General features: G+C 38.4%; 1 protein-coding gene across 2 annotated transcripts; it reads right to left on the bottom strand.

The window, feature by feature from the left end:
• Positions 1–2085: 2085 nt before the first annotated feature.
• Positions 2086–54432, bottom strand: PLOD2 (procollagen-lysine,2-oxoglutarate 5-dioxygenase 2). Of its 2 annotated transcripts, XM_082055525.1 has the most exons (20): positions 54074–54432; positions 38129–38220; positions 36515–36651; positions 30774–30937; positions 29677–29789; positions 27606–27669; positions 26740–26837; positions 24013–24114; positions 19556–19681; positions 17947–18068; positions 12471–12575; positions 11115–11240; positions 9810–9951; positions 8550–8612; positions 7055–7168; positions 6586–6651; positions 5809–5913; positions 4749–4895; positions 4385–4510; positions 2086–3301 (listed from the first exon to the last, which is right to left on the bottom strand). In XM_082055525.1, the coding sequence occupies exons 1-20, from the start codon at positions 54174–54176 to the stop codon at positions 3146–3148; spliced, it is 2271 nt and encodes a 756-aa protein (XP_081911651.1). In that variant the 5' UTR covers positions 54177–54432; the 3' UTR covers positions 2086–3145. The 2 variants fall into 2 exon arrangements, with proteins under 2 accessions (XP_081911651.1, XP_081911652.1); XM_082055526.1 differs by lacking the exon at positions 8550–8612.
• Between the last annotated feature and the right edge of the window lie 6516 nt (positions 54433–60948).

Here is a 60948-nt window from a genome sequence, read left to right as displayed (position 1 = left end):
AGCCCTGCATTGTATTAACATTTATTCCATGAAGACAGCAGATGTGGGGGAAGAGCCATTAGAGAAGAAAAATGCACAATCACATAGATTTCACTACTTTTGCCTCACTGAAAAATCTGTATCTTCTTTTGGGGCGTGTCATAGTCTTATTCCTATCAGCTCACAGTAAGAGTAGAACAGTAACCCTTTGGGGAAAAAGTGGAGTGACACATACTGGAATTACTTGTTGCACAATGATGTTAAAGAAGATTAAATTTGTAAAATACTACTGAATGCCCTGAACATTTTTTAGGAGTATCAGAGTCAGAATAGTTTATGAATTTGAAATAAAAATCAAGTTATACTCAGTCTTCTTTTGGTTAAAAAATATTAAGAAATGCCCACATACTGCTCTCCTACCTCTTACCCACACCACAGTCTCAAATTCAAGTACTTAAAAGTGAAAAATAAAGCTAGAGAAAAGCAGAACAAATCAAATACTTTACAAATGTCTCATCTGTTGCAGAGCACCTTCGTGTCCCTGTACTCCCGAGGTTTCTCAGACCCTGCTGGAACTAAGGTTGCTGCTTTCCTCCTGATGCATTTATCGCCTATGCCCCAAAACAAACTTCGTTAGGAGACACAAGAGCCTTTAAGTGCTTTTTAAAGAGGTAATGAAAATTATGAGTAATTTCCTAATAGTGACAGTTCAGTTTAGCCTGTGTGAGCTCGTGTACTCACATGCCAGAAGTACATCAAAGCTTTCAGAACTAATTCAGGTGAATTGTTAAGAATAAACTTTCCTCTAGTATTTATCAGTTCCTAAGAAATCAGACACTTTCATACATGTTGTCATTCAGCTGAAAGGCAGTTGTTAAGCTTTTGCAAATACTTCATCAAAATAAAAAAGAAGAGAGAATTTTAGCAACGTAAGCATGGTAAACACATTTTCTCTTCCAGCAAATGTGCAGCACAGTAAATGAAGCATTATGAGTCACTATGTGACAGAGTAAATTAACAGTTGCAAACACAGATGTTTAACAGTAAGTAAAGCCCTCACCTATACTACAAAGAAAAAACATACACATTAAAAAAAATCAAATGTGACTAAGAACGAAAAAATACATCATTAAAATACAAGTTATGCAAAAAAATTCTGCAAAATAACTTCTCCTGTGTGTTTGTACAAGAGTGTATTTTTGTGTATTTTTTTTTCCCAAGAAAGCTCTTTATAACAGTAAACTGTCTGTAACTGATCCACTGGTAAAATATTATTCTGTTCTGAGTTAGCCTAAAAGACCACAGGCAAATGCTCAGAAAAAGGTGATTAACAAAGGCTGCTTTCATTCTGAAGGCCTGAAGATCTGTAAAGGTTTGCCTAAGCATGGGCTACATAGATGAGACACCACTAAGGCTGAGGTGTTCCACATCTGGAAACAAAGTCAGGGGATATCAAACTCCAAATATTACTGTGTAATAAAGAAAAGTTGACAGTCTAAAGAGAAATTAAAAGACAGCAAAGAACTTTGGGTGAGAAGCCATTCCTTTTCAAGCCAACCCACTTTAGTACATTATTGAAGTTACCACATTTTGATGTGTTTACTTCAGCATAACTTTAAGTCCAGGTACAACCCACTCCTCAAAACAGCAGAACATGGAAATGAGCAGACACCCTTATTTTCAGTAATGGAATAATCTTTGAATTCCTCTCCCAAGCCTTTCAGCTCCAAATAGAGCTTCTGTTTAAGGAATGTGATTTGAAGTTTCTTCAAATATTAGCAAGTAAAAAGCAAACTACTGATTAGATAATCAAAAAGCTTCCATATAAAAACTAAGGTTGCTGCAGAAAACAAGACACATCCATGCTGCTTGGGTTGTTCTGAAAGTGTACTGCACTTTCTGTAATGTACACAGGCACCACCTCACATGAGAAATAATTTCAACAGTATAACAGAGTAAATAAGCCAGAAACTGACACTTAGAGAAACTTCCAATCTAAATATATATGCAAATCCTTAAAAATATTCATCAATAAATATAATTTCTGTAAGAACAACGGCAACATGCAAAGAAGCTACCTAATACAGTCAAGTAAAAGCTGTTACATTAATTTAAAATTACCTTTTATTTTTCACAAGTTTCTCCAACACATTGTGCATTTTGGCACGGTAGACTTTGAGATAGTTTGCTTCAAGTTTCTTTAAATTACAAACAGTAGATACAGTAGGAATATTTTAAACCGATCTCTTTAAAATAAATGGCAAGTTAAGACCCTTAGCTTTAAAACAGAGACTGCCACAATTTCATTTTCCTGATACAAAATTCAAGTAATTTTAAGTAAGAGTAGAAAATTGTCTTTATAAAACATACTATTCTTAAAATTTACCAGCATTCTGAAAATAAACATCAAATTTCCAGTATCAATTGGATGCAATTACATATCTAGAAAAATAACTCATTTTAAATGAAGGTCACTTAGTGAAGAAAAGTAAATTTTCAACAGGAGTTCTTCAAACAAATGATAAACCATTTTCTCTTAGCTAAATTATTTCATCCTTGTTCCATCTGCACAATTAATTTATTTTTCTTCTAGAGGTGTACATTTCAGTATTGAAAATGAACTAAGAAAACAGGCTACTGAGATGTTTTCCCTTTAGTATATACCAGCATATGGAACTATTACTTATGCCCAACAGCCATATACAAGATCAACTTGATTTTGTTTTTATGCTGTGGTTTTCAATTGGTTGGTACCACATATATGCACCACAAAAACTTTACTGTGCCACTTCACGGAATGAAAACCATAATAAATAGATAATTTTGTATCAAAAGTTGTTCGGGTTTTTTTCAATAAATGGATTAATTATAAAATGTTTTTCCATTTTCCCTCCTTTGGTACTCTTTTTAGACAGCAGAATGGAAAAACAAGCAGGACATGTTTACTTTGTGACTCAAGGCTCAGAGCAGATATTGAGATATCTTCAACAACTTTACAACATTTTCTTTTCTTTTCTTTTTTTTTTTTCATTCTTTTAGCCCAAAGTAACTTTGATGTCCAGGAACAGTAACTTAAAAGTTTCTTTTATCACCATCTTCCAGAAGAAATCTATAAATAAATGTTTGTATAAAGAATCAAACATTGCTGAAGAGGGGGAAAAAAAAATTAAGGATCGATAAATGATACTGCAATGTATCTAGTGCCATTCAAGATAGGAAGTCCTTCATGTAAATGAGTGAGTCTTCCTGGGTGCATGAAGCTCCAGCCTTTCCTGGGAGACTCGATGGAGCAGTTGTATCTCAGAAACTTACAGCCACCTCCCTGCAGCCAAAACAAAGGCAAACAAACACCCAAACATTTACCTTGGATTTTAATTAAGTTACTTTTTATTTTTCCACAACTTAAAATATTATGCTATTATTACTAGGTTGCTAACAATATTTTTTTTTTTTTTTACTATCCCTACTAACAAGGTTATTTAAACAACACCATCTTCAAAGCGATACATAACAGACCTACAATTGTAATCAAAGATTTCCCCTTGCTTTGCTTTAGCATTCCCCAGATAGCAACTCATTCAAGCAGCAACTCTGACAAACAAATCTTCAATTACGTTGCTGTGGATGATACCAGGGAGAAGCCAATCATGCTCGCAGGCTTTGTTCCAGGACTGCATCCCTATCCAGGATGGCATTTAAGCACATCTTAAATAAATTGATCTGGCTGTTGCTTTGAGACTGAAGGTGTGTCTTCTAAAGTAGTAAGTTTGGGAAACTCATGGGTGTTAAGTAGGACTGTGAATAATACGGGTTTATAAACAAGTAGGTTAAGTTCTCTACTAGTCAAACCTGGATATAACTGCCATAAGCCCTGCCTATCTCCGCACTCTAGGGATTGTTTCATTTGAATCAATATCAGAGTAGAAAGCAATCTCAAAAAACAAACAAAACAAAACAAAACCAACAGTTGAAATTTTTCAGTCTGTGGCTGATCTAAAAAAGGATCATTAAAAAAAATTGTAAAGAAAAGAAACCATTTGAGACAACTTGGGACTATTAAAATTATTTTGAAAAATTGGTTTTCACTCTACAGAAATGAAGCATTTCAGAAATGCTAAAAGTGAAATGGCCAATGTCGCCAAAGTTTTTCTTTAAACTCCTTCTCCCGCACTACCTGCAACCATTTTGACCAATTCAGCTTGACTGCATCAACAGTTCTGGATCCTGCAATCGAGCAAAATTAGTACTTATCAAAAACCACCAAGGAATAGTATATCCCAATTTGTGACCCACATCTTTTCCTTTTCAACATGGTCTTTAAGTATACCCATTTAGGCTCTAGTTTGGAAATAATATTAGGCACTCAAAGGACAACATTTTTTAAGTCAGTAAGTTGTCAACTTACTTGAAAGTCCTCTCCTACTTTGTTGAGAGCGATGTTGATTGTGAATGTAGAGGAGTCATGATGAGGTCTGAGTGACCGTTGTCTGTCAGGGCTATATTTTACAACAAAATTCAATAAAGCAAACCCCTGAAACAAAATATACAGTCAGACATCAACATGTGAACTTCCAAGTCACATACAGGGTTCTTGCTTTCTGTGTGGGTTTTTTTTTTTTAAAGATGAGTAAACAATTCAACAACATTCATCTATAACTACTTCTACATTATGTATAAGCTCCCCAATCAAACAAAAGTGTGTATTCAATAAAATACTTAGAATTACTCATGCCATGCAGTAATAATCTGCAAAAGTTCTAAATGCATACCTTGGTATAATAGCCAGCAAACACTTTTAGTGTCACCGGTGCAATGAACTCTCTGATGAAATGCAGCCATTCATTATCCAGTCCAATTTGCTTCATATGAATATCATCAGTTGGGACATTTTCATAACCTCCAGAAATACGGCTGTCCTAATGAAAACACCATAAACGGCTTTGAAATATGGACATGGAATGCTTCTGGTACTTCTACAAATATTTATTTGAAATGTGCAGAATCACAAAATCCAACAAGGCAATGCTTTAGTGGGCACATGTGAGCTTGCTGTACAGTAGTTTCACAGCTAACTGCTGTGGAAAAAATGCTGAGCTATCCATAAGCAAAAATTGGAAATTTTTTAAAAGGTGAGTCAATACTTGAATGTGTTGCCTGTCAATAAGCACTTCCTGGAGTAATGGTTTTATTATTTGAGATGCAGAGGCAACTGAAGTTATACCAGATCAAGAGAGTACAGACCTCAACCTGACGTGGTAATAAACATTGAAATAATTTGAAGATAACAGTATGTTAAGATCCTTTTTGGAGGTTCCTCTCTGCAGTAAAATAATGACTGTAATTTATGTCATTCTCCAAGGTACCATGTTTGTGAATATGACAAATGTTCCTCCGATTTTAGCAGTAGTTGCTGAATACCTTGAACTTTCTGCAAACAAACACAATAGCTCATAACACTTGTGGGTAACTGCTTAGGTGGAAAAGTCTGACAAATTAGTACTTAAGAGGTAAATGGGTAAAACTTCTCTGAACATTTATTAACAATCATCCAAGATCAGGCTTGGACAACTATCGGACAATTACTGCAGCAACGACACCACTGTTCGTGTCTGAATTTGCTAGTTCAAGGTTCATTGAGGAATGTCACTACATTTACTGAACAACAAGCTACGTGGTAGACTAAACAAAGTATTTTATACCATAAAGCAGATGTATTGGTTCACTGGCAATTGTTGGAGTGTTTGTTTGTTGCAGTACGCTGTGACATATTATTATAAAGGTAAAAGCTACTCACTCATCAAGGTCATGTTTATATAGGCTGACACTTACTTGGTGTTTTCCACCAGACCACTGTCCAAAATGTTCCATTTCTTCTACCAATTCATCACAGGCAGTGTCAGAAAATATGGGAAACCAAAACACATCTGGACATGGCTACAAAAGGTAAAAAAAAAAAAGAAAACAAACAAACAAAAACAAACAAAAAAAAAGTCACACAAAACCAAAACCAAACCATTCATCTCTTTCAGTAGAGTTAAGCTTTAACATCTATCTTATTTTGAACTGCTAAAAAAGGACATCTTCACTTTTCTTGGTCACTAAAGAATATCAGCTGTTCTAACCTGAGCCATAATTTAGATACATTTAAATAATTACATTTTGGCTTGAATCACAAGCACATTCTCACAGAATGAAGCAAAAACTATGAGCTATCTTGTGAGTCATGGCCCAGCATAAACAACGGCATCACCCAAGGAAAGTGTGTGGAAGAGCTTGCCTTTGCTAGATACCAGGAAACATAGCTATCTGCTATAGAAATTTTATTGGGCCTTCTGCTAGTGGTACTAGCTAGTTCAAATAATTAAGCTAAACACATCTGTATTTTGGTGAAGGCAGTTACTTGGATGACATTATTCTGAGCAATCTAGCAATTATTTTTTGGACTCCTCTCATCTAGTTTTCAAAATGGCAAAGATTCAGTTCTGACTCAAATCATCACACAGCTGTTCAGCCACAGACCAAAGAGCATTTCCATGGAAATACTTGCTGTATGCCACTTCATTATCAGGCAGTCCCATACATTTTAAGGAAACTACTTATACCTACCTGTTCTACTATATTATCAGTGAAGATCTTTGAGTAGTTGGGATTTATATAGGTTTCCTTCCAGTCCTAAAAAACATGATTTTAAAACATTAAAACAGAAGAAATTAGTTTATAAGTGACAAAAAATAATTTATCCATTTGCTCTACTGAAAGCAATGGAAACAATTAAACAATTTCTTATACCCATAAATGAACTGGCTCTCATCATGTCAAAAATCATGAAACCTGTTACATCAAGACCATATGTCTAACTCCTTACTCTGGTCATCAGCTGGCTTGTTGATATGATATATTGTCATTTGCTTAAACAGGTGGCAGAAAACACCTTTTAGTACACAACCAGTATTTAGCATATAATAAACAAATGTTCTCCATGTAAAGTCTTTAAATCCCAAGTCCTTTATTATACATAAACTTTACCATTTTTTTTCAAATAAAACAACTGTTTCAGCAATAATTAGATACATACCACAGGATTTTCAAATATCTGCCAGAGGTCATTGTTGTAGTGAGAGGTATTGTAATTGGCTGTAGAAATAAGTCTGCCAAATTCATGTCTGTTGGTAATGTACATGAAAACGCCCTATACCAAGCAGAGAAAAATGGCATTAGCAAAACTGTCCATCTTAGCAAAAATGATGTTTTAAGAAAGCCTGTTTGCTCATGTCTGTACTTTCATAAAATATATCACATGCTTGTACATACATACTATACATGTGCTAGTCATTTAAAATCCTTAAATTTTGCATGGTTAATTCTAATCACCAACCAGTGTTCATAATTCCTTCTTTACAGGTATTTGATTGAATTTATTTTCCAAACATATTAAACCAAAACATATACTGTTCATAACACAAACCCACATGCAGTTATAGAAAGGAAAAACAGAAAAGTAGTTGGTTGTTTTGTTTTCCAGAAAACCTAAGCAGACACACTGGAAGCACCTGTTTTCAAACTGAAAATACCCATCCAAGAAAACCAGCATCTAGGGTTTAGTTTCTCATTAAAAATTGAAAGAATAAGCTAACGATAGACAAGCTAATGGAAGTCAGAACAAGAAACTTATTTCAGAGTATTCACTACATGGTCCTCTGGTGAATTAGCCTGAAATAAAAATATAGTGGCAAATACAGCATAAAGTAATATTCAGATCATGGTACAAAACAGCTGAGCACTGTGAGGTATGTTTGCCTCAGCAAACATTGCAAAATATGTGCAAGATATCAATATGGTAAGATACAGCTTTATTGTCAAGCTATTAACAGAAGATATTAACAAAACTCTCTTAATTAGAAATAGTAGCAGAAAACAGTTCCTTTTAGAGAAACTTAGGTTTTGTGGGATCTTTTTCTAAGTTTACTGTTTTTCAGACTAAAACCATATTTCAAAAGTGTTTGTGATGTTCAGATTTGCAGCAGCAGAAGACATTCTTATTTAGATATTTTGGTATTTCTGTCTATGTTTCTGTCTGAAAAAGAGTTAAACTGTTAGAAAGATGATTATTATGTTAAACACGTGCCCAGTTTGGGGCACTTACCAAATCATAAAATAGCTGCAGCATGGATAATAAGGAGGGTCTGGGTACAAGAAAAACAGCTTAAAATGACACTGATTACACAACAGCCCTGTGTGGTCACCAAGGGAGGCTGGCAGAGCTGCTGGCGACTAGAGCTGTAGTCCTTCCTAGGACTGCGGGAACAGTTTTAGCTACAAAGAAAGGCTTCAGCACACCTAGACCTCAGGATCCATAAGAAACCTCCCTGAGGAAAGGACAAGCCTCTCTAAGACATTTGAGCTGGTCATGAAGAACCTGTCCCTAGCCAAAACTTGAACCTTGAGAAGATTGAAGAGAAAGCTAAAGCAGTACTTCATTAGAGTAAGTGGACAGAGGAGAAGTATCTTCCCGTGGTAGAATAATACTGCACGTATTAATAACTCATCAATTAAAAAAAATAAAGCAACACCTTTGGGGGTCTGAGCATATGGAATGTTTCCGAAGAAGGGGAGTCTTTTTCCCTTTGTAAACTCTAAAATGAAGGAGAATCATTACATCAGTTTTCTGATACATAATCTTTCTCTTTTTCTGACTACTATTAGGTTTCCACAGTTACATTAGGGTAATAGCAGCCTTTGATCAAAAGCTGATATGCCTTCACAGACAACATGCATCACCAAGCAAAGCTCATAATACACATGTCAAAGCTGTTTCCACCAGCCCCTTCTTATCTGCTGCAATACAAAAACAAGCATGGACCAGACCATCTTACAGCATAGACTGGGAAAGAAGAGAAGAGAAAGCAATTTTCTGATGAGCCAGTCAGATTAGTTTAACGAGCACAAAGGAAGCACAGGTTTGCAATAACTCAGCTGAGAAGTTTTGAATACAAGAGAATCGGATGGGGATGTTCTGAATAATCAGTACAAAGGAGATCATGCCTTGTTATGAGGGAATAAAAAAATTAATACTTGCCAACTTTTCTTGTTCAATTCAGCAAAATTATTTTTCAATGCTATAGTGTCTGGAAATAGGTCTGGTTTAGGTTTTATTTGTTTCTGTGCTGAAACTAGTGTAAATATCAGTAGAAATGTGGATTTACATATTCATATTTTTACAGTACAAATACTTTTTCTCTCATTACTTCCAGCTTAATGCAAGTAACAAGTTTCTGATACAGTTTTAATCTATCTGGAAAAATCAATGAGTAACTCGTGCTCCCTAAGAACATACGTACAATTTCATAAATCACTTAGGCTTTTTATATCAACACTGCCCATCATTAGTTCAAATATGTATCTAAATATAAAATTGCAAAATATTCCAACTTCATCTGCTAGAAGTTTCACACTGTATAAAAACATGCGTAATAGAGATGCTCTAAATGCATTGATAAGTTTGAAGTCACAGACAGTACAGAAGTTGAGCCCCCTTTCATCCTGTTGAGGTTGCACCAACAAGGAAGGTATTTTAACCTCAACAGGAATTTTCAGTGCATTTAAATAAAAAACCATCATGCAGTCAGCACACCAGTGCCTTGCAAACACTTCTGTTCTCAACAATTTAAAGAAATATATCTAAAATGCTCTATGTCACAAAAATTGGCCAGTACTTTGAAACAGAAGTAAAAATAAAATATCCAAGATCAATCAAATGAAGCAGTCACGTGCAGCAGGACATAAAGTAGGCTGTGTGTACTTAACAGCAAGCTGTTATAGATACACCTTACCATTTCCCTGGCATTTCTGCAGAGAGCCATATCAGGATCCAACTTATCACGCATAAAGTAGTTCTTTTCTTTCATCTCAGATCTAAGAGTTTGTCCTTTAATTAAGTATATATTAGCCATATAAGGAATATTCCATACTCCTCTGTTAAAAAAAAAAAAAAGGCAAATAGTTTAAAACCAATTTGTTGCCTATTCTATCAAATCAGCATCTCCATACTTGCTGACAAGACTAAGCAAGTTTTAAAGAAATGAAGCTGAAAGGTTCCCAAGACATTTGAAAAACTTACAGCTGGACAATGTGGACATCTCAAATGTAGGCGTAGGCAGTAATTCATCTTTTATGAAGTATTGTTAAAAAAATAGAAAGGTCAAATTCTCTAAAGAGTCATAACTACAAACGTACTTCATGTTTCCATAGTTAAAACAATCTGTCAAACCCTTCTAATATTATTCTACAGTACCAGATGGAGAAATTCTAAAACAGAGTTTTAAGTGAGTTTAAAGACTTCACTGAGGCTTCACACTGCTGGTCTGACCTCCTCACACAAACAACCACAGATCACAGCAGGCCACGTATTCATGTCACTTGGGCCAATATCAACAGAGAAGTATTACTGTGACAATGCTCACTCTGCAGTTTTTCTCCCTCCCAGCACCATGAGCACGTCTTTCAGTGCAACTGAAAACGAGCCAGTTCTATTCAAGCAGTCAGTCTGTTTCAAGACCTTTTTGTTCTTTCAGGGCAATGAAAAGGCATCGCCACATGGAAAAGTCAAGCTTAGAACAACTTACATCACATTCACCTAGGGGAAGGAGAAACTCCAAAGGCTACGTGATAAAAATACTTCTCAAGAGCTCATTGGGATACATCTGACATAATATACAAGAAGAAACACATGAAGAAATTACAGTCACTCAGCTGATTAAATATTTGCCCCAAAGAGAAGAAGTCATTTAATGAATGCACCAATCATTTATTTTGACTGAGGTTCCTGGGATAGAGTTTTGGGTTTGCTGTTTGTTTGTCTTACCATTTTCTGCATTATGCATGGCTAGAGCAACCAGACACAATCAGACAGGTACCAGCAATGACTATGTCTATTACTAATACCAGCACATCGTGTTAAACACTTTGGTTTTTTTATTCAAACGGCAAACAGGGGAAAACAAATGCATTCCTATGAAATAGAAAAAGGTGAACAATAAAACTAACCTAGGCTATTCAGGAATACAAGATTGCATGAATATGTTGCTAATAACCATACTGGGTGCCTTGACTTCAAAAATTAGTTTACAGTTACTTACATTCTGTTCCCTTGGACAATATCAACATAATCTTCTGATCGAGCGTAATAGCCATCTGGACTCAAAGCACCCCAGAAATTGGACCAAAGCTTCCCATGACGAGTTACAAGCGGAGCAATTATCTTTCTGTGAAGTGACATATTGAATAAGAAAATATAAACTGCTACACATATATGTCAAAATATACTAGCTTTCCTCAGTTTGGACTTCAGTGTAGTTAAAACACCAATGACTGTCAAGCCTTGGAACAGCTATTCTGAACTTAAGGTGGAAGAAACAGCATTGAAGTAACCACTGCCCAGAAACAACATCAATGTAACTGAAGCAAAGACTCTTATATATAAGAGGTGGCTTGATTTTCAGTCAAGAAAAAAAAATACTGCCCATAGCATAACGACAAAAAGCATCACAAAGACATCAGAAAAAACAAAACAAAACCAACACACTACAGTGAGACTTAGCTTACCCAAAACTTAACAGAGTCAGAAGGGGACATCTAAGTTGACAAGAATAAAATGGCACTTTGTTTCAGAGGGTGCCTACTGGTAGATATATTTTGCAAACCTTCTGTTTCTTCCACCCAGTGTACCTGGCTTTTAGCCTCTTTCTACAACAGTAAAAATTACAAGGAATATAATGCAAAGGACTGACAGCCACATCTTTACTTAAGCTCCATCCCTTCTCACTAGTAGGTCAAAACAGACATTAATAACTTATCTTTCTGTGACACACCTGAGATTCGCAGATTTGTTATGACGAGGCAAACACCACCTACCTACCCAACAAGGAAACTCACAAATTGGAAGGAGAAAGTGCACGGTGAGCCCTGTCTGCTGAAAGGTGTTGCTGACGAAATCACAGCTTTGTATAGCTTAAAAGATTGCATTAATACAAGGAGAAACTGGTCATTGTAGCTGCTTCATTTCCAATGCCTTTCCACTATTTTATTGCACCTCTGATCTTAAAAGAAAGTAATAATACTGCAACACTAGAACCATAAACTCTAGAGTTTTTGTTTGGTTTTGTATCGGGGTTTTTTGTTGTGTGTGACCAATTTTGAAATTAGTCAGCGAAATCTTAAATCATTACTTAAAACCTGCTTACACCATACCATTCTCCTCAGAGGAACTTTGAAGCATTTGAAATTCACACCAGGAATTGTTGCTTGACAGGAACAAAATGCCTTGTTAATTGTTGGCCTCCAAGCCCACTATGAACTATGGCAACCAAATACCACAGGTAAACAAAGAGGATCTAACTCTGCAAGGAGAGATGAGATCTTATTTTTTCTGGATGGGACCCAGAAAATCCCTTCAAGTTGGAGGAAATTCTGTAAAATCAAGAGATATACTACACCTGTTCTGTTCTATCAGTATTCGTAAAGTTTTTGGGTTTGTCAGCACAACATCTGCATCTATGCTGAAGTAATAGTCACATGCTTTATCCTGGCGACAAAGGTCCCTAAAAAGACAAAAAGGAATGGTAACTCACACATGTCCAGAAAAGAGTCACAAACAAAAAACCAAGAAAATAAAAATCAAAATAAAACATAAACAAACAAAAAAACCAACCCAAACAAACAAAAAAATCACAACCAAGTGCTCTACTCATACATTACATTAAAAGCCCTGTGTAGTGTAGTATAGTAAAATAAGGTTGTTTTGGAATACAGTAGTGTGAGGAACTAAGAGAAGATTTAAAACGAGGGATCAGATGCCTTATATTTTTCTTTTACTAAACTAAGTGATCTCTAACCTTTACCAAGTTCAGTAAGAACTACTATGCACTGCTCCAAGAGAAAACAAGGCAGTGGGAGGGCAGGGGGAGAGTATGGAAATCATGCCTCTAATTTATATAGCTGGATATCAGTACAGTCACTTAATAGTGAAGTATGAGCTTATTAAGTAGGCTTCTCTAGTAAGTAACTGCATGTGGCTATAACACTGTCTGGGCAAGGATGCTACAGATGTGATCTGCTGATCTGAATAGTGATTGAAACCTTATGGAGAGGATAAGACAAAAAATATAAAGAGGCCTTTTCTTAGTGTTCTTGTAACTTACAAGAACAACACAGTTGTTAAAGTGAAATATAAAACAATTGCACAGGCAGTGAATAGAAATCAGAAAAAGGAATTGAATTTGTCCCATACACTATTTCTATTATTTGCATAGATTCCCACACCTTCAGCAGAAAGCTTTGACCAAGCAGAAGACATTCTACTATAAATATAAAAGATACACATTTGTATAATTCTGGCACAGTACACATGCTAGGCTAAGATCTGGTACAGTGAATTCAGCTTTCCTATGCCAAGAGAATAGTAGGAGATGATAGTCAATCACACATACTTTTAGAGGAAGTGGAACAAGCAGTAGCTTTCTATCATGCAGGTGCTATTGATTTTGTCTATTTTCCCTGGTATTATTGACAGAACTTTCATTATTTCCACCATAAAAGTTTGAAACAAGAAAAATATTTTACTTTCTTTCTTTAAAATGTTTATAAACACTGTTTAAGTTCCACATTAATTGATTGCTTGCAACTGTTTTCTACAAAGATCTGTCACTTCAGGAGATCTGACAAACAGTAGATATGAGGGGGTACAGACAAGCCAAGGCAGCTGCTGGCTGCATGCCAGCTCCGCTGTTCCCCTCCACCACCACACAGCACTTCATCAGCGTTTAGCCCGTCTCCTGTAGGAATTACTACTTATCAACATCTTGTGGACCTTTTTGTTCAAGCTTTTTTTCTGCTCAAAGGACTTTAGAGCTATGACTTTGTTGGAACCACAGTAGAAGGCAGAGCTTTCTTATTCCATAAATTTAAGCTATCTTTCATTATCAAACTTAACCACTAAAGATGCAGTAATGATTTGAGACAAATTTTTAAAATACCCAAACGACCAAAATGGCCTTCCCACTACTGCTGAAGTCACTCTGTTTGGACACACACCCATAGTTTAAATCTTTGGTCAATCTCTAGTTTTGCTTTAAATGACATCTCCTTCACTGACAGACTTCTACCTTACATATAAGATTTTTTTATGACAGCAATTCCTTAATCAGCACTTTCTTCCATAATTGCCCCAGTTGAAAGCAGTAGGTTTTATTTTGGTCATAACACAGACCAGCAATTAAGTCTTTATGGCATTTTCCATTACTAGCCTATTCTGCTCAAAGCTTTACAAGTATGGAACACAATTCACACGTAGCTTTATCATTAGCATAAGTACAACCATTAACCTGACTTTTATATTGCACTTGACATTAGCTATTATGTTTCTTCCAAAAATATTCAGCTCCTTTATCTTTGTTCTGTTAATGAAGAAACTAAACCTGACAGACCAATAGACTCGATGCCAACCCAGGGTTCCAGCTACAACACTGGCCAGCACCTCCCCAAAAGCAGTAAAAACTTCGGTGCTAACAAAAGTATGAATGGTATTAGTGTTTTTTAATTACAAAAATGTGAAAAATAAATAACAAGTAGAACATAATTGTATTTAGTTGTAGGCAAACGTGACTGGAAAAATCGATTACATAATCTCAAAATGTATGGTGCTTCAACTTTTTTTTAATCCCCTTTAAACTGAGAGCCAGAGAATTCCACCAAAATAGGTCCAATGTGTTTAGTGTTGAAAAGTCTTCTGTGCTCCATTCACGGAGTAATCCAAAACACAAAATAATTAATTAAACATTTTGGTCTAAGTCATACTCAGCCATTCATTAATCTGTTGAGAACTTTGAAAGCATTACTGCCTTAAATAGTCTAGAAATTCAGCTGCAGCACGAATCACCTACAATGTGAAACCTCTAACTTCAGCCTCGAAGAAAAAAAATCAAGGCTCCTATTCTGACTGCACTTTGATTCATTTTCCCCTCTATTCCTTTCTATAAAGCAGTGAAGGCTGGATCACCAAATGTCAAAACTTCACATTTAAAGTGTAATTTTCCTTGCATTTCCAGATACGAGTCACCATGTCAAATGTGAAGTATGAGTTTTGCCTTTGCACTTTAAGGTGAGTAATAAAAACCTCCACAAAATGCTTGCAGTTTCAGATATACAGAAAAAGATTAGTAAAAGTTTCTGTCAAAATTAATAAAGCAAGCCTATTCTTAAGAAATTCATGCATCTTCTCTTCAGGCTTTCAGTGCTGTCAAGTAGCTTTCCCAAGGAAACAGAAGTAATCTTGGATATTCTTATGCTTTAAAGTATTACTTTCTTACAGCGTATGCTAACCTCTCCAGATGTAGAAATCCCAGATTATATGTGACACTATTTATTATGTGTATCCAGGTCACAGCAAGGAACAAGTGGAAAGTGCTTTCTGGCAATACTCATAGGTATAGCAATATACTTCCTAATCTAAATCCAATGGCTAAAACTTTCAACCTGCCTGTTTTACACTCCACATGCTTATAAGCTAAGACCAAATATTGAGAAGGAAGTTATATTTTGTATGTAACTTAAAGCCATTTCAGTGTAATAATTTAAAAGCTTTACTAAAAGGCCAAGATTTTTTGTTGGAAATGTGAAGTCAAACTCAGCAGATCAGTTTACAGTATTTTGCAATCAGAACGATGTTAACTTTGCTTACAAACCATGAGCCCATCTGGAACAGTGACCTCATCTGAAAAGGAAAAGCGTCACTGCTCTTCAAACTTTCCACTGAGGTGTTCCAAGGGCTGAGTTGTTTATAGCAGTGAGACATACAGTCTACTCAATTTCTTTACTATGGAGTTACTTACACTTTCTTTAGACATAGTTTGAATTTGCAATTAATCAATATATATTTTTTATACTATCATAGTTTGAGAATACAATTCCCAATGTGGACTGTGAGCCCAAAGGTGTGAGCACTTACACCTTTTGACAGACCTATGAAATAAACCATGCCCCAGATACAAGTCTGCAGCACTCATTGAAAGACTGGGAGACATTGCCTGCCACTTAGGATTACATTTTGCACCTCGCCAGATAGTCACAACAGTATAAAGAAACTCTTATCACCCATGACTAAAAGCAAACAAGTGTAGCCACAAAACAGATAAACCACTAATGTCTAGTTTTTCTTCTCAGGCTTAAGACTGTTACCACGGTTACCACACTTGGAAGCTACTGAAATCAGATACGGGTGGGAAAGTTGTTTTTCTTCTGCAACACTCAAAGTTCAAAAAGGTTGACAGGTTTAAAGATCTTTTGGTGAGATTTAGTAACAGTATAGAAATTGTTTACTCTAAAAATTCTGCCATATGGTGTCTATATAACAATAAAGAGGACCTGGTGACTCCAGAAATTCCACCTCAGTTACACGTAACATACAGTGCTTCAAAAAGTTTGCAAACACTGTACAACTGCTTTGGAGACTATTAGAAACAAAGAAAGAATGATTTGTAAACATGCGAATGGCTGCTTACCCTACCGCTGCACATCTGCAGTGTTTCCTAGAAAGGCTACGGGCAAGGCTTGGACCTCAGCCAAATATCAGCTTCCCAGTGGCTTTGGCACAACAAAACCCCATTCAAACAAATTGCCAGGAACACCCCAGAGACTCAGGATTAATTCCTCATTCTTTCAGTGGATGCCATGAACAGCCTATGCTACGCTCTTAACCTCTGAATATATTAAAAAAAAAAAAAAAGGCTTTTTGAAAATAATTTCTTGCTTCTGACGCTCATGGTAGATTTGCGAGAAAAGAGAATAGAAGAATTATGCGAGAATGATGCCTGCTCATGGGTCACAGCAAAGTGTTGGTTGGATCCTGGTCTGTAAAACTCCGTATTTTGATGGAAATACTGGGAGAGCCATGAGAAACTCTGTGGTAGCTGCAGCCACTAAGGAGACCCCTTTACAGGCAGGTCTGAGATGGAATACATACTTCAAGGTTCAGATTTAGGCCTGGCAAGTGCCAGGTTAAAAAGCTAAAGAGTTGGAATTGCTAGTAAGATGGGGAAGAAGAAAAACATTTAAAAAAAAAAAAAAAAAAAAGGCAAGACCAAGGAGATAAAATCAGTTCCTTTGCAAGCCTTGTTTTTCTCCTGAAAGCAGAAACTTCTGCTAGAGCACTTCGAAAGGATACTCCTGTCTCTTTATAACACAGAAATAAATATAATTCTGACAGCTGTATGCCCAGGTCCAGCTTTAACCATATTTTTACTTAAATGATAGCGGACTAAGACAAAAAAAAGTACAGATGTTAAATGCATATCCAGTCCAAGAGGTGCTTCTATGCCATGAAATCCCTTTGTGATAAGTTAGCTTGAAAAGGTTTTGGATACAAAGTAAAACCAAATAAATTTTTTGAAGATAGACTGCAATTAGAATTTCCATTTACTTTTGCACCTGTTTCTACCTTCTTTTTTTTAATAATTACTGCTACATATATTTTTCCGCACAAACTTCAGTAGTTTGCTGAAATATATAATCTATTTTATTTCAACAGCATTCTTTAAAAAAGTATTTAAACTTTACATTTTATGTTCATCATGTTTCAATATATACCCATTTGGCCTAACCATAATGTAAAAATAATCTGACAACTGTCTTTGTAGCCTACTATTGTCTATACTTTCATTAGAAGACAAGATGACAGACTATCAAAGTAGTCTAAACCAGAGAGATATTTTCACAGTGACTAACAGCTTTTTATATCAGACAGAAACCAGAAAATACTCAATAGTTCATCTAGAGCTTGTTCTACCACAAAAGCTCCCACTTTTTTATCTTAAGATGTAAAGCTGTTAGTATTTAAGATGCAAAATAATATACATAAAAGATGAAAAACATGTTAGTGCATGCATCATTATAACAGATTTATAAATTAGAAATTACATTCCCATGTTCCGGGCTTCTGCTTGACTCAGATTTTCTTCAGGTCCAACAATTTTTATATTTCTGATAATGTTCTTGGCTTTTTCCCAGAATTTCTTGATGTGCTTTTCATGGTAAACCTCCTGTAATCATGTTAACATTGTTTATAGTAAATTAAAAGTACAAGTTGCTGTGAAATCATAAACATAGTGTCCAAGAACACATTGTATTCTATCCTAAACAAACAGATGGTAAACAGTATTTGAAGATATTCCAGTATATCTGTCATTAAAATCAAGCTCTTCTGTCCAAAATTTTAGCAAAAGAATCCAACATCAGCAATTGAAGCTGTACATCCAGAATAATGATGCAAGACTCACAGACTGTTTATGTGGTATTTTTTCAAGATTTTTTTTTATGATCTTCAAAACTCATCCTACAATCTCAGTGGCACATAGGAGGTTTTTATACCATCCCAGATGGCTTTAGAGAAGGAGCCACCTGTACTCAGGTGGACAGTCACAGTCATTGTTTCTTTAAAACATAGTCACAGCGATTGCTTCTTTAATTTATAATTACCCTACCTCTAATTTAAGAGATCTCAGCTGCATGCAATGCTTCCAAACCAGTGCCCTCACTTGTAGCTTTGGCTGACTTTAGAATAATTAAAATATTGGGTGTTGGGTTCCCTCCTGTGATAAAGAGTTGTTCCATCTTTTATATTTGTTTCAAATATCATATGACATCTGACTGAGGCAACGAAACCTAGCAGAGCCTGCAATTCCTATGTGCATATCTCATTTATACCTTCAGCGTTCCCTTAGAAAAACACACCAAAGGCCTTAAAGATAAGCTGTATTTCTATTACTCAGGCCTTTTGTGCTATGGTATCAACAGTAATTCATACCAAGTGAAAAAGGGCAAAATTATAATATATTTATCCAATTTCTCTTGCAGCATTTTTTCCAAAAAACCTACATCTGTCACCTCATTCATGAAAACATCAATACTGAAGTCACTAGTGAAGTATTAGCAACATTAGATCATTAGGTAATAAGCAAAAAGCATTCAAAAAAACATTCAGAAAGGCAACTCATCTGTACTGCCATTTAAAATACATGTGGACACACCAGTCTTTCCCACAGTACCCAGCAGGAGCTCCAAGAGAAACATAAATACACTGGAGTATCAACAAGATGAAAAACAAATCCAATGTCAACTCTTGGATAACAGTTATTAACAACATGCTTTAACTTCTGGTCAATCCTGAAGTGGCCAGGCAGTCAAACTAGAAGATCATTGTAGGTCCCTTCCAACAGAAACTATTCTTTTCTTAGTCTGTTATATTTTCTTATGACAATTAGTATTGCTTCCAGAAGCATATGCTTAAAATACAATTTTTTTCATTAATAAAGAATCTAAGAATTTCTTTAAACAGACTTCAGTAAGCACTGCCACAATTTCATTTAATTAGTGTATTTTTCCACTTCTGCATACTAAATTCTGAGATTATCTCTTCCTATGCAGTTTAACTGTGTACATATGTAGAATCCATACACTCCCACACTCATTTTCATTCACATAATAACTTCCAAATTGAAGCTTTACACAATAGTAACATCATACTTACATTGTTATGAATGAAGATACTGAGTGTCTCCTTTGGGTAGTCCAGAGACAACAGTCTGTCTAAAAATTTAGGTAGGAAAGGGGTGGGTTGTTCAATGAAAACACCAATTTTTACTCTTGGATATTCCTAAAAAAAATGATATTTTGACACAACCAATAAGACTTGCCTCCTTTCTAAGATTAGTTATATTAAAAAGCAACTAATGTCATGTTGTAGGAACTTAGGCCACACAGCTTCCAAAGAATCAAAGACAACTAGCTCAAAAGTGCTATGTCCCATATTTGTTTTCATTGAATTCACTAAAAAGGCAAAGATACTGGATTTAAACTCTCTGAATTCCAATAACAGAAACAGGAAGTAGAAAATAATGTGTTATGGTTTTCAAGATTCTTACTTTTAAAAAAATAAACCAGCAAAAAAGTATTTAAGAACTGCACGGCAAATTCATTTTTTGAAAGCAACATACCTATATATGTTAAGTTTACAAGAAAATACAAGGAAAAACAGGTTTTTATAAGTAGTTAAAGAATAAATACCACAAAATATTTAACTCATTTGTATGTTAAGCAAAAGACTACAATATCCTTCCATACAATAATATGTGCTGTTTCCCCCAACCATTATAAGCGGGCTCTGCATTACTTGCCTACTCAGTGATTTCATCAAAACCTTTGATGAACTAACCGGAGCTTCTCTCCTTGCATCCAAGGATGCTGAAGTTTTATGCATCTTATTTTAATGTGAATTCACATCTTTTGAACAGTCACATTAATTCCTGCTTTGCCTGTGCATGATATAGAGATCATGACCACTAAAATAAACCTAGACAGCACTTTTGTGTAGTCCTAAAATATACTATTACATTATGCAAGACAAAGAAATCTGACCTCCAAAGGCCTCCGCTCTTACACAAAGAAATGCACTGATTAAATAAAAATTTTTTTCCACCTCTAAAGCAGACAGTTAGTATAAACGTCTAACCCACTACAAGGCTTGGAGAGAAACCTTATATGAGCATAAAAGGCTGCAAGTTAGCTTTCCATAAGCAAGCCAACACCCACTTCAAAAGCGTCTGGATAAACCATCAGTGCATGGTGAGATTTCACAATGTCACTGTCTGCATCGGAAATCCAGAAACATACTGGCAAGTGCACCAGATCGGAAGCATTAGGAAGCAATGTTTACCCTGACTGCCTCCTATTCGCAAACCCCATATGTACTCGCGCAGACATCCTAGTAACTTCAGAAGAGACAAGTCCACTGACGTGTCTTGAAAAAAGCAACTGTGATATTCTCTGCCAAATGCTCAATCAACGCTGGTATCACAGTAAGCGGTACCGCTCATTGTGAGCGATGAGAAAAGCACCGTGTGCCATTGGGCTCACTAAGCTGAGCACGCACCAATAATAGAACTGCTGCAATCATTTCTTTGGCATATTTCTCTAATTCTAAACCATTTTCCCTTTATTCTCCAGGACAAAGAGAACCAGGTTCAGGCTGGATCTACAAAGAGAACCAGGTTCAGGCTGGATCTACAAAGGTTATAGGGACAATCAGGAATTACTAACACTCCTTCAGTACAATGAAGTGTGAATTGCTTGGCTCTACACCAAAATCTCATGAGCAAAACACTGTTTAAAAATCAGGAGTAAAAGTCCCTGCAAACTGCATCTCCTTAAAGCAGAGAGTTGTCTGCTGCATCTCGCATGTCTGCTGCATTTCTACAGAGATGCATCTCTGCTCCATCTCCTCAAATAAGAGAGTTCATCAGCTGAGACCCTGGTTCACCAAACCATAAGGAGTTGTCACTGCACAATCTGAATCTAGGTCACAATGAACAATTTTAATAACCAGCATTTTGAGTATAGCAAGTTAGAAGTTTTGATTCTTTTCAGTTGTGCCTCAGCAAAAACACTTCAGAAATACCACGTCTGCACTGGGATCTTACATTTTCTCTGACAGATTTTTCTCAGTTTCAGTAAAGTCATACACTTGCCTTTTAAAGTTTACCTTTTCACAAGCAGTAGTTGAGAATATGACAACTTTGGAAGAAATACAGGACAATATCTCAGTATGACTACACTGAGCATAGTCCAGGAACCCCTGACACAGTGAAGTAGTTGCCAGCGAAGCAAAAGGATGAGCAAGGTCATCCTTTCCACTCACACTGTGAAGTCTCCACACCAGTAACAAGCAGCTCTAGAGAAATTACATTTATTGCCCAATTTAATCTAGGTTTTAGCAAGAAAAAAAAAAAACGAAACAAACAAAAAACCCCACTAAGAAAAGTGGCAAAAATTTACACTTATTGAATCAAACTGTGTTCTTCAACTTCTTTTCCATTACCCTGCTGTGACCTCGGCAAGTAGCTAACTTGGGGGTGGCACAGGCTGCTGACATTAGTAGAAGAAAGCAGTTAGTGAGTGTTTCCACACATTAGCTGTGATCAGAGCACAGGAGGTCCTGCTTCTGTGAAAAGGACAAGGACTGAGCAACAGACTCTGCATATGTGGCTCTCAGATCCTTCACAGGTAATCCCAAAGCTCAGGTTTTCACCAGCCATGCTCTCAGCACCTCCTCACGCTGACCACAGTAGTGCCTTGGGCTCTTCTGCTCATCCACAGCAAACCAACCTACACAACCCGACAACCCGTGGCAATGCTGCCCCCATCTCTGCCTTGCACGGACCTACCCCTGACCTGCACAGAAGGAGGCATATCCCTACACTCATGATGGAAAACAGCATTATTTCAGCTCGTTGTTCTACAGCAGAGCTGATCCGGTTTGTACTGCTAAAGTCAAGGTCTGTAGGTAAGTCCAGCCCAAAACATTGAATCCGCAACATCTGAGCTCATTGAGTTAAGGATCCATTCATGCCAGAATTCATCTAAAGGAACTCAAAGCCCAAAACCTAGTTGGTATCAACAAATCTGATTCTTTACATGCTTATGAGAACAACATGCAAAATGCTCAGAAGATATGAGTGTATCAATGCAGAAATTTAAATAAAACAATATGGTAAGAATTATTAGAAGCACAGAGCTGCTATTGCTCTTTTCAATGAAGATTTCTTGTTAAGTAGCAACCAGCCAGGCCTGAACAGAAAGCACTTTCAGAAAATGAAGTATTGCTTTTACTCAGAAATGCCTGAAGTAAACACTCGCACTGAAGCCAAAGAAAAGTCTCGTTATTTCTGCTGGCAGAGTGGGTGAGGTATGAAGTCCACAGAATTAATTACAGTAAGGAAGACACATTCCAAGTAGATGCACATAAACTATAGAAAGCTTTCCAGTAAAAAATTGCAACTTACTTTCCATTACTGGCTTTAAGATTTAACCACTCCCCAACAATGTTTTAATTACCAACACCATTAGGAAAAACTTAGTCAACTTCTTTTGTTATGTAAAATTTATGTTGGGAATGCAAACACTATTTCAGTAGAACACCATTTGAATGTTGTATCTTCAAAAGATATAAAAAAAATCTGAAAGTTATTACAAATCCAGCAATAACTTTTAAAATTTATATTCCAGTCCATAAGCTGCTTATTGTCCAGAAATTCTTTCACTTTGTGCTTTCATTACAAAGATAACAAGCCACTACTTCTTTCATGCTATCCTCGCCATGACCTTCTAAGACCTGTTCTCTTTCAAATCTTCAATACATAACAGATATGAATGAAACAGCTGCTGGAAACAGCCTGTTAAGAATAATCAGAATGTTCTTTTAAGTACAGGCCTTACATCTTCCACATAGTAGATCTTGGTATTTATTCTGCCTAAAATTTACTGAGTACAAGCTGATATCTTCATAAACACAATGAAGACATCATGCTGGGAGCCAAAGAGCCAACGTAAGTTCCCAAATATTGGATATACTCATACACCCCATGTGTACATCTATGTTTGTCCTGTAAGAATTCTGAAGATTGTACTGATATCTGATTTCAATTACATCAGATTTGTTCTACAGAAACATATTTGCATATACAATACAGATATTTGTATCATCCTTTACAAGCTAAAGCAGTTTTTACTATTTCTCTATATCTCTCAGAAAACAGTAAGTGTAACCACATTACAGTTAACCATTTAAAAAATCTGAAATACATAAAGAGTATTTTTATCTACCTCCTCAAAAATTCTAATTATTTACTTGAATCTTACATAACTCAAAATTGATTCATTCAAGCTCAGTGAACACAGGTAAGCATCTGGATGGCTTTTGGGGACTGCATCATTTTCAGTGATATTGGGGAAACCTACATTAAAATGCATGCATAAAAACATTTCTAAAAGTAAATAAAAATTCCATCTTTAGTTTCATATACCAGAAAACATGCCCCAAAGCATCTACAAGACATAATATTGGGTACTGAAGCTACTTTGCCTCAGAAATCACTATACACCTATTAACTGCATTCAAACAGGTTTTGTTCTAGTGGAAAGTATTCTTACCGTCACTGTTGACAGGTCTAGTAAGTCTAAATCACAAATACTGCAACCCGTTTCCCGTGTCCAAGCATTAGGAATATAGTTTCCCAGATAATTCAAGTGAATCTGGTAAATAAATGAACAATTCACATTAATGAAAGGTGCATGCAAATTGTGATTTGTACCTTTTAAAGAATTTGGGCTTATTCATTGAATCTCATACCTACAGGCAATTGACTGTATTTTTTAATTTCCAATTAAAACAAACAAACCACAAAACAAATAAGCATACAAAAATAGCTGGTAAAAGCTTTTTCTTCTTCTTTTCATTTACAAAACAGGTTATATTCTCCTAGCATCTACATTTATTGTTTCATTTAAACCAAAAAACTGCTGCAAGTGTAACTACCAACTAAATGCTTGTATAATTTACAAGACACAGATTACAGATTATACAGGTCTCAAATCTGCATGGCATGATTATGAGGAAAAAAAAAAAAAATCTACATAGTTTAATTCTTTCCCCGAATCTGAGAATCATCAATACTTTACACAAAACACAAAGAGTGACCATATGAAAAACACATAGAAAATTTAGAGGATACATGCCCAGACAATGTATTTTTGACAGGCTATGCCAAAATTCAGAAGCCAGCCTGAGGGACACATTTTAAAGCAGCATCTAGCTTCTTAACACATTTCAAATTGGCACTGAACAAATTATGTATATTTTCTGTCAACGGGCTGCCCTGTCGTCCTGGATTACACAGGAAGTTTGTCCAGAACTTTAGTCTTCTCCACTGCCATTTGCAATGGGTAAGGGATCTCATCTGCTGGGGAAAGTCCGCCTGAGGAAGGCTACTATTCATTCCTACTCTACTGCTCTCATAAAAAACTGGAAGGAGAGAATATTATTTTGAATAGAAAACCCTCCAGTCCAATAATCAGCCTGGGTTTTATCATATTTTGGGTGTTTGTTTCTGCATGTTGAAAATAATTTCAGACACACAATAAATAGAATTACCTGAACTTAATTTCAAAGATGTACAATAAAGTTGACAAAAATTAGTATTTTATAAAAGAGGCATGCACTTGAGGGGAAAAAAGAAAAAAAAAAGAATTCCATGTCAGGATAATTTGGGATCCATTTCAAGGTGTCTCTGACCAATGCTATTTACTAATCTGCAAATTGAAGAGATTAAATACAAACCAGAAGGTTCTTATAAACAGAACTTTTATTATTTGGAGTTAATTCTGGGAATTACTTTCCTATTAGTTTATTTACCTACTAGAAAAAAACATTTTCCAATCTATTACACTATTGTCTTCTTAGTACCATCCTATGTTTAAAACAGACTAATCTAGTCACATTGGCAAAGTGATATATAACAAGTTTCCTCTCTGCTTTTAAAACTACATCGCTATATGCAGAGATTGAGTTTTGTGTAGTGTAGCGTAACTTGTGTTAGTATAAAGAGTTCCAACCTAAACTGCTTGCCCAGCTGTAAAATACAGCACCTTTCTTTTCACTGGCAAAGTGTCAACAAAGCCAGTGATGAGAGAACTTGAGGCAAAAATAACTGTAGCAACATGGAAGAAATCGGTCACATATTTCACTGCTACTGAGTAGATATAAGCCAAAAGATAACAGGATAATTATATTCACTAATTCCAAAGATGAAATTCAGTGCAAAAACTAAGCAGCAGCAGTTATTGGGATATTAATGAGTTTAAAACTTTATTTCATTCTCCTGGGAGCAATTTTTCTGAAAATAAGGAGCTGCAGTAAGGAACACATACTCAGAAGAACTTAGGCAGTATTCATGCCCAATCCTTCAGCCAACAGAGGCTACTAGAAATGATACACCTCTACACTTTTTTTACAATTTAACAAAAAAATGCAACTGCCATATGATGAAAACATAGCTGTTTCTCCCAGAGAAACTGAGCCAGGTCCTCTGGACCACTGAATCCTTACACACAGTCAGAATCTGCCAGAACAGGGGTTCCACAGGGCAGACAGTGCTCTACGATGAACCAAAGCTCAGGAACCACGAGTACATCGCAAGCACTGGTCAGTGACACTTCTGGACAACACCCTCAGACACATGGTGTGAACTGTGGGGTTGTCATATGCAGGGACAGGATTTGGACTCTATGATCCTTGTGGGTTCCTTCCAACTCAGGACAGTCTATGACTTCTACGAAGATGCAACAACAAAAACTAGCCATGCGTGTGTATATATATATACACACGCATATATCTATATATTTTTTGCCTATATACTATATGTTTTTTTATATATGTGTATACAAACACACACCAAGTTCTGCAGTAGGATCAGATGTGTTACTGTTTTGTACCCCAGCCTGCAACTCTTGGTTAGATTTCTTTCCCCTTGAAAACCTGTTCTTCTGATTATCATTTAGTAACCAGATAGACATTCTTCAGTAGCTTCAAGAACTGTTTTGTGACACTGAATTAATATAAGCTTACTTGCTTCCAATATCTCATGCTACAATAAATTTGGGAGCAGAATGAGTTGTTTCAGCACTGACATCAAGTTACAGTGACAGCAGAATAACATGATGGAGAGAGCTATTAGCATGGGTTTCTTTGCAATTGTTATTAACATTAATTGGAAATGAGCAGTGCTTGTGTGCTATGACTGTTTCAGACTCTTCCATCATTGTTTTGTCTCTATTAAAATTGACATCTTTGCACAAAAATAAAAACAAACTGCCACTCACTTTAGTTGGACCATTTCCATGAACAGTGATCGGTAACGTGTCATACACTGAATTCCTTGCTCTCACTTTTCCTTCTTCAAATTTCAAAAGGACTTCATCTGCAAATCAATAAAGATCATACAGTAATAAAAGTTTATAAGTAAAAGCTAAAATTTCTGAGTTATTTCAGTTCTTCCTGATACCTTGCTGTCACTATCATTGTGAATGTTACTTATTTGGAAGCTTTTGTTCGTTTTTTAACTAGATCTTGAATTCTAAGCTCTTTATGCTACATAAGGTTACATCAAACTTCAGAATTTGTCATCAGTAGCCTTCACTATTTGAATAAAATCTGCTTTAAAAATAAAACTAATTTTGTGCAAATGCTATGTATAGAGAAATTATAGTTATTTCAGATACGATAAAAAGTTGTTCCATAATTATAGGTTAAAGGTAAGAAAGGAAGTTTGCACAGATAACATTTTTCAATTTAAATTCATGACAGTTGAATAAAGGAACTTCTACATTATTCCACATGCTATTGCATTATGTACAACATTTTGCTTAAGAACATCTAAAATGCAATTTTAATTACCATACTCCTATAATTAACTTTGTAAAAGGCAGACGGAAAAATGGTTCTTTGTGTTTATTGCTAACTTCATTTATTGAAACTATTTTTTCTATTTTAAATCAAATATTTTAATCAATGGGAGAAATCAATTAATATTAAACCCAAAAGACTTGTAACCAATCTGGTTATCAGGTTTACCCATCCAAATATATCTTTAAAACATGCATATGTTTAGGGAATGTTATTCACAGTTGAGCAAAGAAAGCATTAATAACAGTTAATAAAACACATAATGTGCAAATCCCATGCTTACCAACAGCTCCGTTTAGGGTCTGGAAAATGGTACATTTGTGATCCAATGTAATGTTAAAGCGTTCCTGAAATAAAAGTACTAAACATGTTAAAGCATTTTAAAAAGCAATGTTTTTAGAGTAATACTGCAGTTATAGGGCAGTAGCAGCAAGCAAGCAGGCAAAACTATGTATTCAGCTCTTAGACATAATCTTAATTATATATTGTTAAGTTTTTCTGTATTCCTGAGTTGTGCAGCCCTACAGCAATCAGTTTTATATATACAAAAACTTTACTAAAACTTGCAGGATAAAGGTCGTAACTCTCCAAAGAAACTACAATTTGGCAGTGCAAGCTAAATAAAACTTGTGTCTTGGCCAAGCAACAAAACATACTGTGTTTCTCAATCTCAAAAATACAAAAGCCAAATTTAAGTATTATGTCAGAAAACACTAGCAGTTTTAAAATGTGTTCCTAATATTGTATTATTAATCCTACCTACCTGCTTATTTAAAGTACCACATTTTGAAGTTTTAACATGTGGATCAAAGCATATAACCCTTAAAACAATATAGATAACACACTCTGTTTTGGTCTTCTAAGATTTGGTTACATGTTCTACAGCATAGGACATGACCATACAGATAATAGTGCTAATGTATAATACAGTATCCTACACTATGCCATGGAGGCATTTTGAATTGCAGCGCAGTTGTGCACTGTGCAGAAGTACACATTTTTCTCCAGAAGACAATCTGTTTAGGCAGCTAATTTTATTTCTTCTGACTTTGGTGCAGAGTCAGCTTTAAAGCCTCTACACCCTGTCCTTTCAATTGCATATCTAGCTTCTGACTTAGCTTGCATAAAATCAATTCAAACATTAAGGGCTGGAAGGAATGTCCTATGAGGAGCAGTTAAGGACTTTGGGTTCATCTAGGCTGGAGAAAAAAAGGACTTAGGGGTGACCTCATTGTTGTCTACAGCTTCCTGAGGCGGGGACATGCAGAGGGGGGTACTGAGATCTGCTCCCTGAGATCCAGTGACAGGATGTGTGGGAACGGCTCCAAGCTGTACCAGGGGAGGTTTAGACTGGACATTGGGAATCTTTTCTTTACCAAGAGTGGTCAAACACTGGAAGAGACTTCCTAGTGAGGTGGTTGATGCCCCAAGCCTGTCAAGTGTTTAGGAGGCATCTGGATAATGCCCTTAATAACATTAATTTTTGTTCAACTCCCTGAACAATACAGGGCTGACCTACATGATCATTGTAGGTCCCTTCCAACTGAATATTCTATTCTATTCTATTCTATTCTATTCTATTCTATTCTATTCTATTCTATTCTATTCTATTCACTGTATCTAAACATGCCTGATTGTTTCACGCTTAACTGAATGGAAAAATGTATATGGATTTCAGAAACTTCACATCTGCTTAAGCTAAAAATCAACGTCGAAATTCCGCAATATCATATTCTAAAAATCTTTTTGCGTCAATACACTGTTAACTTTCCTTAGCCCTCTTTTTCCAGCATCAGGGCCACGCCTCTGACATCTATAATGCTTTAATGCTGCTACTCAGCAGAGAACTTTGTTAATCTAGGGCACTGAGAGGTCTTCACCCAAAATTTACGATGCATGTATCTTGAACTTATCTGCACAAAAAGCTGAAGAGTCAGAGGCAGCTGCAGGCAGGATCTGAAATGGCAGCAAGCCAAAATATAAAATACTGGATCAGCAAGTAGTTCAGTGACACCCTGGAAAAATGCCACATTCTCCAGCCGTCAAACTGCCAAGTACATGGCACCCTCACTGAGATGAACGTGTCCAATCACATTCCTCACACCTATTATTTCTAATAATGAAGACAACCTGCTTGGATCTGCAGACAGTCTGAAATAATAGATCAAGTCATGACCCTTTGGAAGTCTGTTCATCAGTCCTACAGCAGGAACCTCCAGAGAACAAACACAAGCATCAACACGGCACTCCGGAATAAAGAGACAGCACTGCTTTTATTTTTATCTCCTGATGTTTTATGAGGAGCAATATGTTATTTCAAGAAGAAAGAAATGAGAAAGCCAGTCACTACCTACCCTTGCCAATGGGTCAACATAGATTTTGGTGTAAAACAGCTGGTCATCATCATTATCCTGCAGATTCCATTGCTGCACAATACTATTTATATACGGAGCATAACCAATAAATCCTGCAATATCACACACACATAAGTTATTTCCATAAAAAGCACTACTCTGCCAATGCTGTCCACCAGTCAGGAACTTCATTCTGACTGCTTGGTGCCAGCCAAAGGAAAAGTATGAAATCTATACAACTTGGCTCAAAATACAGTTTTCTTCCTAAGATATGTACCAGTTCTGTTGTGAAGGGTTTATAATTAATGGTTATTTTTATATTAATGTTATTTTAGGTGAAAAAATAGGAAACAGATCTGTTTAGGATGGCCCTGAGAACTACAAAGCATGAGATTAGAGTACTACTGTTCCCAAAAAGTCTATCTGAGGAAAAAGTTTCATTTTCATCAATCACTTCCTGCTGGCAGAGAAGCCTGAATCTAATACTGCCAGAATTACAAAGAGAATTCAACTCAAAACCAATATACATTAAGTTTAAGCCAAAGCAAAAAAGATAGGGCAGATAGGTGAGGTAAAGAAGGAAGGGAAAGGAACAGGTACAGTCCCAGATCTATACATTGTCCAGCACCATGTACCTCGGAGAAGTGACATTCTGTGCTCTGTATCAGTTAAACCACATTAGTCAGGAGATTCTGTGACCCAGCTAAACTGTGCCTTTAAATAGCACATACTGCTTTGACTGGGCTTGTACACTAGATTGTTTCTGAAATAGATTCAATCAGTGGCAAATGGGTCATCCCTGCACAGCATTTCATTGCAAGGCACAGCTGCTTGTTAGGCAGTTACTTTATCTACCTGCGTTTTTACATGGGATTGACAACTAATACTATGTAAGTTTGAATGAAAACTATTCTTGAGCACAGAAGAGGAGCTATTTCAGTGGGGAGGGAGAGTGGAAGAGGAGGATGGCAAATCCAGTCCTCAATTTTATACTTGGGGAATTCAAGAACAGTTCCACAAACAAATACATAAATCAGATAACAGAAGTGAGCCATGTTCAAGTTCAAGAATCTAATGTGTTCAAGAATCACACTTGCCTCCTGAGTTCAGGAATCGTTTTCCACTCCGGACAACAGGATACTTGTCAGCTAGCCTTTTATCTGGCCAAATGAGTCCATCTGCTGCAAACACCACTTTATGATTAGTTTCCTGAAATTTCTTTAGCAGCTCTTCAGGGCCCCCCGCAAAGATAACATCATAGCTAAAAATAAATAAAAGATATCCATTAGATTATTTTTAATGCTGCTGTGTTCAAAATGACAAGTGGTTGGACTATTCAAATATTAAAAATCATACAGACAGCCCTTTTATTCTGATAAATGACTCATTAAATCATGTTTTGCAACCATGTAAAATCATATACCCTTCTAGGAGAAAAATTTCCATCAATACTATTTATCCAACACAGTCTCCCTTTCTTTTTACATTCTTTTTTAACCTTCCACATTTTGGACATTCTTTTTGCTTCAGATTTTGTCTACCTTTCTCATTTCATGTATTTTGAGTAAAAAAATACATTTTCCTCTTTAGAAAACTGTTTATGGGTTTAAGAACCAAAACCAAAACAAAACAAACCCCAAACAAAAAACTTAGCAGTTGAAATAGAGTAGGACTGAAAGATTATTTGATTCTCACTGGGAAATTCTATATCTTGTTCCAAAACACAATGGCACCAGCTTGCTTCTGAAAAGTCTTATCATGAAGGTACTTAGATATTTCTTAGTAAAGTCTAGTAAAGTCTAGCATCCGCACAATATACATAATATATCATAATATAATATGCTGACAATAATACCATAACATATACAATTTCTCCTTCAATCTCTTTAATGAGCCAAAGACTTCAGAAGGCTCTAAACTTCACAATATCTATCTATAAAAAACTTCACCTGCCTATATGTGTTCATCAGAACTGACTCCCAGCTCCTATTGAGGAAAAAGACCTAATGGTGGAGGGCTCATCTCTAAAAACTGCAGTTACACACAGCCAAAGGTCACCACTACCCCAAAACAGAAAGAAACATGCATGGGTTTGGCAAAGGTCACGTGAGAATATAGTATCACAACCCTAGTGGTTTCTTTTTGTTAAACCATATCTAAATCAATGCCCCTGGGAAACAAGCAAGCAAGCAAGCAAGCAAGGAAAACACCAACTTCAAAATATGCGTGATTAGATTATTCAGAGTATAAGGTTCCTTTGCTTGTACTTTAGATCCATATATAAAAGGCATTAATGTGCAAACCACTCTGAGGTTCATTTTACACAGAATGAAACCATAACACACTAGTATTGGAATCACATCACAGACTAATCTCTGTCTGTATGAGAATATTTGGGTCTGATGGCAGCATCTCAGCCTCACAGCTTCCTCAGCTGAATGCACGTATATCCTTACTGTATACATTTACCTTAGTAACTGAAAATCATAGGCCCTGATATAGGGCAAAGGAATGGCACAGCTACCAAAAATCAAAAGGTCTAGCCTTAACTAAGATTCTGTTCTTGCAAAGTCTTTTAGCTGGGCTAAGAAGGACAGCAGTACCCACACTGGCAGTACACAGAGCTTTTTGCACTGCAACGTATTAATCAGCAAGAGTGCCAACAGATCAACCATTACTGACTTGTGGTACTTCTTTATTACAGTTCTGAAATTATTTACAATGTCCATTCTTCCAAGGGGATTTCATGCAGTTGGCCTAAGAGAACTGAACAACAGCTGGCTTACAAATGCAAGAGAATACTTCTACCTCAGAGCAAAGTATGAGCCTTGGAGAGGAAGTATGTTATGTTGTCTGTATAAAGTAAGTGGATTTCTGAAAGCTCTCACTGCTTTGTTTTTCTGTAACTCTGGCAGAAGAATGTATGAAAAAAATAGTGTACATTTTGGAGCTTCCCCAGTTTTGCAAACACTGTCTGTTTCTGCCCAAATACACAGGAATACACTTCCCTCCCTTTTCCATTCAATTGGTGTAGCCCGATTCAAAGTCAGAATGAGCCTGAAGAACAAGCAAGAAACAGGACACAAGTTGAATACAGACAAAACTAGAGATTTGTCTGAGGCTTTAACTTAATAGCTCATGGCAGGCTGTGCTTCTGCTCTTTTACCAGGTTGGTGCTGCTGCTGCAATCACTTACAGCTGCGGGAAGGAACCAAACACCCCTGGAACATTGCTTCCAAGGACTTTCATTCTGGAAAAGCAAGCCAAAGTTGAGCAACATGCTGGGCTAGACACAGGCTCTGCTTGTGAAAGGAATATGCCACTTAGTAGAGGACAGTTTAGAATAAAAAAAAAAAAACAACAGTGCAGAGCTGCCAAGCTGCATTACCAATTATTGTAAACTTTACACACTAATGGATATTATGCAGGAGAATGAATCCAGCACAGACATATATTTTCCACTAATTTTCATGGCCCTCTGTTTTGTCAAGAGGTGACTTACTGCCACCAGACCTCCTCCCAGGCAGGATCTCCACCAGCCTCCCCATCAGCTGCTTATGAGGCTCCTGCCTTTCCCTCCAGGCAACAGGAAAACTTCTAGAGTCAAACGAAAACCTATAAATCCATCATTTGTCTTGCTTACCTTCTATGTCAGATTATGTTCAGTCTATCCAGCACCCAACTCGTACTGTAACAGAGGATTCACCTCAGGTCTACATCACTAAGACCATCACAAAATGGGTCCCAGGACTATCCGTGACAGTTTATACTGTTATTATGGGTGATACACATTACTTACTTTTACCAGGACTTCAAAATTTGACAGGGGAGAAATAGACTGGGTAAATCCAGGAAAAAGCAAGCTGCCTTGGCAAGCTGGAAAAACTCAGATACTCTTTTTATTTATTCTTCATGAATCCTTCCGACTAAGTAGAAAGCAAGAAGGGGAAAAAGGAAAAAAAAAAAAAAAAAGGCACACACCAGTAACTTTCCACAACTCCAATCCCATTTCCTGAATCTCCCAGATGGCAGATGCTTGAGGCTGGAATCTACCCAGCTATGGGCTCAGCACTCCCAGCAACACAGGGAAACACTGAGGATAGCTCAAGTCCTCTAGAACTGAACATGCAACTCCTGAATCCACAACTTTTACAACTACAAGGACTTGTTACTATTTGAGCTGCGGGTTAAGAGCTTAAAATACAAACAAGAGAGGGCTTACTAGTCACCAGCAATTCAGGTCCTGTATCTCATCTTATTTAACTGGGTTGTTCAGCCACACAGCTGTTTTGTCATTTACACTATACCCTCACCAGGATCACGCCTTAGCCATTTTGAGATACATAGAAAATGTAATTATCCTTTACTTTCTGACAAATGTTAAAAAATAATAATGAAAAATATATATATAGAAGGGGGTGGCTTCAAAAGTCTTCCATGATACAAAGAGATGGTTGTGGGAGTTCTGGATGAACAGTCACAGCATCGACTATTTTATCCAGTCTATACTGGCCATTAGCCAGTTCAATCTGAAATTGTCCAAAGTAAACCAGTTGTTAGCTCTTGCAAAAACAAGCCGAATTTAAATAGTGTTCCATCTACAGGCAAAGCATTTTGCTATCTGTACCTAGACACAAGCTGTCCACAGAAGTTCAAACTTTTTCCGGAATTGTGAGATATATTAAAAAGTGTTCAAAAGCAAGAAGCTAACTTTGTTAAGCAAACAGTTCACTATAAATTATTTGCCTAGTTACAGTAAGTAAACCAGACATTTCCTTTCCCTGCCCTCAAGATTAATATTCCAAATGCTTCACAATTAATATAATAAGAAACACTTGAAAAAGAAAGGAAGTTCACTATATTTATCTTCTCCAAACTTACTGCTACATTGATCAACATTTAAATTGCAAACCAGGATTCCTGGAAATGAAAAAAGCTCATTAGAATTAAAATATAACGCTAGAATGAGCAAACCATTTTTTTCTCCTATCTGGAATCAGTTCTACCAGCTTTAAATCAAGATGTAGTTGGGATTATGGACCTCAAAAACTTGAGAGGCCTTAAATCCTGTGATTTTTCATGGCAAGAAAGATTTCGGCATCTGCACTTCAACACACATGGTCCTTTGTACTTTCCAGCAGACAGCTTGCCCCCCTCTAGAGAACAAATTTTGTTGGAGAAGAATTAGAGCTATACCCAAATCTGATAACAGATTTGCATATTTTACCATATAGGGAAAAAATACTGATGAATCAGGATAATAAATTTGAAAACAAATAAACTCAATGTAAGTAGGAAACATTTGGGAAATATTTGATTCATCTGAGTGTTTAGTAAAGACAAAAACCTCCCAAATAAATCTTAAAAAGTTTCAGTTATTGCATGATCACTAGGACAAAATTATGAACAAACATGTAGTAGATACTTTTTGCACTTACCAAATGCAAAACTGATCAAGTCAATGAAATTCAAAAACAGAACTCTTTTGTTACTTTTACTGTCAATTAACCATACAAAGAAAATATTCAGCGTAATAAGTTTCCCTTATAAAGCTTGTTCATCAATTGGCTTGCTAGCTCTATCTTCCACTTAACACAAGAGGTAAAAGAAGAAACTGAGTAGCACCTTTAAATTTGCTACCAGGCTAGTAGGCTACTCCAATTTTCCTAAACTCTTAACATATACAAAACAACAAATGAACTTTCCAGTCAATACTACTGTCAGACCACTCTCTCTCTTGTGATGGTGTCTGCTGTACAAATCTTTCCAAACCTCTACCCTGCAAAAGGGTCCCTAAAACTCTTCATCTGACAAATTTTTTAAAGTAAATAAATAAATAAAGGCAAGTTAAAAGCTGAAAGAAAATTCTGGAGCAGACATTCCCACACAACTCCATAACAATAGCATTAAACATGGCTTGCACTCTACTACCTCCCCAAGGCTGCCTGTCTGCAATCAGGGCTCCATGTCCTCGATGCAAGACTTGGTCCCACACCTTCCTTGCAGCAATTCTTACAGAGCTGTGACCCCACTCTGGTTAATGCTAATGTGGAAAAGCTTGGCAGCTGCTGTGAGCTGGATTCTCATGCTCTTACCATAGGAGCAACAGAAGAGGAGGAAGAAAAGAAGCAGAGGGAAGCAATGGAAAAAGTGGGATTTGAACACGTCTGAGCTCCCTGTTCTCTGTGACAGGGAGAATCCTATCTGGCCTCCAGCGAGGATGTTCAAGCATAGCTGTGCTATGAGCTATAATCTGGCACCTGCAGCAGCATTGTCTCTCCATCTTTCTGTCGTAGAGACAGCACAAACATCAGAAGCATATCTGGCACCAAGCTTCTCGTTTCAGTTCTCTAACATGTAAAAGAAGTTCTGTTAAGTGCTTTCCTCAGGGGCCCATCTCCAGCTTCCTCCGTATCACTGTTATTTCAATGGAACAAGATCATGCTCTGGTCCCTGCTGGCCACTTTATTTCTGGAGCTGCTTTTGCTCTCCCCCATTCCACACTCCCAGCCCACAGCCACGTCCTGCCACGTCCAGCACAGCTGAACAGGGAGAGGACAAATGCTTGCCTAAAAGCCCGTCAGCTCCCAGTAACATTTTTTCACCCCCTTGAGGCAGCAGAACTATGAACAACTCTCACATCTGTAAATTCATTAAAAAAGGATTGCTCCAAGAGCAATCTAGTGTTTTTATGAATGAAGAAAAATGGAAGCACACGCTCTCAAATAAACAGCAACGGAGGAAAGCAGCATACAATTTTCAGCATGTCACAGCAGCCTGTCACTTTTGCATGCCTACCCAGACTAAAATGTAAAGGCAACAAGACAGGTTTGCTCACCATTCAACAAACATTACAACCAAGTCCTCTTGATCAGCATAGCTTTCTATGCCTTCTTTTAGCAGTCGAACTTTCTGCCCTCCACCAATCGAGTTAGGCAGCTCACCACCTTTCCACTCTTCACCTTTTCCTAGTACCTGGAATAAGAAAAAAACCACTTTTTGCTAGTACCCAAAACCAAGAGGCTTTTTAAAGCAGACCCTTATTGAAAACAGATGTTAAAGCAGAAGCAACACATTAAAGCATAACAAGCCAGCATTTCCAGCATCATAAGTTTTCCATGTCTGAAGCAGCATTCATCACAATGACATCATTGCAAAAACATGAGAGACACATTTCTTAACCAAATAAGAATTGGGAAATTGCCTTCTACCACCATTTATTCAAATGTGCCTCCTTCAGAAGAAAAAAAAGAAAGGCAAAAAAAGAAAGCTAATAATTGTTTCAAAATATTTTATTAGGAAAACATTCTGAATGAGACCTTTAAAAGTGAATATAATCACTTTAGGATAAGAGACCTTGGCGGACCAGGGTATTGCTAAAACAAATTGCAAGCTCCAGGCTTTCTGAAATCCCTCCAGAACACTTCTGTACAAGGGAAGGATAGGTTCCCCAATGTACTGCTGGCTGCTACAGTCAGCTAAATAAAACTCCTCCCTAGCCAAGCACTATATCAAATTACATCTCAAAAAAAAGAAAAAAGCCCTGAAACTTTTTGTGGGTTTTGAACATAATGTTTTTGAAACTTATAAAACCTGAAAGAATAGTGTTTTGGACAAATCTGCAAAGCTAATAGATGTATCCAGAGCTCAGACTTCTCAGTTGCTTTAATACAGCATTATCATATTAGGAAAGGTTCTCTCTGTCTTCCAGATTCAGTGGTAGAAGTCAAACTTCAGAGACCCAAATAATTTCCTATTTATTGTGTAGACACTGTGCTAAGTAAGCAGAAAAAATTCATAATGCCATCTGAATTCCTGGATTTTCTCTTGCAGAAGCCATTTGTGGGGAAAGTTTAGAAGAACATTAGTGCCCTCCCTTTTTCCCAAGGTCAGACGGAGGCCAACCTCAGTACGTGACATAGAGAGACATGGAGCAAGGCAGAAAAGGCTGGCAAAAATGATAGAAATGTTTTGTCCTCTCAGAGAATTACAGGTTCCTGGGAAACACAGTGAAACTTTCAGTTGTGACCCTCCCTCCTTCCCCACAGCTGGGATCCAGCCTTGTTTAAGGAGGAGGAAGACATCCGAAGCTCTCTTGAGTGCAGCGCCACTTCCACAAGTATTCATGCAAACAAAATCAGTCACACAGGAAAGTGAGGCTGTATGATAAATCATGACAGAACCTGCAAGTTACTGAGGATGTGGATCACAACAGCTACTGATCTATAAAACAGTTCCTAAGGCAATGGAAGAAGCCTCCTCCCATGGTTGTTCAGAGGGGGTCAAGCAGGTAAGTAGCAGGGCCATGTAACTGCCTTGCCTGACCCCAAGCTCTGTAATCATTTTACTTTGTTACAGCATGCAAGGAAGTTAACACAATTTTAGTCACTACCACACTATTTCTAAATAAAGGCTGTATAGTATGAATATTTGCTAGGAAAACATACGATACCTTTACTGTGTAGTTGAAGTGCTTTGCAGTTTGCATGAAACGGTGAAAGCCATCAGTTTCTTTAGTTGCTACAGTAAAAACTAGTAGTTTATCTGAAGGAGAAAAAAGGAAAATGTATTAATATGTTTTCAAGCCACCGTTTATAACAAAAAATGCACTGAACGGCAGTGGATCAGGCGGCTTTATGACTTCCCTGCATCTCATTCAAAGAGAGGAGGCAAATACACTGTCATATTACAGGTGTGAGAGATTACCCAACAAGGACAAGGGTGCTGTATTTTAAATTATCCTCAAGAAGAAGCAGCAAACAAATCTGTCTAGCCAGTAAACAACTAGCTCAAGACATTAAAAAAAAAGCTAGTATGACTACTGGACAGGAAGGAATCTTTAAAACAAAAATAACTTACTACTTTTCAGTCTGAGCTAATCCCGTGACCTCTTATCACAGGACTGAATGGTACCAGATAACTTCACCCAACATCAGTAACTCCCCTGAAAATGGTTCATATTCTTCATGCAAATAGGGCAAAAACCCAAACCATGGAAAACAGTCAACCAGGACCCCAACAAGCAGCATTTAGTGCTTTTAAGTCCTTGGGCAGAAAAAAAAAGATCAAGGGTTTTGTTTGATTTTTTTTGTTGGTGTTTTTACTCAGAGCCTCTGTAAATTATAGCAGTGCTAATTTTGCCCTCTTACTACATTACAGGTAAATGACCGTGCAACCAATTTCCTTTTCATATCCCACGGATTCTGACACAGTTCAAATGAGGCCATGAATTCCCACTAAACAGCTTCCTGATTAAACTACTGAACAGCATTCAGCACCCCCATGCAATATGCTGCATAATCAAGGTACATAATTCAAAGCTATGAGACAGACACTTCCCCTATCTAACATCCAGTATTTAATCAAACCAGCCTGCACCCCAGAGCACATTGCAGTTCCCCAGTTTGGTCCAAGTTCAAGCAACAGCTGTCCTCTAAATAGAGCCTATGAGATCAATCCTTACAAGAAAGTAAAATTAATCACCTCTAATGAGCATTCCAGACACAGTGCCTGTTGTTTCATCACTTTCCCAAAAAACATTCTCTGAGTTTATCTTCACCAGCACAGTAACATGTGCTGGAAGTGGCTGCTGTGAAAAACATCCCTATTAACCCTTCAGCCTTGTCCACCACCACAGACTTAGTAGCCATCAGACACCTGAAATGTCATCCTGAGCATATTCAAATCAATAACTGCTTGCCATTTTGTTTTATTTGACATCAGCAAAATTAACACACAAGATGACAATCTGCTTCCCACTGTGCAGAAGAAATGCACCTTGCAAATTACTCATGCAATGCCCTGCAGCCAAGTACCAGAGTACTTCAAGTACACCTCTGTTCAGTCAAGCAAAAACACCTGTAGGAGCACAGACTGTTTGCAGAGTAACATAAAAAACACTTGTTCTAATGAAATTCAAGTCTGTCTGAAACAGCTACAGCAGACAAACCGTGGAGACCAGTCTCAGGAGTCACTGATATTTTTTCCACTGAAAAAAGGCTTAGATTCAGCCCTAGTCAACAGGTCACTTCCAAGAACATTCCTACCAGGTCAGACAGTGGTCTGGCCAGTCCATCCTCAACAGCAGCTATAACAGTGCGCATAAGCAAGAGCAAGGATAAGACAAGCTTATGTGATGTTTTCTCTGCTTTTTCTACCAGTCTCGGTTTATGGGTTTTCCTGACCTGGATGGGGTTTCTGCATATTCTGAAACAGACAGTCCATTTTGTGACCTTGCTCTTACGCAGCACTCCTCGAACTGATGTAACCTTCAAGCAGTGACAGCACCATGTGCCCAATACCCACTCCACAAAAAACGACCTTCTGTGCCTTAAGCAAGGCTCTTGTGGGTTTTATCTGACACTGCCCAGGTTCTTCAACTACAGACAACATTTCTACTTGCCCTCCCCAACATGTACAATTTGCAGATTTCTCCACCCCTGGTGGGGTTTTTTGGCTCCGTTCACTCAACAGAACCGAAGTAGTGAAGATTTGAACTACTGCCTCTGCTGAACCAGACTGAGACTCCTGCAACACAATACACAACAAAGAAAAAACTGGAAATACCTGAAATGCTTGAATCAACTAGAACAATCAAAACTTGGGGGAAAACAGTTTTAGGAGATAAATTGCTTCATCTTTTTCTCACTTAAGTGCTAGCAGTCTTTGGCAGACAAGAATCAGAAGAAAATCCCATGAGCACATCTCAGCAGCACAGGAGGACATCCATAGAGGATTCGAGTGCCATGTCTTCACAGATGCACTGACTCACAGTCATAAAAACAGCAATTATAATTCAATACCTTCAAAATCATCATAGGTCATGCAATCTAAAGTAATTCTACAGGAGTCACCACAGAATAAATGAAGAACATTTTATCTTAGACTATGACTAAAACAGAACGGAAGACAGAGGATAGGATTTTTCTCTATGGAACAGATTAGGTTATGATCAATTTTTTGTTTAAGCACTGCATTTTCGAATTAGAGGGAGGTGGAAAACCTGATTGTACTAGACTGCATTGCCAAGCCAAGTGAATCCATTGTTGAAAGTTTCCTAGGTGACTGGTCAAGCACTGTCTATAACTGCAGAATTTGGTTTCACACCTAACCCTTCCTGAGGAATGCTAACAGCAACTATTTCAAAAAATCTGTACTTGACGAAATGATGTAAATGACAAGATATGAACTGCATCAGATTCCTCCCACCGTCACTAAGTCTAAGTATTAAATGAACATACATATACAGTCTGGCAAGCAAATAATAATCAACCATTCTTTTGTGGGATATTGTTACTCTCTTTTAATAGAACTCACAGGAACTCCACCTTCACATTGTTCACATATTTCAAGATTCACTATGGAACCTGGTATGTTACTTGAGTTTTGCGAAATAGGAAGAAAGAGAATGAGGTGCCAAATCATAAGGGATTTCAATCTGAGCTATATAAAATGGAGAAAGCTGAGCAGACAAATAACGCTGTTTATATTGACATGAAACTGCAAAAGAACCTGTATTAAATTCACAGCCAATGAAGCAATCGAATTTGGCTGCCTGAGTCAGGTTTGCAAGCAGTCACAGAACAAACAGGAACCTATTTTTATAAAGGTATTATTCACATTGGAGATGTTTTCTTCTTAGCATACTTGCCAATGTTTGTTGTTGGTTTTTTTTAATTACAGATGAAGAGGTTTAAATGGCTTTATTTCCATGTCTCTGCTACACCACAGAATTTAAGGTGCATGTGGAACTTAAATAAATTTTAAGTGCAGCAGAAGTACAATTATAGCATATGGAGTCCATTTAGAATTTAAGTTTCCTTCTAGACTATTTATTCTTTGTGGTTTTTGTTTTTGTTTGTTTGTTTGGGTTGGTTGTTTTTTTTTTTGGGGGGGGGTGTTTTTTTTCTTTTTTATGGGTTTGTTTTTTTGTGGATTTTTTTAAAGTAATTTCTGTCTCACCAAAAAGCAGAGAAACATGCTTTTTTCTTCTATAGTGTGTATGAAAAGACAATGCAAAGTGCACCAAATGATAGATACCTTGGCATACTACAGACATTGTTAACCAAATGAGGAAAGGAGCACCATTCTTTTCTAGATAGCAAGACACTGCAAAAATATAAATGTAAATCCTGTAGGCTCCTGTGACTTTATTTAGATGTAAGTGACAACCTGAACCAGTTTTACTGGCAGAGTTCCACTAAGCGTAACATGAGAGATATTTGTTTCTTCCTGTGGAAGTTAATGACGAGAATGCTTCTGACCACCAAATACTGCTCCTGATTTCTTTTTAACTTCATTCACTTTGAAAAAATATATTCCTTGTTTGCTATATTTAGGTACAACAGCCCCTCAGAACACCTGTCCCATTTGGGCCTAGTAACACAAATTCAAAATGACTTTCATGAACTCACAAGACTGTAACTGCGAGTACTACCCAGACCCCAGGGGAGTAAGCTTATCCAAGTGCCGTTTCCATTTCAGGATGTACTCAGCTACATCTATTTTAGCTGCAGCAACCCACAGTATCCCTGCTGTGTGGAGCAGGTTTGGCCACACGAGAGCCCTGCAATGCGGAGGGTCAGCGCAGCACCAGAGCCCTGACCACCAGCTGTCACATGTAAATGTCACACCCAGAGGTTGAGCGACTGGCCCAGTGTCCCCAGCAGCATCACTGTGCCTGCTTCAAGGCTCCAGCTGTGCCATGAAGACCCAAGCGCAGCAGCGGAAAGCTGTCTGCAATTACTCAGACCCCAAGTCACCACTGTGGCCCGGTACTCCCCAGAGAGCGAGCCACAAAATTCTCAGTCTTCACAAAAACCCCACAATGAATTCTAGCTGCAGCTCACCACTGTTCCGGCTCCACCATCCACTTTGGGACAAAGCCCTGCCCTGCCCTCCACCCAGGTGCCTACCCTAAGGAGCTCTACTGTGTGGCATTACATATAGACTCGAGCTATCCACAAACCCTCGATGATGTTTTCCAACGAACAGTAACAGTATCCTCAAAATGCAAACATATATGAAACCAAGAAGCAGCAGGCGGTCAGAGCACTCCCCACCCACAGGGCGCTGGGACGCCGCAGCGGGTACGGGCTGCCCGGCGGGGCTGGGCTCTCCCGGCACGCAGCCTGCCAGAGGCATCTTGGCAGTCGCTGCAGGGGATTACCAGGCTTGGCTTTTATTTCCACAAGTAAAGTCAGTCTGTGTAAAAAGGAAATGCAAACCCTATACTAAAGTTCAACGGGAAGGCATGAATAAAAATCACTGAAGGGCATCATGCCAGGTAAGAGGGTGCTGAAGTTACTGGAGTGCAATTATGCCAAACAGCTTTCCGATAGTTACATTCGCAAAACAGCTGTTCTGTTTTGAAAACAAGCCTGAGAGAGCATGAGTTTGGCCAAGAAAAGTATATCCAATGAGAAAAAGAATTCATTTTTACATGCAAATTAGGAAACCCTTTAGCACTCAAGTTGTGAAAGACAACACTGCATATAGAGCACATGAAGCGTATTAGGAAATCCAATGAAGGTTTTATTAAAACATCTCAGTATTTCACTCAATCTTTTGTGTTGCTATCATCAGAGATATGACTGCACCATAAATATTTATTTCCACAAATAAGAACTACAAACAAGAGCCTTTTTCTTCAGTGAATTGCCTGGTGAGGTCTCAGCCAGGAACTGCCATGGCAGGTCTGTTCTAAGCAGCAGTGACCTCCCTTCTTGCACCTTGGCAAGGTTGTATGCGAAGGACTGCAGTCATTCCTCGCACACCCACATGGTTCTTATTTATCTTGATCGAACACTGACAGAGATTACTACATAATTTCTACCAGGGGTTGCACGTACTAGTACAGTAGCTTCAGAGGAGCCAAAAACGAGGATTTTGCTCACAGCCACATGGGAACTGCCATTTTATCCTTGGATTCAAGTACCATGGAGTTCTCTGGAGCAGGACTGGGCTGTTAAGATCAAATGACATCTGTGCATGCTACCACATTATGCCATTAAATCTCAGGAGATGAGATCCACAGACTGGATTAACTTGCCTTTACACTACACAGGACCATGCTTCTCCATCATTGGAGAGACACATTAAAGCACAATACAACTGAACAACTGAAAAAGTTTTCAGCCTGGATTTCTCCCATCACACTTGAAGAGTATAGTAATGAGGAATGTTCAAAAACATGCTGAACTGAGAAGTAGCTGTCAGACTGGCAGAAAACAGCCTTGACTGACTGAAGACTTCTGATTGCCTTTCCCCTATTATTTATTGTTTCCATAGATTAACTGTTTGTTTGTTTTTTAAAAAAGAAGAAAGAAAATAAAAAGGGGGAAAGGCCTGTTTATTTCCAAGGCAGGCAACTTTTCCCATGTATAATCATCTCAGATCTGTGAATCCTGACATCGCCATGCCACTTTCCCTTCTAACTCCTGTACTCAGCCAGTAATGAGAAGGTAACCTAGAGGAATTGTCCTCAGCAAGTTCTATTTTCCTGCCACACACACCTCACCTAAAGCACATACTCCACCAACAAAATGCATGTTCTGAGACTTATGGTAGACTGAGTTATAAACAAAAAATTAATAGTTTCCTTAACCTCCCCATTTGCTCTGCTCCCCTAAAAGGGGAATACTTCTGTGCCTGAAGGAGAAATCGCAGTCCTTTGCTCTGTCCTCCATGTAGCTCCTTGCACACCAGAAGCTCCTGACGGGTGCTTTCCAGCACGTTATAATACCAGTGTCACAGATGAGTTAGCAAATAAAAGGTTGAGCTGTGTGTGGATCAGCTTAACAGTATGTGAAGGCAGGATCCATAACTTGGATTCAAGATCTAGAGTTTGTAATAACTGCATGATAAAACTGGTAAATTTCAGAAGAACAAAACTTTAAACACTATTCAGAAAAACAGTGTTACTATACAACTGACATCCTGTAATTTCTCTAACAGATGAGTTACACTTCTGGAAGATATCCTGGAAAATGTAAAATACTGTACAATATCTTCTGAACAAGATGATAGAAGATCTGAAAAAAAAAAAAAGCTGATATAAATCCTGTTGGAAAATGTCTTATTTATAGGCTCAATTGCTGTTTCCTCCATGAAACTGAATAACATAACAGTCTGAGTTCCCAATTAATTGCAAAACTGTGAAAGAGCTTTTAAAGGCAATGCAGCACAAGATTTAAGCTCACAATAGTTAAAAAAGCATTCAAAAACCTGAAATGGATCATTGGGCTACACAGGATAGTGTACGGAATCAGTCAATACCATCATGATAACCACTTCTCTTCCCAAGCAGTTTTGATGACTTTACTAAAACCAATTCTTCCATATGCTTCCAAGCCACGCTGAAGCTCTGCAGATAGCTACAGGGTCACCAACAATGCCGAAAGCAATTTCCCTTCCCTATTTATATGAACTTGGTATGTTCAAAACTCAAGGAACTGTTAAGCCAACTAAAAAAAAAGAAACATCAAAGAGCACTATCAAAATCCAGATTCCAACACAATACGATATTCCGCTTATCACTCGAGAAGGCAATATCAGATTCCACAAAAAGAAAATTGATTTTTTTTCCCCTATAAACAGGAGTTATAGGCTAAACTTAAGATTCTACATAAAATAAAACTTTTAAAATCCGCATACTCTGAAAAGATATCAAACAGCTGGAGACAGGAGAAACCCCTCATAAGCAATGATTATAAGTTACACCTACATCCATATACTTGGTTAATGTAATTCAGCAGCAAACAAAGAAATCTTAAGGATGCAACATGAAAAACACAAACTTTCAACATATATATCTGTCCAGTGTCTCTTTATATGATGTAGATATGGTCAAAGAAAGTAATAAGCCAAAAGAAGAATTTCCAGTCAAATAAAAATTTTGGCATAAAGAAGAAAAAGATAGAGCCATCCAACAGCTGGGTTTTTTCCCTCAGAATTTTTTAGAAACATGACAATGTGCTGAAATAGCAAACATGGTCATGTTCTGTTCCTAGGAAACAAACATGCATTAGACTGCAGGAGGGGGAAAGATGACTGGTGCATAAACAATACTACTTCAAATTTGGAAGGTCTGGGGGGTTTTTTAACCTGATCTTGATACTATACAGTAAACTCCTGTTCTGCACAGCACACTTCGCTGCACGTCTCCACTCATCCCACTGCTGATTGCTTCCCAGAGAGGCAGACTGGCTTCAAAGTCCCATTAACCTTAGCCATGACCACCTTGTAAGATGGGATTCTCTGCAATTTAATAGCATGGATGGATTGCTGTTAAAAAATACTCTTGGAGGGGAGACAAAATGTGCTTGGAAAACTCATGAAAGATTGGAAAGTGATAAGATTTAAAATAAAAGATGAAATTTGAATTAACAGCTACCAAGTTAGGAACAGACACCAGTTGCCAACCACATACCACACACTGATTTCCTATACAAATACACATTCTCATGTGAGAGGGATTTTTAAGAACCAATGCTTCAAATAAAGAACAGATTTTGAAGAAACCACCTTCCTGTACAGACCTCTTTTGAAAGCTTGGTCTGTTCCTCTGTATCACAAACCTCCTGTTAATCACTGCACTTCAATATATACATGTCTGACTGCAAAATACAAAGAGCAGCACAAACATTATTTATGTAATTTCCGAAAAAATACAATGGCTAGCTTTTACCTTCTCCACTTTAAACCAGACGTATTAAAGTAAACAGAAGTCTGTCTTTTGATGTTATAAGCAGAGTAATTGCAAAACTCATGTAGGCACACAGGTATTACCTCTGCTACCACCTGATTCTCAAAATGGTGCAACATGCAGAAAAAAAAATCACTGCTGCCTCCATGCAAACAGTTTATGACCACAACTGACATTTATAGGTATCAGGGATCAATCAATGCATGGATTGTGCATGGATAATCCTTCCTGTGCTCCTCCAAGTTATTTGTAGACCTTGCTGAAGTTACACAGCAGTAACTATTGGTATCAAAACTCCCAACACTATCCTGAGCCAGGGAACAGAACTAGTAAAGACAGAAGTTTTCAGAAGCTGTCTAGGGAAAATATCAAACTATTATTTCCCAGTTTCAGTTACTTTCGAATAGTCGGTACTGTTTCAACTTCCTCTGTCACAGTAAATCTTGCCTGTTACAGTATTCCCCCTCTTCTTATGTGTTTTAAAGGAACAAAGAAGCTGAGTTAGCAGAAATCTGTGCTTACATTAAGCAAGAGCTGCTCTGAATTTTCTCATTTATAATTTATGCTAGGTTAACACTTGCTAACACATAACCCCTGGACAGGACACTAAAATTTTCTTTTCCTTTTCTGCTACCTGAATCCAAACTGAAGTTTTCTAAGATTTAGAAAGAGACCTGTCATTCAAGAGTTAAACATAGTCTGCAATCTAATTCTACTTATGAAGAGGTGAACAGTGCTGTAGCAACTATGCATTTCAGCATCTCAAGTTTGTTATGAAAACACAGAAGATTTCTCATGCAAAAAAACTTCGTGCTTTTATTCACAGCCCACAGGGATGTGAACCAGCATTTCCCTCTCCCATGCATATTGACTCAAACAGCAAGTCTGCTGAGCTGCTGCTCACTGCCTGTCTTTTATCTCATAATTTCTGATGTCACATAGATACAGCATCTAAAATGTTTACATGGAAAAGACCAACTGTTGAACAGAGTCAGTTCTAAAGAAAATAAATAAAAAAACACCACCCACAGACTATATCTCTGTAACTATTTTCTGTATATGCATATATACACACACTTTCAGACAAGGATTAGCAGTTATTCCTAATATTAATAAACAACTGACTGCGGAAAACATCTGAAAGCTGACTCTGTCTCAGCTCATAATTTACTTTCTTTTAATTTGGTAGTATTGAATATACGGTCAACAAGAGCTCATTAAAACCAGTATGTGCACCCATCAATCACCCGCATCAGTTCTGGGTGCCATGCTGGCCGGTGCTCAGGCCCACACTCATTCTAACACAAGATGTTCTCATTTTCGTAGCTGAACAAAACCAGATAAAAGCAGCAGTAGTCAAGAGTTTTTCCATCAGCTTCAGTGGACTTGGATGGGACTCTGCTTACTGAATCACTTAGTCTGTAGTAAAGCAAAGACACGTTCCTTAGTTCCCAGATAAGAAAAAAATTAAAATCAACTGTTTGTAAATGACATCATTGCCATGCATTCAGCAACTGTTCCAACAAGAGCTGCCTAACTTCCTGACAAGTGGGGAACAGATCAGGTTACAGCTGTTTATTAGTGCCCAGATAGCAATCAAACCACAAAAATCTGCTGGAGAGTGGGAGCGGATGGAGTCATGGCACAGGCTGGGTCTCGCCTGAATGCGGTGATTGGTTGCCCCTGCCATAAACAGTCATCGGGCCACGCAGCTGAGAGTGGGACACAATTAACATCAGCTGTTCAAGTGAGAAAGTTTACTCAGCTTCTGCCTTTTCGTAGCTTTGACTTCCCTGTCTCCCTCATAAATATGTATCTAGAGAAAAGCATGCTTCTTCTCAAGCTGTTGTTTAACAAATCCAGCTGTTTAAACAGAAGCGGTCACACACAGCACCAGGCATTGTTAAAGTCCATTTTCCAACAGCTAATCAATCAATCCATCAATGAAACTCAGCAATAACCATTTCTCCTTAGATTAGTCTTTGCTTAAAACAAAGAGAAATTGGATCTGGAACTGGAGCCATCCTGGAGACACGAAACTGTCCTTCATGCCTGCACCCTGGTTCATGTTGCCAGCGGATGCTACCACCCCGATTAGTCAGTTATTTTGAAAAAGCTGCCCTACAGCTTCACATCTGGCCCCATGTCCAGACACTGGACATGAAAAATTCCCCAAACAGATGCCAAGGCCATTTAACCCCGGAAAGAGAAAAAAACCCCATACTTTTCAAAGATCCGGTTTCTGTGCGAACAAGCAACATGACATCCACACTGGCGAGATACAGGTAGTGCCCTGCCTTGAACAACTCAGTCCTTCAAATCACGAAATAGCACCAGAAACTCATGTCCTACTTCTGACACAAAACATCATGACATGTGATGTGTGATGTATATTTAAAGATGCTTTTAACACCAAACACTTGACACAGCAGCCCCAATTATGCAGTTTACAGGCCCGGTTCTGATCCGATGTGTGTACAATTGCTTTACAATGACATAAAACAGAATAAGTAAACTGATTTCAAGGACAGCCTAAGGAAACACTTTGCTGTATTTCAGTTTCATGTGCACTACAGAAGTAAAGGTAAATAATCCATTTTTACTGTTTAGGGAAAGAAAAAAAATTAAAAAATTACAAAAGCAATTCTATCATATACTGATTATTTTGTGCACAGTTGATTTAAGTGAGAGCCCCTAATGGGCTCATTCAGTACATTAACACTTAGATCCATAGGTACAGAATTAACTCGCAGGGAAATGGCACTTAAATGTCAAACATATTTTTGTTTAACATTTTTCTGTCTTTTTTCCTTACAGTTTGTTTGCATTAGTTACAAATACTACATACGTCAGCTTTAAAAACATACTTGCAGTTACACTGCAAGAATTAATATTACCACCAGAAAGGAATTCACATGCCATCTTTTTTCTCCCATGTCTATTTTATTAGAAAATCCACAGATCAACAGATTTGCAACTTGTCAAAGTAGGAACCCTGGAATACTTTCAAAGGGCAGATCATAAGAGCTGGTGAACCAACCACTAAAATAAAGGAGGTTTATTCACAATTATCCTATAAATTTGAATACAATGTTTTAAGCTAAGGTCGAGTTCTACTGTTTAGCCTTAAACTATTAAGGAAATTGGTCTGTAATTATTTTGTACTCCACTACAAAAAGTCACGTGTTTTAATAGAAATTATATAGTAATCCACAGGATCTTTAATTTTAGTTCAATCAGAAACAGAATTCAATGATGAAATATGTATACACTGTATAATTTGTCAATAATCAAATATTTCAACTATTAGTGTGCTCAGTTGGAATCAATATCATTAAAATATTATATAAGAAGAGGCACACAGGCACGCACACACATTGAGAACACGAAGAAGGCAGATTACTCTGATCATCAAATAAAATATATAGTCAGTTTCTTTAGGGGACTTATTTGTTTGTTTTTCCTTCTCCTACAAATTGTAAAAGGAATTCTAGTTTCTGGAAATACAAGATATCTGGGATGAAACAGTAACCTTACGTATTTAGTCTCTTCATGACCAATATAATCCATATTTTGAAAACTGAATTGACCTTGAGGAAATACTCCAGAAGTGGTTCTATTAAACCACCTAAAGCCACTTGTGGTATCACGCTGTGCTTGCAAGCACGTATTCGTTGATGACTAAGTGTCACTTATTCTCTAGAGCTACAGCATTCCCACACATACAGGCACATTCCTAATACTGATCTGTTTGGTCAAGTTGTGTTTTGTGCTGGAGGGAACCATGCTCTCTGTTTAAATTAAGAGGGAACAAAAACATTCTTCACTTTCAAACTTGTTCCCCTTGCAGCTGGTCCCCCTAAATCTATAAAAAATTGACATTATAAATTAAACAAAAAAGCACTTATACTTACTTATCATAACAAGGGAATTTACTTGAGCAGCATGTCAGGTAATTTATATTCCAGAATAGCAGCTCCACACAAATAGAAAGATACTGCTTTGATGACACATTGTAACAATGCTAATTCAACAAACTAAACACTTTCCCATAAAGAGACTGAGTCACTTCTGCTTTGGTAAGCAGCAGTGAGGGAAAAAGCCAAGAACTCCGCAATAAATCACAGCTCTCCAGAATTGTGCCACCAACATAAAGAAAACTCTGAGAAATAATCCCTTAGTTTCGATCCTCAAAAAGAACACGTTTCACACAAACTCCCCCGTCTCAGATAACCACGGTAGTCATTCCACTATACCTTTACACTGCAATTTACAGCATCAAATGCTGTTTTACTTTTTCTTGTTTTAAATAGAAATGCATGTTACAGTAAAAGTTGCAGTGATCTTTTCCAACCCCCACTGCATGTTGCAGAGAGAAGCAATGTCACATCCACCACGGCGGTCTGTCTCCACAGCCTAATTATTCCCTCCACCTAAGGAAAAAAAAGAAAAGCCTGGCCAAAAAAACTCTACAGTATTTTTTCTAATTTCACAACAGAGACTGGCACTGTGCAGCATCTAAACCAGGTGCTCTGAAGAACTTGGACTGCCAACTTTGGGTGTCTTTCCAGGGAGTATTTCCAAGGGAAAAATATGTGAGAGAAGAACGACTTGGCTGCTTTGCACCTCCACCGCCACGTTTGCTTACTTTCAGCTAATTTCCAAACACACAAACACTCCCACTATACATTGTTTCATTTGTTATTCACCATTTATTTCAAAACCTCTCCTCCACCACAGGTGCCTCAGAGGGAAAGACCTATTGATCGCTCACTGACACTCACAGAATCCATTTTGGCTAAGTCCAAAAAAGTCATCAGAAATGGCAACAGTACCTGCTGTTCTTCCAGATGAGTCCTCACCCAGCTAGACCCAGTCGGCAATTATTACTTGAAGCATTTGTGACCAGCATTTGACAGACGCTGTGGCAGAGCAAAACCCTCTGCCCCAGAGCACTCCCACAGCCAGCCAGGCTGCCGGCACGCTACCCACATTGCTGGGACCATCTCTGTGACAAACCCCCTCCCACCCCTCACATTATGAGAGCACATACAGACAGCAACGAAACATGGGACCCACCTCAAGACCTGCCCGTTTGCCGCTCTTACAACCTGCAGCCCCAATGACTCGGCACAGCCCTGCACCAGCCGGCCAAGTCCCCACAGCCACGCTGGGGAACAGATTCAAAGGTGGCAAAGCCATTTCCCATGCAAACAGCTGATTAATAAAACATTTTAGGTGGGAACACTATTTACATCTGTTGCCAAGAGCTCTGTCTGCTTCTAGCACAATGACAAATGCCTTTTCCACTCGCTCTCTGTGCGTCCTGGACTGCATTAGATGATAAGCGACATACATGCAGCAAGTATGGTGCAATGGAAATGTTTTAACACGGAAACTTTTGTATCTTCACCACAGAGCAGTCAGTGTTTCCCAGCTCAACAGTGCTCTTCTCTGTGATTGCTTGAAACATAAACCCACAGCAAGGGAGCACAGGAGGGATTTCTGCAAACAGAGTTTGCCACACCGCCAGGCTGACGGCTCATGGCTCAAGTAACCACCGCTGTACAACAGGCAGTTCCCTTCTCTAAGCCTCTCTGAGTAAAGCAGTAAAGTCCTATTAAGAAACGATGCTGCTTGACAGTGGTTTTCAAACACTCCTGTTACAGCTCATTTCTGAAGCATGCAGTGCTAATGGACCGCTTTAGCTAATGGACAGGCAAATTGTGTCCCTGCCTGCTGCTTTACGCTGAGTTGTACAAAGTATCAAGAAACTAGAAATTAAAAAAAAAAACAGATTTCTAGAACTGGACACACAGCAAGGTCTGCCCCTCTTCAAGCCATACAGCACTGACTCAGGGAAAAAAAACATTTAAGGGTTAAAACTGGAATAAAACAAGTAACACAGCAGGCAGTGTCTGGGGCCACAGAACTACTCAAGGAGTGGTTTCAATTCAGCAGAGCCTTCTACAATTCAGTCTACTCATGTTTAAATTAAAAATAATTAAGATCTTCCTGTATGAACATCTATATAGAAATGCATCAGTGCTTTCTAGTACTGTAATTTGTTTACCACCATTTTTATTATTTATACAAACATAACAGTCTGGTTTTGACATGCTGAATCATACAGTGCTGTCTAGACTATGTGCTCTTTGCTTTTCACACCTTCAAACACCAGTAGGATTAAAGAAGCTATTAGCTTGTATCAGCTTGAGATCCCACAAATACACAAACTCTTTAAAAAAGTATTATTTGGATACGTTTGAGAAAACATAACTGTGATTATAATAACTGATTTCCACAGGAGCTTGATTTGCAATCTCACTGCTCTGACAACAACCATACGAGCTCAACTTTTTACTCAAAGCATGTCCCTGAAGGCTGCACCTCCACGGGACAGCAAAGGCTGAACAGAAACGCTCACACATCCCTGCAGACTGCAAACTACACTGCACATCACAACCTTCAGAGAAATCCTCTCAGCAACTAAAAGCAGCAAAGCATTAAGAAAACTGGAAACGAGAAGCTCATTGAGTAGGGTCTGGTATTCATCAACATCTTTTTTTTATTATTTTTTACACTAGTTACCAACCGAGTCAGCAGGTTTCCTATCAAAATTACAACTTGCTGAGAAAACTTGTTTCTCAAAAAAAGGAGCTTCCCTCTGCACACCGGAAGAAAATTAAGCTAGATATTAAAAATAACTTGATTACACTCTTGAATAAACAAGCCAAGAAATGAAACTATTTTTGATTTCATGTGGTAATAATATAGTGGGATGAAATACCTTTGATGCCTAGAATAGAAATCAGAAGTAGATTCTAAAACAACATTAGAGCAAGAAATATGTTTTGGCATATAGTTGGACATACATGTGCTTAGATACCTCTCTCTTGGGGAATTTCCTGTATACATTCTTTTATTTTACATGCTGAAGATAAAATTTCTTTCTATCTTCTGGCTCCTTGAAAGTAAAGTGATGTCAAAATGCAAAAAGCAAGCAAGGCTCTGCAGGACGGGAAGGGGCAATGAAGTCTTCAGCTGACTTCTGCATGAGGTAGGAAAGTTCATCAGCGGTTGCTACAGTTCAGAGAAGCAGCGAATGACGCTATGGTTTTCCCAGCCTTGGAAAAACATGTTCATCAACACCTTGTCTCAAGGAAAGGCAAGAAAATAATAAGGGGGAGGGGGGAAGGAGAAGAAAGTCAGGGAGAGTGACTTCCCATTAAGCATACTCTTTTATTTATTTATTTATTTATTTATTTTCCTGGGGGGGGGATTATGCATCTACGACCCACCTCGGCGGGTTAAAGCACTTTCAGCCAAGCCGCTCCTCTCGAAAGCAACCTGGGGAGCCCCGGCCGGCGCCGCAGCCCCCTTCCCGCACTGCCGAATCCGCTCCGGCGCCGAGAGCGGCGTTTTGAAGTGCGGGGCGGACGAGGGGGATGGGGAAAAATGAATAAATCGGGAAAGCGGCTGTTCCCAGCCTCCGCACCCGAGACGGGAGTGTTTTCGCCCCCTGGCATATATTACTGAGCCGGGAGACGCAAAGACGCCGGTACCGCTCGGCCGGTAGCGCATCCCCGGTGCCGCCACCCGCACCGCGCCGAAACGCACCTCCCACGGACGGCGGGACCGCGGGGAACCGGGCTCCGCCATACCACCCCCCAGCGCCGCGCCGCCCCTCACCTGCGGGGCCGGAGCCAGGCCCGGGATGCTGCTCCGCCGCCGCCGGCAGCGCCAGGGCCAGCAGCAGGAGGAGGCGCGGCGACCGGGCTCCGCTCCACGCCATCTTCCCCCTCCACACCCGCCGGCCTGCCGCCGCTCCCCGCGCCGCCAGCCCCCGAGAGCGGGGGGGAAAGGGGGCGGGAGTGGAAAACGAAGGGAAAAAAAAAACTGGTGCCTGGGGAGCAGCCGCCGCGCCCAGGGTGCCACTCCTCCTCCGCAGCGGGCAGGACCGAAGGGCGCTGCCGCCCGCCCCGGGCTTTATACGGCGGTGGGAGGACCCGGGCAGCGAGGGCGCCCGGCGGCGCAACAGGAGCCGCTTGTGGCCGCCGCGCCCGGGTGCACGCGGCTGCCGCCGCCGGGGGAGGGGCGAGCGGCCAGGCCCCGCCCCCGCTCCGACGCCTGGCCCGGAGGGGTGCGGGAGAACGGAGCTGCGGGGCGCGCCTGGCTCGGCGCTGCCCGGTGGCTCCGCTCGCCGTACCTGCCGGAGCGCGGGGCCGAGCTGGCGTTAGCGACCCGCTCCTGGATCTGCTGGTCGAATGGGGAATTATACTCACCTCCCCACCAAACGTTTTGTCAGTGGTTTCTCAGGCCACCATTGTGTCCTGATAAACGTATTCCTGAAAATGTACTGTTGTTCGGGAGATTGTGGGCAACCGAAGCCGCTACTCCATGGGCCAACAAAGACAATGTGAGCCTTTTGCTTATGGGTGTAGCACTGCTGATAGGGGAACGGCCCTGTGCATCTGTTCCGGTTGTGAACGACACACCGGTCAAACACTCTGTCATCCTAACATTCAGATTTCCATAAAGAAACAGCTCGTTTGCCTAATCTTAACATAAAAACCTGTTACACTTTATCATTAAAGAAACACCCAACAAAACACTGAATTATCAAAGGCAAGCATGGTGATGACGAAGGAGGTGCACTGGCTCATCTCCACTCTTTTTCTAATTGCGATGCAATGTATATTCAAAAAATACTCTAAACAATATCTTAAATGTTTAAAAGTCATGCAAAATGATAAAAGCAGATGGCAGCCTATTGGAATCAGTGTGGATTTACACCTTGGAAATATTATTTGAGGACCAAGGGCATAATCCAGAGCAAAAATTAGTGCTGAAAGCAGGATTAATGTGTTTGAGATCCACCTATATAATCGTCAAATAGACACTTCATTTTTTATCCTAAATGTCTCTATGGGCCTAACAGATGTGCTTTTTTGGAGCCACAGAGGAAAGAAAAAATGGAGAAAGAAGGGAAAACTTGACCTTGGCTACTGCAACCATAAGAACTGCATGCTTTTATTTGGAACCTAGAGCAGAAATCAGAGCCTGCATTATGTGCCCAGATACTTTTATGGTTAATTGGGAGAGTTCATTCTTTCTGGACCAGGCAGCACACATAGCAGGGAGGGAGGCAGAGCAAACCAAAGAAAAAGACTGGGTCCTTGGTCAGAAGGAGCTCCTATGACAGAGAAGGTCCAAGAAAGCAGCAGTTGGGAAATACTGAAAATGTAATCACAAAATGATGAAGCTGCAGTTGCTAATTGCCAGAGAAACAGAAAAGATCCTCCAGTTCTTGGGCAATTACTCGTGACCTACATTCTCCTGCCACCTCTGTCAGGCACGCAAAGATTCACCAGAGAACAAATAGGTTTTGAAGGCAGACAGTATGACCATATTTATGCACACATCCACCAACAGCTGCTACTCACTTCTAAGAACCAGCACTAATGCTACTCATCAGCTTACATAGTTACATTGACTGCATCAGCTGAAAGCAAGCAATGCTATGACTGAGATGATATGGCAAGTACTTCTATCTTCATTTGAAGTTCAAGAAATTTAGCCTATGGAAATGAAGATGGAAAAAATAGTTACTATATCACAGCTATAGCTTTAAGGTAGAAAACAGATAAAAATGCACTTCAAAAGAGGTCCTCAATAGATTGAACCTCACCTCAGATCCAGAACAGCTAAACAGTAACACTTGTACTTGGAGATAAAAAGAAAGTGTAATCACAAAGCTGAAAAAAATAACTTATTGAGAACCAATTAAATCACAAGAGACATGTAGAACACAATACCGTCAACCATGAAAGAAATGACAGATTTCTTCAATAAAATCTGAAGGCAAAAAGAAAAGAGCATTGGGCACCATTTCAGAATACCATGGAGATGATGTCATGGCTCCCACGGACAGGACAGGAAGCAAAAGAAGCTTCAGCCCTGAGAATTGAGAGTAAAATCAGCAGCTGAATGTCACGTACATGTACAGTGCTTTGAGAAATCACAGCCCAGCACCACGCCTCTGACAAAATCAGCTACTTTCACCAGAAACTAATAGACAGGACCTGAAACAGCACTGCTGGGTGGAAACCTACAGGCATAAAGAGGAGGGAGCATACAAGAGAAATCCTAAGAGACATTTTGTTATGAAAAAGTACATGTAAACAGTAGCAGGGAAGAACTAAAAGTATTAGTGAAAGAAGGCTGTAAATACACAATCATGAAAGAACAGGAATAGCTGGGAAAGACTAATTTCTAATGTATGAGGAAAATGGGTTGAGAGAACTGTGATATAAACACAGCTCATACCTGCAAGTGCAAGCCCAGACTTACATTTTCTTGTCATTTTCCTTGGTCTCTTGAAGGCTAATTTCATTTTTGACTGTTCTTAGAAAATGCAAGCTTTGCCTCCGGAGAGAAAACAGAGCTAAAAGCTACGCAAAACACTGCTTTCAAAGTGACAGATGCGGCCAAGACATCTCCTATCCCCAAAGGTTTCACTCGGACGTTGGCTGATGGAAGGGAAAATACTTGTGCAACTTCAGAACTGAGTTCTGCCAGCTGTGCAGTGCCCAAGGGCTCTGTCTCACCCTGCCTCCGCAGACAGTTGGGTTCAAAATGCTACTGTTGTCCCAAAATACCAACTTCAAGGCCTGAACTGGCAGCTGGTGGTTAGCAGGGTCTTCAGCTCGTCTGATGCTGTTGCAAGCTCTTTCAGTACTGTATTACCGTTATAGTGTACTCAACACTTTAATCTCTGAACTGCTAGGTAGGAATTTCCCCCTCAATTCAAAATAATTTTAAAGAATAACATAGTGTGTGATGTAATGTGCAAGTATGCCCATTCTGCTACAGAGGTTAACTCCAGAAACAACTCCTACAAATGTCCCAAGAAACAGTCTCATATTCTTGCTGTTGTCACTATTTGCCCCTTTGACTTTTGACTTTATCAAACCCTTTTCCTTTTCCTCTGCAACAAGGCAATTTCTTCATGAGAAATGAAACAGTTCAGTTAATTAGGCATGGAGGAGGGAAGATAGTCCATTACTGGTAGTTGTGGGACTCTGAACATGGGAGTCCAAGGGGTTTTCTTGTCCTAAAACTCCAGCAATAGTGAGCAAAACCAGAAAGGGAGCGACTGCAAGCAGTCCTCACTTCAGAAAGTCATTGTAAAAAGTGATTTTCTAACCTCACAATCAGTTGCTAAACTATTGGTTTTTCTTTTTCAGACCCAGTGCGTTTTCAACAGATCAGCAGTAATATCTAGGATTCAGCTGGCAGAAATTTGGGCAAAATTCTACAGGACATGAATTGTTAGTAATTTCCATTTCTTCAGTGTCTTTTCCTCAGATCTCTAGACTGTTATTTTACAGTCTCTCTGACTGCCCGTCTGCGTCTGCCTATCCCTACCAACTTTTCCCCATCTCTTTCCTAATTGTAAGAAATCATCGTGGGGTTGGCAACTTCCATCTTCCTCAAACCACCAACAATTTTATATTTCAAAATGCATATAGCTGGTGCCACGTGGAATGGAAACAGACAGTTCATTGCATCACCAGCTCATCACTGCAGCCAGAGGGAGGTAGATCCTGTTGTAGGAAGCTGCCGCCTAAACTACAGAAGTTTCTTATAAAAGACTTTTTTCACATCCTCTAACTACTCTTCATTTCACTGTCTTAAAAACAAACAAACAAACAAACAAAGACAGACAGACAGTCAGTCTGTACTCCTGCTGTGCTTTGCCTGTCCTTGAGCTCATCTCACTTTGCATCTGGGCCTCAAAGACTCTTATTCTGGAGCCCCACAAGAATACCTTTTCCAGAGATGCTCAAATGGACATGAACTTCATTCACTAATCTTACAGCACTGAAGTTGTTCATTATACAGTAATAAAAACAAAAGAAAAGAAAAATAACAAGATTGGTCTGTGGAAAGCTGTGGGACAGAAGGAACTGTCAACAATTCAGCAGCATTAGCATTCCAAGAATTAAAAAACAAAACAAACCCAAACCTTCCAAGGATCCTAAGTCCCTTACCTCAAGATCATAAGAGTTTTCTAACAGATAATAAATTTGACATATAACAGCCAAAAGTCTATTTTGTCTGGGCAGAAGTCAGTCATTCCCCACATATTTTCAATAGCATCAGTCATTGGTCACTTAGTAAGAAATGAAATTAGTTTCTCTCTCAAGTGTCTTTCTAGTTTCATAAAGTTTGTTCTGTCTTTGTTTTACAGAGGTAATTCCATAGCACTGTGATTTCAATGCACAAGTGCATACAAACCATAGAATTAAACAGAAGGTTTTGGCTTTTTTGTTATTTCATCGATCTACTTTATTATATCAAAATAGTTAGCTGAGTTCCTCTTTGTGATTAGATTAGTAAAACACCTTTGAGTTAGTAAGTCATACCTATTTTTCCAGTTAAGTTATTTACCTGGTGGAATTTCTAAAAAGAAAATACTAGTTTTTAATTAGAAATTCCACATATATTAGTATTTTACATGAGTCAGGGGTAGCTGAAAATAAACATTTGTTATTATAGAATAATAGTAATAGAAATTAACATTCCAAAGTAATAGAAAGTTTAAAAATCCCTTTTAAGTCATAGGAAAAAAATGTTCTTTGGATATATTTAATGTATATGCTTCTGGCTGTTTTAATTTGACCGCAAGCCAATGAAACACTAGAATTAATCTACAATTAAAAAAATATATGTTTTCACAAAAATACATCAATGTGAATGTAAAGGCCCATCTGGCAATAATAGGGCATTAAAATGTGCATCACGTTGCCTAATTTAATATGTGTGCGCAAGCCTTTAATAAGGGCCTTTTCAGTACTTCAACCCTAATAAGAAATCTTCCATAGGCAATATATTTCCAAGGAATCAGGCTAAATGTTACTGAAATTCTACTCTCACCGTCTGAAAATAGTTTCTCTTTGGTTCCCTCCCTTTAATTTATTCTCAACTTCAATAGGAACATTTATTTGAGTTGCTGCCCCAGTCTTGTTATTATGGGTGTGATCCAACCCGTTGCCAAGACATGCTGAGCCCTCTCCAGGGGTGCTGAGACCCCACCGATTTCAGCGGGTGCTCAGCTCCTGTCACTGTCGAGTGCCAAGTGAATCCTTCAGGCTACAACCATAGTTTCTTTCCCAAGCCACCCAATCAGAAATTACTTGGTTTCATTCACTCATTTATTACCACAGCTATAAACAGCCCATACGAGCAAAAGATTAATAGCGTTAGCAAGCATTTCCAGGGTATAATCAGCTGTCATCCCATAATTACTCAAAAGATTGAATGAGTGGCTTTGAAATTACAAGGAGAGTTACATTCCTTTACTGACACGGAGCAGCAAGACGTGAGTGCCCATGAAAAACCACGCTCAGTTTTTGTCCTTTGGCGTTTATGACATGCTTGGTCCAGCCTCGAGGTCCTATCCTGCACTACTGAAGTCAGTGAGCATCATAAGAGTAAATCCTGTTGACCTGGCCTTAAACCAGGCTTTAGACCTCTGTCACTGCTTCTGGTGGACAAAAAGGTCTGATCCTCATTTTTTGCTTTCATTGCATTCATTTTTATGTGATTTATATAGGCACAAGAAACTGAGAATTAAATCCTGCAGAGTGTATCTTGTAAAGCCTGCTGATCAGGGTTGATCTTGTAAAGATTTCAGTCCCATCACCCAATAAACCATAAAATGCTTCCCAGAGCCTCAAATGAAAGGCGTTGAAACAGACAGTTAATCACAATGACTAATTTAAAGTCTTGCTTTTGTTATAGCTTAGGGATGCAGAAAAGAATATAATGGAAAAGGAACTGACATTCAAGAAAACTGGCTGGAAGAAAAATAATTTTAAACATTTACTGTGGAATTAATAGGTCCTAGTGGGAAAATGTGTGTATGAAATTGTCTGAAACTGGGAGTCTATGTGAGTTTGTGTCTATATCAACAAACTATTGTAAAAAATGTTCCTCTGAACTAAGCCTGTGCAATTAAACAGACTGAAGTGTATCATGTGTATGACTGATAGAGCAGGGGAGGTCAGTATGTGTTTTACAATAGTTACCCTAAAGCCTACTTTTTTTGTGAATTCAGAAGCCTAGTGGAGACTCCTAGAGTGGCAATTTGGGAAAACCGCTGGAGCGCAGAAGCATGTCCCACAAGTATTCCCCTACGGGAAGACAGCAGATTTCATACTCTCTTTTACTGGAATGGTTTTGGTCAAAGTTTCTTTTCCTGCCCCTGCTCTGGGAGTTTTATGACTGTTCTGCCTGTCCACAATGATCTCATTCTCTCCAGCTGACTTGTTTAAGACAAATAGAAACTGCTGTCTGACAAAACCTAATTTTGACAGGTAGGTCTTTTTAGTAATTTAGTTTGATTTATAACAAAATTTCCATTAAATTAGTCTTATTTCCTACTTCCTGTGTGACCTAAATGAAGAATCCCAGATGGCCCCAGAACAACTTCTGGCAGCATTTCTGGAATGCTGGATTCAAGAGAGAAAGAAAGGCGATGGGCTGGCCATGGTTTGGCT

This window comes from Streptopelia decaocto (assembly GCF_964273445.1).
Source record: "Streptopelia decaocto genome assembly, chromosome: 6".
In the NCBI taxonomy this organism is placed as follows: Eukaryota; Metazoa; Chordata; class Aves; order Columbiformes; family Columbidae; genus Streptopelia; species Streptopelia decaocto.
This window is presented reverse-complemented; position numbering and strand designations above follow the sequence as displayed.

Excerpts from the sequence above, each read along its gene's own strand:
- PLOD2 (XM_082055525.1), bottom strand. The coding sequence starts at position 54,176 with ATGGCGTGGAGCGGAGCCCGGTCGCCGCGCCTCCTCCTGCTGCTGGCC. Across the intron at positions 30,938-36,514 it reads GTTGTAATGTTTGTTGAATG|CTATGATGTTATCTTTGCGG; the intron begins GTGAGCAAACCT and ends ATTTATTTTTAG. Across the intron at positions 26,838-27,605 it reads GACCCTAAACGGAGCTGTTG|ATGAAGTCCTTTTGAAATTT; the intron begins GTAAGCATGGGA and ends ATTGATTTGCAG.